A 60948-nucleotide genomic window follows, 5' to 3' on the forward strand; every position below is an offset into this window, starting at 1 on the left:
GACTGTATGACTGTAACTTTGTCGTTTTATATTGACTGTTTCCTAGTATGATTTGATTGCTTATTGTACCCTATTAGTATTATTAAGTGTTGTACCTTATGATTCTTGACTCTGGATGAATGTATCTTCTTTTATGTACATTGAGAGCATTTGCACCAAGACAAATTCCTTGTGTGTCCAATCACACTTGGCCAATAAAGAATTCTATTCTATTCTATTGATCTATGTATTTTATCTAAATTTGTTCGCAAATGGCGACCCATGAGTAATTCGGCTGGACTCCTGCTGGTAGCTACACAAGGAATGACATGTTGGCTGAACAGATACTTTATAAGTTTCTCCTGATAGTCCCCTGGGCCCATTCGAGCCAACACCTCTTTTATCATCGGCACCATTTGTTCTGCCTGTCCATTACTCGCAGGGTGAAATGGCGCAACAAGGGCATGGCATACTGATTGGTTTGCTAGGAATACCTAAAATGTGGTTGCCGTAAATTGCAGCCCATTGTCTGATACCAACACATCTGGCAACCCATATGTGGCAAACATTTTGTTTAATACTATAGCAACAGCATCCATTGTAGCTGACCTCATCATAGCCACATCCAGCCATTTAGAATATGCGTCAACAACAATTAAAAAGGACATCCCATTTATTAGCCCTGTGAAATTGATGTGTATTCTGACCAGGGGCCTTTCGATGTTTCCCAGTTCCATGGTGGTGCTGGTGCTGGTCTCAATTCTTGGCATGCTTGGCACAATGCTACCTACTCAGTGATGTCTTTGTCTATATTTGGCCACCACAGATAGCTACGAGCCAACACCTTCATCCTTACGATCCCGGGGTGGCCTTCATGTAGAGTCTCTAGCAATGATTTCCTTAGCCTTGAGGGTATCACTATCTGATTCCCCCACAATAGGCAACCCTTTTGCACAAAAAGTTCATATTGCCTGACATGAAATGGCTTAAACTCTGCACTCACTGTCTCTTTAGGCCATCCCCTCCACACCCAGTTTAATACCTGCATGATCGTTCAATCTTTTCTCAATTGGGTTGCTACTTCTGTGGCCATAAGGAATTTGAATGGCATGGTCTCTATCAGCAATACTGATGCTGCTGGAGCTGAATCCTCCACCAAATTGGGCAGCGGACATCGGCTTAGGCCATCAGCATGGCCCAGCTCAGTGCCAGGTCAATGTAAGAGTCAGTAGTTATATGCTGCTAAAAACTCTGTTCAGCACATTGTTCTTGGGGACAGGACCTGTGGTGTTTGCTGGTCCCCCACAATTAGTCCCAACAGCAGCTTATGAGCTGTTACTAACTTGAATTTCCTTCCATAAACATTTGTGGAATCTTTTAATGCCAGCAACCACAGCCAATGCCTCTTTATCAAGTTGGCTGTAGTTCCTCTTGGCAGGTGATAGCGTCCTAGAGAAAAATGCTACTGGAGACTCCCAATTATCTCAAAGACAATGACTTAAAACTCCCCAACTCTAAACAGGGATGCATCACATGTCAGGACTAATGGCAGGTGTTCATTATATTGAACTAGGATGCTGTCTGAGGAGTGGGGGCGGAGCTTGCGTCGCAGCAGTACAGCATGCGATCTTTAAGTTCTAAGATTGCTGCTGATATCTCCATTGCAGGACGGTCCCAACGGACCTAAACCGTCCCGTAGAGACAGTGACAGAGGAGGGCACATCCTGTCGATCCCAGGGACATCGCAAAGTCTCTGGTAGATCCAGGAGAAGCCCATTTTTCCCATGGTGGAGAGGCAGCCATTAAAGCTGCTGAAGCTGGGACAGCTCCGAAACGGAAGAAAGCTGGAAAGAAAGTGTGTCAGTTTGGTAAGATAATTTTCTACTTTTTTTTTCTGGAGAGAACACTCTAAAAGACTAAAAATTAAATTTAAAAGTGAAGATAAAGGTGCTCAAGCGGCGAGATTAAGCACAAATTAAACCTAAAGGTTTTTTTTTCTTTTTATTGGAACTTTGGATTTTGTTAAAATGTTTTAACTTTTAAACTGGACTGGTCTTTCCTTTTTAATTTTTATTTTTTCCCTTCAAAATAACTCTTTGGAAAAGTTTTTTATTCTCTTGCTTTTTCTTTTTAATAATTTTAGATTCTTTATATTTTTTATTATTCCTGATTTTAATATTAGAGGGGAAGGGAAAGGAAAGGGAAATAAGTAGTGCTGCCACCTGGAGGCTTGGATATATTGTTTTCCTTTCTTTCTTGTTGATACATTTGCTGTTACATTCAAGGACTCTGTGCTTTTTCATTGAAAAGATAGTGGGAAGAGCATGTAGATTTTTTGCAGGTGCTCTTCTGTGGAACTACTGATAGCTGGAGTCTGGATTAGAAATTAAAGAAAGAAGATTGAAGTGACCTTGAAAAGAGAACTGGAAATCTGGTTTTTGATTTAGTAAAGAGCCTCGAACATATAGTGGCAGTGCTTTGCTTGCTGACAGAATTGCATTTTCTCTTTCCTTTTCTTCTCTATTCCCCTCCACCAGTTGGATTTTTATATTTGGACTTATACAAGAGTAAGACTACTTCCCCCCCCCCCCCCTTTGTTTTACCTCTTCGGCAAGGGGAATATACAGATTTCTGTCTTTTTAAATATTTTCTTAATTTTTTTATTTTTTCATCCTTTTTCCATTTTATATTTTTTCTTTTTTTCCTTTTTTCCTACATAATTGGAACCAATTGGATTAAGGTATTCAAGTGCCTGAAGATTTTTCCCTTCCCTCTTTTATTTTTAATTTATTATTATTATTTTACTGGAGTGGCTATGCAGGAGGAAATTATTAAGAAAATCATGGACTGTGCCGAAATGAGTAAATTGACATTTGAAATTAGAGAACAAGAGGATAAACAATTTTATATGATATGGGAATTATTTTATCAATGGTTAAATAAAAAGACATGATAAAGAAATAGACTACTAAGCCTTACAATAAAAGTTAGTAGATTGATACAATATAAAATATATAACCATTGGATGAATGTATAAGATTAAATCATAATGAAAATTAGAATATCTCATATAAAATGATGGAAAAATAGTCAAATGAATGTTTAATAATTGATATTATATAAGCATAAGCTAGATCAATAAGGTGAGAATTTATATAACTTGTGAGTAATGGTAAAAAAAGGATAGCACAAAAGATTGTAACCAACTGACACACTGTATGTATATAATTGAAATATGTTTTTATGTTTTTATGTTTTGTTCATATGTTTGTTGTAAAAAATAAAAACTTTGTAGAAAAAAAAAAACTCCCCGACTCCAAACAGGGATGCATCACATGTCAGGACTAATGGCAGGTGTTGATTATATTGAACTAGGATGCTGTCTGAGGAATTCAATTTCTTCACCCCCATGAACGTGGCCTCTTCTTTGTGCCCCCAAACCCATGGTGCCTTTTCCCCTGACAACCAGTGTAGTGGTTCAGTGACAAATGCTTTCTGTTGCAAAAATACACTATAGAAATTGAGGACTCCCAAGAAAGTCTGGAGCTCCATCTTATTCTTCACCATCGATGCAGCATGTATTGCTTGTACTTTCTCCTAGTGGGGTGCAATCTGGATGCATCAACCAGGTATCCCAGGATCTTGACTTGATTTACTGCTACTTTACACATTTTTCCTTTACCTTTAGCCCCGTCTCTTGAAATCTTTGTAACACTAATCATAGTCACTTAAATAGTTCAGGTTTATTGGTAGCAGATATGAGTACATCATCAAAATAGGGGACAACCCCAGGGATGCCGTGTAACAAACGTTCCATCAGGCCACACTTACCCCAAACTGTAGGTGGCGGCAACAGAACGCCCCCCGATGTGTTATAATGGTTTAGGCTTCAGCAGTGGCATCATCCACTGGAAGTTGTTGATAAGCTTGGGCAAGATCTAAATTTGCGAAGATCTTACCCTCCCTCCCAGAGAATGTAATAAATGTTGAACTACCAGTACCGGGTATGAGTTTGATGAAGCGCTCTATTTATGGTACATTTATAATCTACACATATTCAAACCAACCTGTCTGGTTTCACTGGCATCATGATAGGGGTTTCCCACCGGTTCCAGTACGTCTTGTTGGATTAATTTATCAAGTTGTTCGTCAACCTTGGGCTTTAATGCAAATGGTGCCCTTCTCGGTTTCATTCTGATTGGTGCCACTTTGGGGTCCAGACTGAAGGATATCGGGGTGCCCTTACATTCTCCCAACTTTCCATCAAACACACCAGCAAACTCTTTACTCAACTCTCTGACTATTTCCCCCAAGATCTTGTGAACTCCAGTAATCGCTAACCACAAAGCCACAAACCAATCCAGTCCCAGGAGGTTAGGCAGTGAGTCTTCTACAATAACCAATTTAACTGGCCCAGATAAATCTTTATATTCTACGTGAAACTTTCCCCTTCCTTTGATGGGGATGTTATTTCCCTGATAATTTCTCAGATGGATACAGCTTTGAGTAAGTCTCTGCTCGGCTCCATGTGGCACCATTTTCTGTAGAGTCTGCCAGGACACAATTGTTGTTGTTGACCCCATATCCACTTCCATCTGGCAGGGCTATCCTGCAATGTGGATGGTAATATAGATTTTACTGCTTCCTGGAATCCCAGTTTGATTGCTCACCCTTTCTGAACGATGGGTATCTGTGTTAATAGTAAAACACTCATCCTCTGGGGGGGTCTCAGTCTTGGCAGGCCTCGCTTGCCCCCAGCATTGCAAATTGGGGCTGTCCTGTTGGGGTAGCAGGCATGGCAAACTTGTGCTTCTTCCCACACTGTCTGTAAATGGTGTTTTTATGGCGACACATAGCCTTTGGGTGGTTTTCATCACAACCTACACACAAGGAGGACAGCAATTGATCTGCAATCCTTGTTGGCTGCTCTCAACCAGTGGACATCATCATGATTGTCTTCCTCATCTTTGGTGTCCTTCCGTAATTCTTCCTCTCCCTGATGGACAGTTGCCTCTCTTGTAGCCACCTGGGTGCTGCCTAACTTCTGCAACTCTTATGTCTATCTATTCTCCTCTAATGCTGTCTGTAGCGTTAAAGTCGGTTTAGCTAGTAATCATCTCTGTATCTGACCTTTTGAACCCCACAGACCAATCTATCTTGAAGGGCTTCGTCTAGGCTGTTAAATTCACAGTAAATAGCTGCCTTGCGGAGGGCTGCCATGTAACAACTGATAAACTCATCCTCCGCCTATCTCCTATGATAAAAATCATGTCTTCTAGCAATACAAGATGGTCAGGGAGCATAACATTCTTGCAATTTGCTTAATAATGTGTCCCAAGGAACTGTCTGAAGGGGGTTGGGTGCAATGAGGGCCCTCGCCATCTCAAACACTTCTTTCCAACAAATCTCATGAAAAGTACTTGTTTGCAGTTATTGGTGATATTTGTATAGTCATTAGTTTCCAATATACAGTCACAAAGAATTAAGTAAGAATCCCATATTTGTGTTTCAGAGTCAAATGGCACAAACTGTGGTGGGTTGGCCATCCTCTTTCCAAAACAACACAGTCACTACTCACGTGTGTCCCTTAATCTCTGTGGCCTTTCAATCAGCAATTCTCTGTGTTGGCTCAGAACCCAGGCATCCCACCTTCATTGCCAAAGCAATGTTTGGCGTGGGCAACAGACGAGGAGTCAGATTCCATCAGCACTGTTTACTCAAGAAAAGAACGTGCTATAAACCAACATCCAGCTCCTGGCTAACAGCCCCTTTTATGGGAAGCTGTCAGTCGTGAACCAATGTTTAAAATAAGTCCACACTTGCATGGCAGAAGGAAAAGCCACAGCTCACGTGGATATAACAGCATATATTAACATAAATCTTAACAGGATGAATGGGAATGGAAGTGTTCCACTACAAAAATGAGTTTACTTCATAGAGGCAGACCTTTTTAAAATTACAGGGGTGGAAGAAAGTGGATACACAGTCTACCTCTTAGTTACAGATATGCCCAGTCCTTCCGCTGTCAGATATCACTTGGCACTGTTTCCATTGAATAAGATTAAAATCTTTTCCCCATTTGCTAGAGCCATATACCTGATTCTTTGCCAGTACTTCAACTGTTTAAATTATATTATATTTTATTCAACTGGAAAAAGAAAGAAATAAAATTTGAAGAGATAAAACATCGGTTTAGGAGATACTTTCTACTTTCTAGTAGCCAGTTTAGTCAAGCTAGCTACAATTTCTTATACTACAAAAATTAGAGCCACACTCTTCAATTTTGCTTTTTCTATACATTAATAATTTTTATGTGAATATACTTATTGAACAATTTGTGATTTGAAACAAAAAGGTCTGATCTGTTAAAAGACAAATGCATCTTTAATGCATTACCCTATGAAGCAATTACATAACCAAAACCATATTATTACTACTTTATTAAAATATACCTCAAGATGAAATGTATATGGCTTGTCTGAACATTTTCTTCACTGTATAATGTAGTAACATTGCTTATATTTTTAAACCTACATTTTAAATAAGAAGTATTGATATGCATTACAGGTCATATTTAAACTCTTTTTTGACAAAATTTATTGTAGACCTATGACTTAAGACATTCCATTATTTTTGCATGTGTTTATTAATAACAGAAACAACTGCTTTGAACAGGTGTGAAGCCTTTACAAAATCCTAATTCAGTTTCTTGTTTATACACTTTGAAATATTTTAAATGTAATTGCCATTATTGTGAATGTATACTATTCATCCATAAAATATGCAAAACAAAGCAAGGAGCCTTAAAAACAAACTGATTTTTTTATAGATCTTACTGTCCACAAGCTATAGTCAATAAGTTTAATTTGAGGTTTTATTTTTATAATGTACACATGCTGACCAAAGTTACCATATTTTGACAGCAGAAATCTGGGCAGTCACTAGATGGCAGCAAAGAGATGCATAAAATGATAGTGATAGTTTGGATTTTTCTAGATATGGTAGCCCTATGCTGAACTAATTATGTCAGATGTATTTTATAAAGTCTTCAGTCACACAACTGAGCAGCATTTCACTGCCAACTGTTGTATATCAGATTCACTGCAGAAAACCATAATTATAAAGTAGTAGTATCAAATTCCTAACAGTAACATATCTCTATATTAGTTAAGCTATTAATACGACAATCATGGATGAAATTGTATATTTATTTGAAACAAGTCTTCTATGTCCCTTCTAACCACGTCTGTTCCATAGACTGTATTTCCATTTTTAAACCTTAAGTGCATTGCATGCAACCCTTGAAATAAAAGAAAAACCTGGTAAAATAATTTTGAAGTTATTATAAATACTAATTAAAATTACCAATTATAGGATCATTATAAAGAACTGGTACAGAATGATATAAGGCACCGTCTGCTCTACTGTTAAGATTACAGAAAAGTCCTTTTCAGGGTGATATTTATAAATATTTATTCTTTGACTTGATCATTTAATTTACCTCAAATGCTTCAATTTTATACAGAGGGAATCAAGGCATTAACCTGCTTCTTTCAGTATGACTGCTCTGTAATTAATAAATAATAATTTAATGTAACTAAAAAAAATTAAAATAAATACTCAGCAGTGCTTTACAAGTACAGTGGAACAAGTTTGACCAAGTGATTGAAATGATGGCTGTAGAAGTGATTTAAAAAAATAAAAACCAAACGGCTCACACCACAGCTTATTGTATAAGTGAATACAGTCTATAAGACTCAACCAGTTAAACCATCATCATAAAACAATTAATCAGTGGAACAACTTGCCTCCAGAAATTGTGGGTGCTCCGACACTGGAGGTTTTTGAGATTGGACAATTATTTATTTTAAATGGTGTGGTTTCCTATTTGAGCAGAGAATCGGACTACTAAACCCCCAAGGTCCCTTCCAACTGTTATTTTGGTAGGTTGTAATATGTGTCATAAACTCCGAGTGTCTGTGACAAGAGTGAAAAAATGACCAGTTGTTAGGAATTCCAGATGTAGGGAATGAAAAAAACAGGAGCTCCACTTGAATCCTTGGTTCAAGTTTGAGGTAAATTTCTTTCATTCCATCCTGACGTTAAGTTGTTACTAGTACTACAAGGCTGGTAAACTCTTTGGGCTATTAGTGTGTCTGATCTATTGATCCCCAATTAATGAAAGGATGAGGAAACAATGGTTCTCCTCTTGTAAGACTCTTTTTATTTTCCCAAGCCTGAGTCAACGCAGCCCGAATTCAGAAACAGAGAGGTAGTGGTTCTTAAACAGTTTGAGCCATTTATAGGTTGTCTTCAACTTACAACCACAACTGAACCCAAAATTTCTGTGACCAAGTGAGACAGTTGTTAAGAGTGTTTTGCCTGATTTTACGACCTTTCTTGCCACCATTACCACCATGAATCACTGCACTTGTTAAGTGAATCTGGCTTCCCTATTGACTTTGCTTGTCAGAAGGTCACAAAAGGCGATCACGATCCCTGGACACTGCAACTGTCATAATAAATGAGTCAATTGCCCAAACGTTTGAATTTTGATCACGTGACCGTGGGGATGCTTAAGTGTGAAAAATGGTCATAAGTCACTTTTTTTCAGTGCCATTGTAACTTTGAACAATCACTAAATGAACTGTTGTAAGTCAAGGGCTACCCATACTCCTTTTCCTATCTCCAACACTGTGATGTGCCTCCCAAGGGAAAAAAAAGTACTCGATGTTTATCTCTTACTTCTCTGTTCATTGTTTACACAAGTGCCTCAGCAGCAGTAACAGTCCCAAACAGGATCCTCAATTCAGAAACAAGCAATTTCATCACCCCTTTAGGGTAATTACACCCAGTTTAAGAACAACTGTTACTGGAGTTACCCTTCAGAAACTGTTGCTCTGCAGCATAAAAAGAAGCTAATCTGCATTCATAGACTATGTTAGCCCAAAACCTTTGTCTCAGTTCATGGGGCAAACCTACTACAATTAATCACACAAGCTGAGTTTATACAAATTGGTTTTAGCTATACTGTCTGCTTCAAGAGAGCCTGGTACTGACTCGTAGAATATTCAGCAGTTTTAAAATGTGTCTTTAAAACTGAAACAAAAGCTACTTTCTCTGGCCTGACCAACCCCCACCCCATCCCACTCCTTAAATCTTGAGAGATTTCAAAACTCCCCCCGCACCTTATTTTAGCGTTTTGCCCCTAGCTTTCTGTCAAAAAAAAAAAAAAGGTAGAAATTAGTCTGGGAGATCTTCCATATTTGAGGTAAACTTCTTTTATTCCATCCTGACTTTAAGTTATTACTACTGCAAGGCTGGTAAAGTCTCTTTTGGCTACTAATGTGTCTGGTCTAGGTCAAAGGCAAGCCCCTTAGTTCCACAGGCAGGCACCAATGCAATTTTTTCTTTCCGCCTTTATTTTTATATATAACTCAAGGTAGCAAATATACCTTAATACTAATGAACACGAAGTTGATCTTGCATTGTTATCCCAGGACATGTGTATTTGCCTTCACACCTAAAACTCCTTCCTCCTCCCCATTTTCCCCATAACAAACACCTTGTTCATGAGTTGGGCTAAGAGAGCCACCCAGCTGGGCTCTCATGCCTAAGGAAGGACTCGAACTCACGGTCTCCTGCTTTCTAGATCACCAACCACTAACCTCAAACTGATTTTTAAACCTGAGAAAGAAGAAAGGCAAAAAGGTGGATTCATCTTTGGTTCTTTTCCATTGGAGTTTTCTCAAACTCTTCTTCCTGAATGCCTGCAGGGCAAGAAACCTCTGGTTGTGGATAGAGGGAAAATAGGATGCTTTATCTAGCTGCACAAATTTGACAGTGTGGGTAAACACGGCCCTCTTTAAAGACTTTTTTGGAGGGGAATTGTTCCATGAAACAGCTATTCCTTGTCGGTGCAAATTGGCAGGCTAGTTAGTCCACTTTTCTACATGAACCCACAAAGGTTTCTCTTGGATAAAATTTCCAACATCTGGTAACTCAGCAGAAAATAATTCTATTTTATGCATAGAATAGCTCCTAAGCATGCTTAATTGGTCCCTAAGTAGACCTAAAGTTTCAACTAGGCTTATTGATGCCATATAACTGACAGATTAACATGTATATTACAGAAACAGATTGTTCTTGTTCAGCATTTCTTAAACTTTTTGCTGGCAGAATTCCTTTCACTTCCAAAAATTAGAGGACCTACAAAAGAGATTATTTGTATATATTTATCAACGTATAAAGTTGATTCATTTCTAAGAATATTGTTGCAAAAATATTAAACTAGTAGATAATAGTATTGATATTTTTTTTATGAAAAAAACTATTTCTTAAGAAATAAAAATATTGAGAAGAGTAAATTGTTTTAAATTTTTGCAAATACCTTTTGTCAGATATTAATCGGGGAATAATTTTGATTTCACAGACGAATGAAAGAGGGTCTTAGGGAATCCCCAGGACCACACTAAAAAAGCTGCTGCACAGTAGCTGAAAGCCTGGTTCACACATCCTGCTAACTTTGGTCTACAAAGTTGTCTCTAACAGCTGAGTTGACAAGCGATTAGGAACCCATAAACAATGGTTTATGAATAAAGGCCAGTTTCGTCCAATATGCTAAATCAAACCATATTCCCTTTTAGATACACTAATAACTCCGGACAATAGTTTGGAATTTTTAGTTCTCAAGTTGAGTCTCAACTCATGTAGGTAATGCTTCTAATTTGTACTGATCATATATCTTGGTTTTCATGAAATGTTCTGCTAATCCTTTTAAAATAAATGGATTGTGAAACTACTATGCCATTATGTCAAACTGGCAGTCCATGAGCTGGATGCATCATGCACAGGCCACGCTCACCCCAGCTCCACAAATGGGAAAAATGTCACGAACATGACAGGAATGTGACATTGTGAGTTTGACACCGGTGCATTATAGTGTTGCCAAACAAAGATAATTATGTCCAAAATCTGTTTTTCCACAGACGTATTTTATTCAGGGGTATCTTATAAAAAAAATAAGAAATTACATTGATTGTATTTTATATCAAAAAACATGTCTAACAAGAGATATATAAAATTATATCTTTATCCATTTTGTGAACAATAGAAATGCATATTTTAGTTAACAGTTCCTCCTGTTATTTTTTGCAAGATTATCTATAAATAAAAATATGCAGTGTTAAATATATAAGTCCAGCTAATATGAACATGGAATATTCATATATAGAAAGAAGTACAGGTTATTTTCATTATAATTCCACATGAATTTCAAACCAAATTATAATACAGTAATTATAGCCGAATACTAATTTATATTTATAAATGTCCATAGTATAACGTATGTAAAAGGGTGAAATATGATTTTAAACAGCATTTTCCTTTCTAGCTATTTGGTGGTATTTTTGTTAAGAAATGAGTAAATGGACGACCATGGACACAGCTGTTATGTTGGGTTCCAAGTTGCTTCCCCATTCTGTTTATAGTATTCTGTACATCTTCTTCTGATAAATATAAAGGCAATTTTCGGGATAATCGGACTGCTTCTCCCTGTGGAATGAAAAATATGTATAGTAAGTGATGGTCATAATGTATTTCCAATATATTCTAATAGTACAGAGAAATTTGGCAAGTGGGTGATCTTCTATTACACTATTTTCTTTCTTTGCCTAATTACACACACAGACAACAAATTTTCACAAATGAATACAATCAAATTGACTCTGTTCTAAATCCAAACACAAATCCAAGAAATGTGAGACCATGCTTAGTGTTTCCTATGCTGCTTCCATTGTAGAAGCTATAAGTTTTAAAATGTAGATATAGCTATATTATTTTAAAATATGCATCTCATATAACAGCAAATTAATACTAGATAATAAAAGAAATATTCTAATTATTTAATTTAATTACTGCTTTTAGTATAATTGTCTTACCCCCTCAGGGAGCAATATCTTTTAGTTAAGCTTTAACTGGAACAATCTTTTAAGAATACAACATTCTTACCTCCAAATAGTTTACCACTTTAAGAGGTCTGCATTCATAGACTTCTTGTGCATTATTATTTATCACAGCACTTAGAATTTCCTTCAAATCTGATATACCATAATATGGCAGACAGCTGGTCATTCCTTCTATTTCCAGCTGACTTTCCACAGCTGAAGTACCTTATAGTAAAACAAATACATGATACATGAATAACTGGATATAGTTTACATATTACTCTGATTTGAAATAGGTATACTGCCAAGCAATATACAGCAGTCCTAAACATGTGATTATACTACATTTAGATTTGCATAATACCTTAGAACAGGACACAAAACTTTTTCTTTAATTAGTTTTAAAGTAGCTGTATCTTTTGCAAAACCTGTCAGTTTCCACATGCATGTATTCTTATGATGATTTAAAATTTCTTATTGTAAATTTTAGTAGAAATTGAAAAGCTTAAATTTGTTAATAAAAAGATTTAAAATTCAAAGATTAAATCACTTGTCAAATGATTCTCAGGCAGTGCTATTATGATCTTAAAGATGGAGCACCCTTTCATCACAAGTATAACAATTTTTTAGTAATTTGTCACCTTTTAAAATACCACAAATTATCTTTATTTTAGTTTCCTTTGTATGTCCAGTGTAACATCCTTTTCCATTTAATTCTTACAGACTTCTCATTTTTAAATCTACTTTCAAATGAAATCTCCTGCTATATTATATAAAAAATTATACTAAGAACTAAAGTAAGAAACCAAGACATAAATACCTGGTATTATCCTTATCTTAAATCCATTTGCTACAAGCCTGGGATCCAACAAATAGGATGATCCATCAAATCTTGTACTTTCCCTAGACATACTACAAAGCACTTCCATATAACGAGTGTCACTAAAAAGGCTATAATAAAAAAAAATCACATAAGATAGCATTCTTTAAAAAGATAGAGAATTTTAAAGAAGTATTCCAAAGGGGTAGTATGTGTCAAGAATTGTACCACATTGTTGTTTATTTTTACAAATGTTTGCAGTTAACTTATACTCTTTGAATGAAATGGTACAAAAACTTCTACTACAGGTAGTCCTTGACTTATAGTCATTTGGTTAACCAAATTATGACAGCTAAAATAACTGATTTATGAATAATTGTCACACTTAACAATCCTCAGTGTCCTCATAATCCTATGATAAAATTCAGGTGCTTGGCAACTGACATGTATTTATGACAGCTGAAATGTTCCTGGGTCATATGATCACTATTTGCAATCTACTCAAGAATTCAAACAACCAAAATCAATGGAAGAGGAAGCTTGATTTTTGTTTTAACAAATGTGTGATTTATTTAATAACTGTGATAAAAGGGTTGTAAAATCAACAACCATACAGCTAAGCAACCAAAGTTTCTATCCCAATTGTGGTCATAAGCTGAAGACTACCTTACAGTAAAACCTTTATTTAGCAGATATTGTTTAGCAGAGTCTAGAAGAAGTGAACAAAATTTTACAATAATAATATACCAGAGAAAGCAAAAGCAGGAAAGAAACTAGCCAATAGTTTGGTTAGAAGTCAAAAAGAGAAGGCAGCAAGCTATAGGCAAGTCTCTGAGTAAAGAAAAAAGCAAAGCTGTCAGCATTAGAGGACAGTGAGGCCGACCAATTCTTCATAGTTTTATCAAACTTACCAAAAAACTTGGTAAGACCTGGTAGGTTATGTTATCCCAGATATGTAACGGCTGTGGTTTTTTTTTTTCAATGGCTTCAAGCTGCTTGGTTGGAGAATCAGCTTAATCCTTTCTGTATGACTGGCAATGTACGGACCCAAGATTTAGAGACTGAAAATGCTTTGGCTATGTAGTTTATCCTTGAGCCTGCAGCTTCTAAAATCTGTTCCTAGAAAGACACCTGTGAACTTGAGAATCTGTACTTACTAACGTGTTTGATAAAGGCCTGACAGTGGGAGGCTATATTAATAAGAAGGCCTTCACCCAAACATAGCAAACACAGAATAATATTTGAAGGTGAAAGTATGCTACCTCAATTTAGGCATATATGAAAAGTGAAATTCAAGAAAATTCAGACAATCTCTGTTGACTCCAATGAAGTCTTACTAACTGAAGTGAACCAAAAAGGGCATATAAAAGACAAAACTACAAATGAAAGAACAAATCTAAAAAAACTCTGAGAATGTCACATTTTTCCTAGAGCAGACGATGAAAGGATTGAAGAGAAGTCATGCCCTTTCAGCTTGGCACCAAGAAAAGAAAGGCTTTAGAAAAAAGATTTTTCTAACACTTGCTGAATGTGGTTTATACAGACCCCCCAATAAAAGAACATGTACTCCCATCTCATACTACAATTATTTCACAGAACATGATCTGTTAGCGAACAAAGATAGGTCTTCTCCCTGACTTGGAACTACTAGTCAGCATTACAGCTTGGGTTAAGTCAGGGGAATACATCCAGGGCCTTTTTAAATCTGTTGTTGCTGCCAAAGGTTGGCATAATAGTATGTGCTAGTGGTATCGGCCTCTCTGAAAACTTGAAGTATTTTCCTTAGAGTGAATGAAGCCTTCTAACAATCAATGACACAGCCTACAGTTTAAAATGTGACTTTTTAAAATGTATACTTGGCTACTGAGGAGGGAATCGCAACTGATACAACAGAAATTGTATTTTATACACCTTGCAATTAACCTCACAATACTTGATGTTGAGTTGCCTTCCCGTCCTCTGGCACTTTTGATTCTGCTTCAAATAAAGCTACTCCCCAAAAATCAAAGGATGAGAAAGTATGTGCTTGTGAAAATGTGCTGGATCCAAAGTTCAGTAGGATGTTGTGCTGCAACAGCTAAATTAGACTGCCAGAGAATCCTAACAGAGATTCGTTTTAGGAGAGCAACTCAATGTTCCATGGTGCTCAATGAACCTTTTGTGACCTTCTGACATTTAAATCCGAAAGCAAATTGAATGGGGAAGTCAGATTCACTTAACAATCATGATAATACCTTAATAACTGCAATGATTCACAAGTAAAATGGGGTTGTAAAATGGGGCAAAACTCAATAATGGTCTTGCTTAGCAACAGAAATTTTGGGCTCAACTGTGATCATAAGTTGAAGACTACCTGTAGCAGAAATAACAGGAGAGTGAATAAATAATTGAATAAATAACAGGAGAGTGAATAAATAATTAATAATAAGTTTAAAGAAAACATGGAATCCATAGGTAAACAGCAGCTAATCTTATCCAAATTTTGCAGCAATACCTTTAAAGGTTGTAAAATGGGGCAAAACTCACTTAACAAATATCTCACCTCGCAACATAAATTTTGGGCTCAATTCTGGTCATAAGTCAAGGGATACTGGTAATGGGACTCTCTTCCTGTCCTAATTACAGATATTAATATCATACACAATGCTGTTTAAAATTTGGAATTCTTTTGAATTTTCTAAAAGGTTCTAAAACTAAAAGAGACCCCAATTAATCCATCAAGTGAACCTATCTAGAATCCTACCCAGTATTTAAATAAGATACATATTTTTTAAAATACAGACTTATAATATTAAATGCCTTATAAGGAATCTTATTGTACTGATTGTTTATGCTTGTTATATACCCCTAAATCTTTTGAATTTTATCATGCAAAATAAATTTTATTACTAAATGGTTCTATTTTAACATTTGGTTTTTTTACTTGTTTCATTTTATCATGAATACAATTTAATTTAGAAAATAAAAATACAAATCAAAACCTATGCTTTCCTGTTTACTTAAGATAGATATATTTGTAGAATGTTATTTTTACTTTACCTCTCAGTTAATATAATAGGAGTATCCAATTTCTCTATAGGAAGCTTATGATTTTCAATTAGCTTTTTGAAAAGAAGGGCTTCTTCTATTCTGTATGGATTTAGCATCTCTATTTTTTCCTCAGAGGCAAGTATCCATGCATCAGGAAAATCTGGAAGGCGAATTAAGCAAGATCCCTCTTGATCTGCCTTTTTATGTTCAAGCCTTTGAAGATTTTGTTTGAATGTATCCATAGCGAAAGGCAGTTGTATAGTTTTTATTGCTTGGTAATCATCATGCTTCTTTCTTATTTGCGAGTTAAAAAGTGTGTCCAATTTTTGCTGGTTATTTAAGCAGTCTTTTAATTTGATCTTGTGTCTTCTCTCTCTCTCTTTCATTGAAGTTTGTATATTCTGACACATAGCTTTTCTGCTTTGCCTGTTGTATCGTTCCAGATCTTTGCCAGCTTTTTCCTCATATCTTACATAAAGAAAGAGAATGGGAAAACAGAATATATGAATTGTGTTAGCACAAAAGGTTATAACAAATACATAATGTGTTGCTTTTCATTATCCAAAACAATTTCTTGCTTCATTTTAATAGTTTTAAGTCTCACTGTCACTGTATTTTCAATAACAATTCCTTTTTAATACAAATATGGAGAGTATATTATAGCTGCAGTTCAATTATGTGGATTCATTTGTTCAAAGCTAGAGAGGCACTGAAAAATGCAACTTGTGACCATTTTTCAAAGCTATGGTCTCTGTAACATCGCCATGATCATGTGATCAAAATTCAAATGCTTGGCAACTCGTTCATATTTTCATATTCATATCATCCCCAAGATCATGTGATCATCTTTTACAACCGTCTGAAAAGCAGTCAACGGGGAAGCCACATCCACTTAACAACCAGGTTATTGGCTTATTAACTGCAGTGATACACTTAACAAGAAGGGTCATAAAAGGCAAGAAGGGTCATAAAATGGGGCAAAGTTCACTTAACAAATGTCTCACTTAACAGCAGAAATTTTGGGCTAAATTGTGGTCATAAGTTGAGGACTACCTGCATTTTATATATATGCAGAAACGAAGTAGGGCAAAAGGGAAAAATACTTTTGCATGAATTAGTCCATTTGCAAATTGCTGGATGCATATTCTACCATATGCACAAAATAACTTTTCCTCAAAACATTATTTCTTACTAGCTCCTTGGGAGGGTTAGATCCAGAAAACCACGAAGTTTACTTCCTTTTTAAATATTGGTTGTTCATAAATCAAAGGTATTAAATTGAATTGTAATTGCAGCCACTTTTCAAAAACACATTTTACCAAACTCAAAGGAAGTATTTTTTTAATACAGAATTAAGTTCAACAATCTTACTTCTTTTTTTCTTCTTCATTCAATGAGTTCCACATTGCTTCCATTTTCAGCAGTAGTTTTTCTGAGTTTAACTTGGTAATTTCACTCAATGATTCAGGAGAATAGTCTTGAACAAAAAGTTCAAATGCTGACATGGATTTTCTGATAACCTTATTGCTAATTAAGTCATAGGCTGTAATCTGACCCCTTTTATCTTTTATCACATTCGGTTTTTTAACAATTAGATTGTTACTGTCTTCTTGAAGGCTACTCTTTTTCTTTGGAGTTCTTACTTCATCCATATTTGGAATTAAAATCTGAACAGGTTCCAGATTTTCTGCTCTGGAATTTTTAAATGCATTCCCCAGACTCCATTTATCAGCAGTTATTTCAGATGAATCTGCAGAGGTTTTGACTCCTTCTCTTTCTTTTTGAAAACTATAACTCTCCATGCTGTTTTCACATTGAATGTCCATTGCAGTATTACTATCTAGATTAAATGTTTCCTTATTCTGTTGATCTTGACAAAGTACATTGTTTGGTTGTTCATCAGGTATTTCAATTTCAGTAGAAGTATCATGAGAATGATTACATATTGTTTCATTGCCAACTAATCTGTTTTTCTGTACATTAGCATTTTGTATGTCATTACTAAGAAAATATTGTGAAGAACAAGCAAGTGGATTTATTCTTGTACAAGATTTGCTTATGACTTCTTGTTCACCTTCATTAATATCTTTTGAGGTTTTGTTGCTTGCATTCATTTCATAAGACACAGAGCTATTTAATGGTCCATATAATGATATCAAACTCTCTTCAATAGCAAGATAGATAGATTCCTAAAAAAAAATCAAAGAAACAATCATAAAAATACATTACTTATTGTTGCAGAACAATTTATTTATCCTCAGGCCACAAGAATTTTGCTCTTTTTAAAATCCAAGCAATATTAAAAGAACACAGACTCACAAACAACTATTTTACTGCATCATCATAGTAAAATCTCTAGTATCTAATTACATATTATGAAAGAAAAAAAGACTTAAAGACTCTACCTTATTATGTACTAATACTTGAGATTTATCTGGTATTAAATTGACATCCACAGTAGATGGAGGAACAGTAATGTTGAGAAAGAAAATCGGGAATAAACGATTAAAATCCTTGTGTAATGTGCTATAGTACTGTTGAACAAGCTAAAATATACATAAAAAAGAATAAAGTTAATTCAATATTTTTAACTTTAAAATAAATATAATACCAAGTTATTGTTAGAATCTAATGGATTACTTTTCATCAAACAAACTGTGTAAGCAATATTTCTTTTCCCTGTGGTAACATTTCCTGTATAAAGCTGCTCCAGAGGACCTTACAAAGTGCTATAATAGATCTTTGCTTCTATGACACTGGATTCCATATTATCTTTCAGTATATATAGCAAGAATTATAGTCACATAACTGGGTTGAGGAAAAAAATAGCAGCTTTTATTAGGTAACTAATTTCAATAATTAAGAACTGTCATCTCTATCCCATGCTGCAGTGGAATAAAATTCTAAAACTAAAGGGAATTTCAAAACAACTTGTGATATAGGCTTGCATTCTAATGTACAAAGTTAAAACTTGGGTTCAAGTCTGCTATAGCTACTATTTAATTTAAACTATATTTTGTAAATCACAGAAATAGGATTGAAAAGGCAGTACCTTGAGAATTTCTTTTTGATGCACTGGTCGGCTGTTTATAAAAATGTAACTTCTTTCTGAGTTTGAATGACCTGTCAAACTTCTATCTGAATCAGGCTTTGGGACAAAGCCACTGAAAGATATCTATAATGATAATGAATATATTGTTAAATGATTATTAAATAACATTGAATCAATAGAACTTTTAACAAAAATTAAGTCATTTTGGTACATGTAATAAATATTGGTATATAAATTGGTAAATATTGGTATATAAATAAATCGATAAATACAGTTTTTTCAATAATTTCCCATGTAATATTTTACTTTTCAGTTATTACTTATAGAACGCAGAATCAAATGGTTGGAAGGGACTTTGAAGAGACCTAATCCATCCATGCCAACTTTAGTTTATTTGATCTGTTATTTATCCAAGAATGAATTTGTTTTGGCTCACTTTCTTTGCAGTTTCCTTTTTAAACAGTAGTGACAACAAAATAAGCCTTTTTTTGTGCATCATTTCAAATATTTTTATTTATTTTATTTGGTTTGTCAACTGCTTACAAGACAATAAGTTTAATAAAAACATATATATGAATACATGGATACATATAAGAAAAATAAAAGAAACAATAGGACAGGGATGGCAGGCACGTTGGTGTGCTTATGCACGCCCCCTACAGACCTCTTAGGAAAGGGGTGAGGTCAATAGTAGACAGTCCAAGGTTAAAGTTTTTGGGGTTTGGGGAAGAAACCACAGAGTCAGGTAGAGTATTCCAGACATTGACCACTCTGTTGCTGAAGTCGTATTTCCTGCAATCAAGTTTGGTGCGATTAACCTTGAGTCTGTATCTATTGTTTGCTCTTGTATTGTTATGGTTGAAGCTGAAGTATACATTGACGGGTAGGATATTGCAATGTATGATTTTATATATTATACTTAAATTGGACCAAAGGCGGCATAGTTCTTGGTTTTCTAGATCTAGAATTTCAAGTCCGGTGGCATAAGGTATTCTGCAACGAGCAGAGGAGTGGAGAACTCTTCTTGTGAAATATTTCTGGACTTTCTCAACTGTTAATATCAGATACGTAATGCGGGTTCTAGACTAATGAGCTGTATTCGAGTATTGGTCTAGCAAATGTTTTGTATGCTCTAGTTAATAGTGTGATATTACCAGAGAAAAAACTATGTAAGATTAGGTTAACAACTCTTAATGTCTTTTTGGCTATGTAATTACAATGGGCTCTAGCACTTGGATCATTAGAGATGAGTACTCCAGGATCCTTGACAGAGTTTGGATCATCAACAAGGTCTTGACTATTCAGTCTGTATTTTATTTTGATTTTTTTCTTTTTTGCCAATATGTAAGACAGAGGATTTATTTGTTGAGATTTGAAGTTGCCATTTGTTTGACTATTCTGATACATAGTCGAGGTCTTTTTAAGGGTAGCAGTATTGTCAGTGGTGTTGAATAGTTTTACATCATCAGTGACGAGAATGCAGTTGCTCTTAATATGATCGCAGAGGTCATTTATGTAGAGTATGAAGAATTGGTCCTAGAACACTGCCTTGGGGGACACCACTGCTGACAGGTACAGAATAAGCATATTTATATGTAGTTTTCAAAATATAGCAACATATACTCATAGATTTGTGTATATATATGTTTCTCAAGTTATACGTTCTTAATATACTGTACTTAGTATTAAGAATAAATACATACTTACATATCCATTATCCTATTCTCTTAAAACAGCGGTTGCCAATTGGTGAGCTGTGGCCCACTGGTGGGCTGCGAGAAAATTGTTGGATTTCTTGTTTTCTAGCTAGTCTTTAGATCTTCGGCTCTGCTTTTAAGCACAGCTCAACTTCCCTTAGGACTGATGGTTCTATTATTCAGTGCAGACTCATGGCAAGCAAATTTTATGTGACAGACTCAGGTAGCCAATGGCAGATAGATAGATCACAGAATGATTCTGTGAGCAACTCAATCTGCCTGCCTGATTTTGGGTAAAAGTTGCTCTTTTTTATTAAAAATTCAATATTTATATAAATATTTATAATATTTACATACAAGCCATGGCCAGCCAGTCACATGACCACCAAGCCACACCCACAAATTAGGCCATGCCCACAGAACCTGTTAGTGGTCCTGGGGATTTAAAATTATGAGTTTGGTGTTCCCTGAGGTCCAAAAGGTTGGCGATCCCTGTCTTAAAGTACTTAAAAGGAAAGAAAATTCTGAAATGGCCATCATAGCTGACAATATTTGAATGAAGATTAAGACTATGAGAAGTTAAGAGAAAGGAATATAAAATTGGTTTATAAGTTGTTACTTCTGTAAAACTTTTATGGACTTTCTGCTGACATCAGTACTGAAGAGGATGAAAAGACTATTCGTAACATTAGAGGGAGTGAAGAGTCACTAAATATGTTATCCTTGTGATGAAGTTTGGAAATCACTTTTGTATATATTTCTTTTCTAAATTATATCTTATTTTCTTACTCCTCACTCTTTTTCTTTCATTGCTTCTTTTTGCACCTTTTATTCTATTTTCTTCTTTTTAATTTTTTTTAATTTGTACTAAATTTTATTATTATAAACAAAATACTTAATAAAAGTACATAAAAAAGAACAAGGCGGAATTGCTGAGAAATGTCCATTGCAACCATAATCAATCAGCCTGACATCAATACTGAAAGATTCTGGAAGAGATAATCAACAGATTATCAACAGAAGTGAGGACACATGTACCCATCTCGTCAAGCCCAAAGAAAGTCTGGAATGTTATAGGATGGGCATGGGCTATGGGCAAGGGGTTTGGATTAGAAGACCTCCAAAATTCCTTCCAACTCTGTTATTCTATGTTCTATAATGCAAATATAGAAGTAAAATAATGTAAAAAGTAAAAGGCCGCGTTACTGAAAAATAAGCCCACTGCAACTTCAATTATCACTATTACCTCTAGGAGATGGGGGAGGATCATAGCTTAGGAAATATTCCTTCAGATGACTTTGATTCAAGCAATTTAAGAACTTAAACATAATATAGCCCAGCAGTGGGACAGATAGAAAAAATAAAGACAGTTTGATCTTTGGGATTATTTTGCTATATTCTCTGGGGGATTTTTGATTGAGTGTGTTTTCAGAAAATTTATTGAAATATGGATGTTTTAATGTTTATGTTATTGTCAAACCATTACTCAAATGACAACAAATGAGATGTAAATAATATTAATTTGAAATAATACTGGAAGAAGTAATTTATGTAAAGGATTAGAAACTTAACTCCAGATCTTCACGGTGTTGCTGAAAAGGTACCATGTTCTTCATAACAGCAGGTCCCACTACTTCCATGAAAGCCATTTTATGGTCTAGTACCCTGTTCTTCTGCCATATGATTGTCTGAAAGGCAAATTTATAACATTAAATTGAAATGTATGTATATAATAAGAACAAGACCTACTCACAAACATGGATATGGAATGGCACACTTGTCCTGGGTTTTTAACATTCTGTTCCTAAACACATGTACTTTCTTATGAGTACAGAATATACTGTTGGTCCTTTGGTATATATTGTGTAGCAACTGGGCTGTCTATCTAGAGTTCCTTACCTATTTTGTTGTCTAGTGACAGATTTTTAAACAACTGGGAAGTCTACAAATACACATCTGTATAACCCTTAAAAACATCCACAATGATGCTGGATTTTTGATTCACAAATACCATCAGCGTGACTTGACAAAGAAATTAGCCAATACATTCCTTACTTCAATATATTAATTACAAAACAATAATAAAATTGGTAACAGGATACCAGAAAACAAGTATAAGATAACAATAAGCATTTTTTTAAAAAAACCAGCTGTAGAATGCTAGTACTGTTAACATGGTAAAATGTATGCAGATAGAAATCTCACCTAATTCTAGTACTTGAATTACTATAGAATCTCAGTCATTTTCAAACTGAGATAAATTTTAGTCCAGCAATATATATATATATATATATACCAAATTCTACCTCATTAAGAAATTCACATGTTCAGTTCATATTAAATCAAGTTTACAGTGCATAAAATACAGACAAGGTTTACTCTTATTTGTTTAAAGCATGGCATTCAAGTTTCAATATTTAAAAAACAAAATTTTGTTGTTCAGATTTATTGTAAATACATTTTTGATCATTTTTATAAAAGTATTTTCAAAAAGGTAAAATAATAAAACAGTCAAAGTTAGCAGAATTCCATACACACTGCTTTCAGTTTTACTTCACTTCATGTGTTTCTCATAATCATATTTTATATGGAAATAAAGAGAAAGAAAGTGGTATTTGGTAGCTTTTGTACAAATCTAAATGAAATTTACATACAATAGTTAATCAAGTTAAATTATCGTTGTGTATTTTATTTCCAACTCACAAATTTACTTGTATCAATTCATTAGTGGTTAATAATTATCCTATACAGAAGAAACATTTATGTTTCTTTCATGCTTAGAAATTCACAATTTTAACACCTCTGAAATAGTACAGCAGTAATAATATATACATACATAAAAATCCAATAGATCTACTTTCCAATCTATAGGGTCTATTTAATCTATCTATAACTGAAGTTAAAGTAGCTCTCAGGTCAAGTAGCTCTCTTATCAAGAAATAAAGCTATAAGAAATCGTTGAAAATTGATAGAAATATGGCAAGCAATATAAAACTTTTAGTAAATGATCTAACCAGGCTATGCTACCAAATCTGGAGAATGACAGTCAGCAAGGGAGTGGAAGAGATAAATCAATATTCCAATATAGAAAAAAGAGACTTATATAGGAGTCAGAGTGAGCAAGCTAATATACAATAGTTTTAATTTCATACCCAAACAGAATAAGGCTTAGGATCATCCAATTAGAGCCTTACATGGAAAAGGGGATGCCATGTGTTCAAACGGACATAGAAAAGGTCAAGGAAGAAAAGACATTATCCTGCACAACTGAGAAAGTCAAAGAATACAAAAATATGTTAATGTGTGTTTCATTGATATCGAAAAGCCTTTGATTATGTCACATTATGAACCATCTTCAGAAAAACGAGAAAGCCACAGCATCTCAATTTTGTCGTTTGAAACCTATACATAAATCAGAAAGCCACAATAGAGCAGAAGATAGAAAAGCAGACTGGATTCAGGTCTGAAAGGATTATGAATAGGGCATATATTATCCTCTTACATTCAATCTATATGCAGAATACATATGGAGGGAATTTGGATTAAAAGAAGATGAATATGGTTTTAAATTGAAGGAAAAATAACCATATTGAATATCAATAACCAGGGCTATGCTGATGACACTATTCTAATAGTTGAAAATGCAAATGATCTGCAAGCTTTTGTAATGAAAGTCAACGAATACAGTGAAAAAATGGATTAACATTAAAGAAGCCAACAGGTCGAGAAATCAGGTTAGAATTGACAGAGGTTGTAGCATCTCTAGGGTCTCCCTCTTAGGATTAAGTATTAACAGAAAGGAACCAGCACTTAAGAAATACTCTGCAGATTAACACTTGATAGAGTAGCCATGAAGGCCTTGGAAAAGACATTCAGATGCTGAGATCAGGATCATGAAGGCAATTATTTCCCCATAACGTTATGGAAGTTCAAGTTGGACTCTGAAGAAGTAAGCTAGAAATAGTTTTGATGCTTTGATGCTGGAAAAATTTCTTGAGAATACTATGGATAATCAAAACTCTCAAGTGGATCATCAAATAAATAAACTCCAAATTCTAATTCAAGCTCAAAATACTTCGGACATGTTACACGAAGACCATTTTTTTGAAGAAACCTACAATGTTGGAAGTGGCAGGAAACAAAATCAGAAGATGATAATCACCAGCAAGGTAGATGGACTCCATCAATGGGTGCAACTGTGCAAGATCTGACGAATCAAACTGGAGAAAATCTACGTACTGTAGTTGCTAAGAGCTGACATCAACTTTAAGAGCAATGAACGAATGGATGGGTTTCAGAATCACTGGATTTTCCTTCTATACTAAAGAACACCCACTAAATCAATCTGAGTTGAAGTAAGGTTCTTGCATATGCAAAATCTCCTATATATAATACGATTAATGAATATTTAATTAAATTAGTTATTAAGGATACACAATCTACACACTTTAAAATTGAGATGTAATATAATTATGCCAGAAAGAAAATAACAAAGTCCTGCAATCTTGTAACAATGGAAGTAATTGTTTGGGATAAAAATAATCATGGATTAAGTTACGGATTAAAAATCTGAATAATTAAACATTTAGTTAAATTTAGTTTAATCATCTAGATTGCATGTAAATTAAGATGCATGTAGGATAATTCACAGTGAGGAAAAAAAATCAGGCCAACTCTGGAGCATGGCAACCTGCTAAATACAAAGTTCAGAGAACAAATGCAGTTAATATCCTAGGCATTTATATTTACTTTTTAATCCTAGATTGGTACTATTTTTAATTGATTCATAGTCTTACGGAATTCTTAGTCTTGATAAAATACTACAGTACATTTATGATTCTTCATTCTATCTCATAACAGGTTTCCTGAATTCTTTCATTTATAGCTTTGACTATACTCTGAAGATTATGCAATAAATACACTGTCTCTCTCTCTCTCTCTCACACACACACACACACACACACACACACCGTATTTTCTAGGTCATATAAATCTTGGGACCATGATGAGCCAAGAATGAATCTGACTCTAGGCAGTATGATAACACTGCAAAAGTACGCCATCGAAATATACTATTACATACAGACCATCTTAGGTTTAGTGAAAGTGAGCCAAATATATCTTGTCTTCTCTCTGTTTCATTGAAGATTATAAGAACTGACAGTTTACAAAGTGGGCCAGAACAGCCACTGGTATTAAGCATCGGGGGCATCTTCCCCAGGTAAAGCCCATCCTCTGGCTCCTATTGAAATGACCTCTGTTCATTACCACTTGGATGTAACAACCTACCCCAATGCCCCTGATATTTCATTACCCTGGCCTCTGCCCTCCTGCTTCCCTTACCTAAGGGAAGGGGTATCCTGCATCCCAAACACACAACCCAGATACCCAGAGTCAACCTGGGGGTAGGGGGTAGTATCAGGACCTGCAGGGCTTCAGCACTCACTTTCAGCACAAATGGGCTCCCTATCGTATTATGTTAAATGAAATTAAAATGAAATCTAATTCAGTTTATGACTTAGGCTACTCACTTTTATGCTCAGTGTATTCTTTGACCCTTTAAAACTTAAGTATTCCAGAAAATAAGCTATTTTCTGCATTCATTTTGTTTCATAGGAGGCCCAGTGAATACTTCAACAGGTAATCCAATAGATATTAACAACATCTGTGTACCATGCTAAGATATAAATCCTAATTTAATTTATCAGAATTGACAGCTGGTTTATGAAACTGATTTTTGGGGGGAGAGTCTACTAATCATAGCTCCTAGCTTGGATGAAACAGAAAGGATGCCTAAGCACCCTGGTTTTCCTCACTGTTGGTACAAAAATGGGTCATATTTGAATGGATATATTCATATTATATAATTCTGATTTCCTAAACAGATTCTTAATTTTGGGGGGGCTTGGCACAAAGTAGAACATAGCCATTAAGGTTTTAATCCCAACACAACTCAACGTGCAATGTACTCCAGAGTAAAAATATCTCACATTTTTATGTAAGAAAGCTACTTCTAGTCCAGATAGATTGCTTAAGAGGCCAGATCTAGTCCACAGACTGCCAGATGGACATACCTGTTTTAAAAGTACTAATTTTAGAAACTTGTGTTAAAAATTTGTAAGCAGATGAGGCCATGTATACCACTGAAAACTAATGCCTGATGAAAAATAATACTATCATCAGGAGTTGTTTGGATCCATAGAAGCATTGCAAAGTACTTGTAAATTCCAAAGATGAATTCAGTGTCCTCAATTAACAAGCCACATTTTTTTTAAAAAAATGTTGTTTCTTAGCATATCTTGTGTTACAAATCTCAAATCACAGCACACCAACTGGGACAATAAATAAATCCTTGGGTCTGCTCTGCAGGATTTGAAAATTAATTTTCCTACTGGATTTTCCCACTGTCAGTGCTAAGAACAGATTCTTCCAGGACTGGCAGACTCAGGTTTCTCCTTGCTCATCTGAATCCTTCTTTTGAAAGGGGAGGTATTCCTGAGAAGCAGATGACAGAAAAGTTTTGGACAGATGAGATGGCTAGTGAAAGAGACCATTAGAGATCCAAAGTCCAAAGAGTGCAGACTGCTGAGCCATTGTATGAATAATTCTAGCCAAGTTAAGCAAAAGCCAATCACATCCTACTAAAAATTAAGACTCCCCTTTTTCCATAGCAGAGGAAACAGAGTAAACAACATCGACATGAAAAAAGAGCGAGCCCCAGAAAATACAAGTTTGTTCTGTAAAAAGTTGTTTGTTTGTTCTCATTTCATCCAGTCTCTCATAGCTTCCATTCTGCAAGGACCTCAACTATATTATTGCTGGTGTGAAGTGACAGGGTATAACTAGATATTATCAACATAAAAGATGATGCTTCATCCAAAATCAACGGATGAACATTTCTAACAGTTTCGTATGGATGTTAAAATAATATGGATAGTCAACCCTTGAGATACATTACACGGGAACAACCATAACTATTCCTCTCCTATAACTATGGACTGAAACTCTCTACTCAGAAACACCATAAAGAGCACACTCACTTCTTGTAACAGTCCAGAAAGATATCATGGCTGATGATATTTAACACTATTTGTAAATCTATCAGGTCTGAACCTAATTGGGAAGAATTAAGATACTCCGCTTCATCTAGGGCTCTCTATGCCCTGCTGCATTCTGCAAAGCTTCTTCCCAAAAGGGAAGCCTGGGGACAGGACAAAGTTATCTAACATGGTTGGATTCAGAAATAACTTCAGGAGTAAGTACTTTATTGCTCCCATCAAGGACAATGGTACCATTTCTTGTCATAAAGAGGCACTTTTCATATACTGTATCTGGAAATCTCCTCCTAATTACCAGAAGGAGCCAAGCAGATCATGAATCCACCCCTCTACCCCAAAAAGTAGAGCTAATATTACAAAAACCCTACTCACTTCCTTGGATTCCACAAATTGAAAACATTTTCAGATAACCTTGCAATATTTCTCGCCAAACCACTCACTATATTCTATCCAATCGACATCCACTTTTGAGCTAAATACAAGTGATTTGTTCAAATGGATTCTCACAAATACATTACAGTAGTGTGCAGGAGAACTATTCCACTTATTCTTCCTGAAAACATTCTGGGTAACCTTGAACAGAATGGTGCTGAATAAGAATTTGTATTACCACTGTATGTACGTACGTATGTATGTATATGATATATGTATGTATGTATGTATGTATGTATGTAAACTATAGGCACGTCTCCCATATAAGATGACTTTGGGCAGTGTTATATAACATACAGATGTTAGTATCTCATGTGCCTCTGACCATATTCAGTCTTTGTCTTCTAATACTCTATGCTCTAAGCAATTTGGTCACTTTACTTCTTGGAGTTTCTTTGCAAAGTATTAGGAAAGATGTTGGCCTGCATGCTGTCCCTTTCCAGATCCCCAATCTAGCATTTTGTCTGAGGGCAGGAGGGTGACAGAGTATATTCTCAAAGCTTCTGCCTCTAGGCATCATCTCACTCTCTCTTTGCATCCATTTAGCAGTTAAAACTAAGAAAAAAAAAGGCAAGTATTAAAAATCCCGTGTCCTCCAGAAGATATCTCCAAGACAATTTTTAAATTCAAATGGCAATTCTTGATCAGTGCCAATTCTTAATCAGAGCCAATATGGAAATATCAAAGAAACCTGAGTATTTTTTTTGCCTTTTTCTAAGAAAAAAAGAAAAATTGACTGATATCCCAGTATAATGTTTAGCAACTAATATTTGTAGAACTAAATACAAAAATGAAAAAAGTCCCCAAATTTTGTTCTCATGTTATTTGACAAAGACATTTGCTCTTTCCCACAGGATTTTGAAATAATTGATACAACCCACAAGAATTTTAAAATAATTGATATACCCCACAGGATCTGAAGAAAGACGTTTTCACATTTTACACTGAACCCACTACTATTTGTGCAAGCAGCTAATATAATTTTCTGCTGTAAATGCTATGCTGCCATTTGAAAAATGTGATGGATGAGAAACAAGATGAGTGAAGGAACTGGTAATAGGATACAAAAATGTCACCTTTAGGTCAACACTTCACATTCAACCTGTTTGGGGGGGGTGTTGTTGTTACATTAAATATTTAACAGCTGAGAGACAGTAAGATGAGTTGGTCTCAGTCATTTCCTAGTAGACAGGTGTCCATCTTCTCCACATACATTTACTAATCAATAAGATTTTCCTATGCTAGTAAACAAGCTTCCTCTTTCCTTTTTCACATAGATATGTGCTCTCATTTTTTTCAAACATTCTCATTAACACTATTTTAGTAGGACCTTGTGGAAAGTGACTAGGGAAATCCTAGTTATAGTTAGCCACAAGGTGCCATCTCAATTTGTTATATCATTTCAAAAAGAAAAAAGTCTTACAACTCAGTTGTACAAATAACCTTCCATAGGCTCCCATTTTGGAATGGACTAAGAATGCTAACATTAATCCCAATTTGCTTCACACTTACAAAATATAAGCAGCAATTCTTGTGTGCACCCAATCAATTTTGCTATCATTTCTAATAACTTTACTAATTTGAAATATTTTAAGTGGCAAAGAATTTGAAACTGTTTTCCCCAAACACAAATGGGAATTCAGATTCCTAGAAGTCACATCTCCTTCACAGAGCAAAAAGCAGATAAAATTTCCAGGTAGTGAAAATATAGGATTTTTTTTTACATTCATTAACAGGCAAGAAATAAACATCTAATACTCCCAATCCTTTTTGCTTCCAATAACAGAAACCTAAAAAAAACCATAATAAAAATGATAAGAAATGACCTCACTGTGATCATTATATCATTCAGTTTGCTTTCAAGGAACATGATGATGAAAGAGAAAAAATACCTCTTTCTAATACAACCACAGTGGCAGGAGTATCAACATTATCTGTATTCAAAGAATGCCTTGGGCAGGATAAACCTTCACAAAAAGATAATACACAACCTAATCTAGGATGTCAAAACAGCAGTAGTTCCAAGGGTTGTCTGTTCAGCAAACCATTATTTAACGCAAAACAAAACATTCTTTAAAAAATATAATTATCCCAGGTTTTCAGGTTCAATAATATGAAAATATCAAGATTACTAAGAAAGCAAACCAAGAGGCATTCTGTTACCGTTTGTCAATCTATGGGGAAAAGGGAGGAGGGTATAAAAGCACACATGGTGCTTTAAAATTTATATATATATATATTTGTTTTCTCAAGTTTTTGCAGGTACTTTACATGTATGGCATTCAGCTTTGTTTGGGTATTTTCCCACAAAGATACAAACAAACTGAAGGAGCCCCCATGGGATCACCACTGTCACCCGTCATTGCAAACCTGTTCATGGAAGAATTCGAATTCCAGAGCCCTGGCCAATGCCATTCACAAACCCAAACTATGGTTAAGATACATCGATGACACATTTGTGATTTGGCTCCATGGAAAAGAAAACCTAAACAATTTCCTAACACACCTAAACAGCACACACCCCAAAATCAAGTTCACCATGGAAACGGAAACAAACAAAACTACCATTCCTAGATATACTAATCTACAAAAAAACAGATGGCACACTAGGACACAACGTATACCAGAAGAAAACACACACCAACCGCTACCTCAACGCCCAATCCCACCACCACCCAGCACAGATGAACTCTGTGGCTAAAACACTAATGCTAGAACCAAACACCTGGCAGACAAGACACACATAAAGACTGAACTATGCACCCTGACTAAAGTACTGACAGCCAACGGCTTCCACAAAAGCAAAATCACCGGCTTGATCCACAAAAACACACTGAGACATAATGGAGACCCAGAAGATGAACAGACCTATGGAACATAGGTCCTGCCCTACATAAGAGGTACTACAGACAAAATCAGTAAGATACTACACAGACATCACATCAAGACTGCCTTCAAAACAGACAGAAAAATAGCAGCCATCCTTAGAAACCCCAAAGATAAAATTGACCTGGAAAACCAAGGCATATACGAAGTCCCCTGTGCATCATGCCCAGCCACATACATTGGACAGACCAATAGAAGAATAAGTACCCGCCTGGATGAACACAAAAATGCAGTCAAAAAGCTGGAACACACTTCCTCACTAGTCCAACACATGGAAGCCACAGGTCATAGCATCAACTTCAATGGCACCAAAACCCTAGCCACTATAGAAAACCCCAGCCACAGAATCATCAGAGAAGCCATAGAGATTGAAAAAAGACCAGAAAGCATGAATAGAAGAGATGATTCCATCAGACTGTCAATCATTTGGAAGCCTGCACTCACAAACAAAAAAATCTCCACACCACTAGCCAGACAAGCACCTGGGCACAAACAGATGCCCCCTGATACCTCCAGCTCAAACACACCCCAACCAGGCACCCAGATGAAACCTAGCTTCCTAACAAATGATAGCCTTCCATTTACCCGGAGCCAAGCTGTACTAAAGGCCTCCAATAAAGGAACACAATGTTGCCAGCCAATCAAGATACAAAAAGAGCCACAAAACAGACAGAAGATATTAGAAACACCTATCAAGCAGAACACAGCAAACTCCAAGACCAATAAACACAGACCAAGACTCCCAACCAATCAGGATGAAGAAAAAACCATTGTGGCACAGCAATAGGCTGCCCCAAATTTAAATCTGAAACCACTGTAAAAGTCTGACTCACAGATGAACACTATACAGAAGCCTGATGATGGCAGATAAGATTCTGCCGAAATGTTGCTACAACTTTAAAAGCACAACTACAATGACGTGGGAAAATACCTGAACAAAGCTGAATATGAATATGAATATAATATATATATATATATATATATATATATATATATATATATATATATATATATATATATATGAGTATTCTTGAGTTCTTAACCATTCTTAATGCAACAGAGTTAAGGAAAAATCCCTACCAATTGTGATTATACCACAGTTATGCATTATTTCAATACAACTTAGAGAAGGAGGCTGGCCATAGGAGGTTATATGTGATTTTGGGAATCAACCAATGACAACAACATATTTCTCCAGCTTCCAACTGCAGGGAATAGTAACATTCATGAATATTCTGGTTTTATTATCAGTACAATGTTCCTTATATGTTTGCAGAAAATACATATTTATTGTAAAATCCACATAAATCTCCAGAAACAATGACAGTGCCATAAATGCATCAGCCAAATTTCTATAGGACATTACGTATCTGATGAGATTCCAAAAGAGGATAAATATATGTTAATATGTCATAAATTAATTTACTACATGATGTACCATGTGATGAAAGAATTATATGCAAGAGGAAAGTTCACAGCCATTTTTAGAACAGTAGAACAAGATACAATGCAATCATGAAGTGTGGCATGCTCTGTGCTCTATTTATTTATTTACTTAGAAGATTTAGATGACTACCCAACTCCCTAAGGATGACTGATTATATTCAATAGTCATCTATATCTTTTTTATTTTAATTTTATTAAAAATTACAATGATAAAAAACTAATACAAACTAAAAATAGAAGTTTTCTTCTCTTTTTTATTTTCTTTCCAAAATTTTATTTCAAATCCATCTGGATCTTTATTTGTAACCTTCCAAAATCAAAGTTCTAATGATTCGTTGGGTTTTTTCTGATGTCTTTTTAAAAAATCTTTATACTTATATTTAAATTTTATTTCACTAAATGATGAAAGAAACTCACCCAATCTGTCAATCCAAATGTTCCTAATAGCTGAAAAGCAGCTTGTCCAGAGAGGTATTACAAAGAATCAGTCTACTTGCTGGTTCTTTATTCCACTACAGTTGGCTCCACTTTCAGCCAGTCAGCTATGTCCAATTCAACATTATACTCCTATCAATTCCATTCCCTAGCTCAACTATTGTTCCATCTTGTTGTTGTCAGCTGGCAAGCCATGTGTACTGTATATGTATAATTATATAATCTATAATGTCCAATGAGTTGCCCCAGCACAGTTCCATAAATACTTTTGTACTTCTGCGATAGTGACTTATTACCCATCTCTATATTACACCAGTGCCTCAGTTTTGTTCATGATAATTCTGTGGCTATATACATGCCGGTATAACAGAAACTGAGAGACATGTTCATAGCATGTAAAACTTTGCTTGGATTTTCTGCCACATAATGCATGAGTTTACAATAACATTCAAAGGGTAAATTTAATTCAAGTTTCAAACATTCAAAGGCTTGATGTAGGTCAGGAGATGACCAGGCTGAGCCTGAGAGACGAGTCAAACAGTCATCAGTCATGAATTCCTTTGTGCTCACAAGCTATCTAAGTTCAGCCCACCTTGAATTCCTTATCAACTGCCAAATTGCTTTGACCGTTAGTTCAGATTCTTGCAGAGAGCCTAAGCTTGCAGCAAATCTTTTATCCATTTGAACTACCCGGATCTCCTGATTTCCTGGCACTTGACACTTATAATACAATTTCAGATTCAAAAACATAACCGTAATATCTTGTCTAACATTTTTCCCTTTCATTTCCAACCAGCTATTTCACTTCTTTCTACATAAAGAAGATGGATTCAGGATTAGAATGTACATAGACTAACAAGATTGTCATTAAGTTCTATATAGCAACTATAGCCTTTTTTATTACACCAATATAAACTCCTATGCTACCAATTTCAAAAACATTTTAAGTTTGTCCATGATCTCTAACCTTCATGCTACTCTAATTATTCATGTAGGTGCCTAATTTCAGCCTTTTATTATATCCTATATCTTATCTTCCCTGATATAAATCTATAGATGCACTCATGTAAAAATGTAAAAGAAAAAAAATGAAAACCTAAGACAATGTCCTTCAAACTTTGAGAGTAAAAAGCAAATACAAAGAATAAATAAACCTGAGTACTAGAACAAAAGAAAAATAAAATGTAAAGAGCAGTCTAAATGTGCTCTTACATAACCTAAACCTGTATCTTTTATTCAGATCAGTTTACTGTATCTATACAAAATGATGGTAGTAAAGATCACAGAATGCAAAGCTCTCCCTCCATAATAATTAAATGGTTTTGTTAATTAAAAGTCTATTCTGGCTATGTATTTAGCTTTGTTCCAATTAGTGCCATAGCTAATGAGCGACCTCTTGTGTTAAAAGTTTTAAAACTATGCTTTCAATAACCATATTAACAAAGAAAAAAGAGGCAACAGGCTGAGATAAACAACTTTACAACTTGCTAGTACTGAATCTAAATTAAAATAATTTGATCTTTTGCTCAGATTTGATTATTATCACCTGTGAAAATATCTCCAATTTCATGACATTACAATTCTCTATGGTAAATATCTGCTGCTCTTCCAAAATTATCTTCTTACTATTGTTGGGTTGCTCCTACAGCATTGGCAAGAAATAACATGCAGCTATTTTGTTTCCTCCTTAACTGAAGCCATTTTTTAAAAAGGATGTATTGGTAAAAATAGAGGAAATGGCTACAAATATAGTATTATACAGTCTGGATCAATTTCAGGAAATTCAAAGGAAAAAAATGAAAAATAAGATGATCAAGCACTGTCTGGTAGCATATATTAAATTTTTGGCCAAAAACACATATATGTAATCTGTGTTTTAGCTTTTATTTTCAAGAACTGTAAGTTTCTACCCTGTTTACCCTAAAGGCTATAAATGCATTTTATATTTTGACCCTAATTTGAGTTAAAAGTGAAAGTTATATTCCCAACAATGTATAGAAATATTTGTCGTTTTTTCCTTTAAGTGTGTTCAGAGGTGTAATTTGTTTCTGCAGTATCATCTCAATGCCATGGAGCTATGTAAAACCAACTTGGACCATGAATGAAACAGCTGAAAGTAAAATAAGCAATTTGAAAGGGACCAGAAGGTAACTTTCCATTGTAGCAAATATTTCTAAACAATTGTGAATTGGATTTATTTATCCCTAAGACTGCTGTAGCTCTGAGTAAACATACATGATCAATGTTCTTTCCAGGATCATATTTCATTTTCATTAAAAGAATATTACCTAAAATTTTCAAAAACTAAACATACATAAACATATATAAAAAGAAGCACTTTTGCAAGAGTAGGAACATGAAATATTTTAATAAATTTCATCTGCCCATTAGATGTCACTCTTGTCTTTGAGATAACCATGCAGAGATTATGGCAGGGTTCTTTATTGAAAAGCAAAAGCAGATTTTGATTATGAGACACAGCAATTTTATAAATTTATTACCTTGTTATGCGTAAACATTATCCTCAGTTCTGGTTTTATAATGCCATATGCCATCAACAGCTTCTGGATTTTTTTTATTTCTTCCTTACATTTCTTATCTGTAGAATAAAACTGTTTTCTTACAGGCAGATTCTTGAACAGCTTTTGAACTGTTACAGTTGTCCCTACCAAGAAGAGCAAGAGAGAAGCAAAGAAAATTAACTTACAGGATGCACTTTCGATTCTATTAATATATCCTTTTATTCTTTTAAATTGTTAATAAGTGCCTTTAACGACAGCATCTACTCTGACCTTGGCTGCATCTATCGGTTCTGATGATAATTTGTTCTTTTAGCTCTTTAAATTGAGAAATATCAAAGTAGTTGTAGCCAAGTAGTTATATACCAAAAAGAACTGGTGTAGCAGTGATTAGAATGCAGTATTGCACAGGCTAACTCTGCTCACTGTCAGGAGTTCAATCCTGACAGGCTCAAGCCTTCTATCCTTCCGAGGTCAGTAAACTGAGGATCCAGATTGTTGGAGGCAATATGCTGACTCTGTAAACCACTTAGAAACTGCTATAAAACACTATGAAGCGACATATAAGTCTAAGTGCTATTGCTACTGCTAAAAGCTGTAGTATTTCAGCAAAGTTAAAAAACACAGCAAGTCATACTGATGCAAATAAACAGAAACTCTCAAATTTTGCAATCCATAAGTCACTAAAATTTCAAAGAAGATTGACCCTTTTCATCACTTTGATGCCATAAATTTTGAGATTTTTTTCCCCTAAATATTTTAACTAAAGTTAAATTTAAGCCCCTCAAGAAATACAGTGGTTCTGGAATATAAAACTTCTGGATAGAGAAAAACAATCTACCATCTTCTATTTTGAGCTTGTGTCATTTCTTGGTAATAAAAAGTTAGAAAATTTGGTCCTATTTGTTTTATTCAGAGAACTGAAAACATAAAAAAAAAATAGTTGGATGTCATTCTTAAGTGTAGATCATGAAAGCATGAATACTGAATTAAAGTAAATTAACCTTGAGATCTCTGCCAACTCTGTAATTTTGATTAAATAATCATTTTCATTGCATAGTTAATCAGTTTTATCCAAGACTATATGTAACTGAAACAATCAGAAGTTGCTTTCCTGTTTAACACAACCTCAAGGGCACACCTGGTCCTTTGCTGTAGTTTTCCTTGCGCTGAATTTTTCATTGCAGAATCCCTCATGTCTAGAACCAATTTTATAAAGAGTTATACATATTGAAAGAATATGAGTACACTTCATGAGTAAAATCCCAATTCAGTGTATGTTTTTTCGTGTCTGACTCATCTAGTCTTGTTATTTTGAAAACCACAATTTTAATTACCAATTCAAATTTTAAAATATTATCCAATTGTTGTTCTCTTATATGAAACAGAAGAATCAGAGTTACTCATGGCCCTGAACTAATGATCTAAAGTTAGTTATATAAAGGGACTAAAAGCCATACCTGTTCCAAGATGAGATGGCTTCTGAGAAATTATATGACCACTTCTATCAAAATGGTACTGGGTGCTAAAATCATCAGCAGCTGTCCTTGTTGTAATAGAAACCTAATAATAAAGAATCTAATATCAAGTAAACAACTAGTAAAATATATATGTACATTCCATTGCCTATGTAATTCTCATAAACCATAATAATTATTATTAAACTTGTATTCTTCCCAAATCTCAACAACTCTTTGCACTTACAATATCATGATAGTCAATAATGATAATTCCTAGAAATGTAAAAATCATTAAGAGAAGGCAGTCTTGACAGATACATTTTCTGTGATATAAACAACCTGGAAAGGGCTTTGAAACAGCCCCACTTGATTTTCAGGAGAAAATAAGTACTTTGATATTTCAAGGTATTGCCATAAGTCAAGTAATCCTCAAATCACACACAAGGTTTAATTATTTTAGGAGTCTTCTAGGAGCAGAAGCAATAAGCTTCTAAATACCAACTTATGGAGTATCAGTAATGATTATTTATTCTATACAGTTTTCTGCCTCCGAATAAGGATCTTTTAATATTCCTCTTCCATTTGGAATTGTACTTGTACTGTGCTTCAGTTTATATACAAATGTGTTGCTAGATGGTTATGCAGATTGTAAATGTAAAACATATTTTTATGTTTGGCTTGTCATACTTAGAAGTACAATTCCATTTTTGTGCATTATATTGTATTTTGTTCATCTCAAATTTCAGGATGCCTTTGAAAATGAAGGGAATTGCAACATTCAAAATTACTCTGGAAATCTGATATACAAAAGAGCATTCAAAGTCTGTCCAAATACAACTAAGGTCAACAAATAAACAAAAAAAATGCATTTTCAAAAAAGATATCTATCTTGGCCTGGTTGGCTGCTTGAGTACATGGCTCAGTCAGAGCCTGTGTTTATGTAAAGAAACAGAAGGCAACTTTCTATGTTATGTTTAGCTTGCTAAGCATTTAGTGTTTACTAGACTCTCCATCCCATTGTTTGTGGAGTTTTAAGAGTGGAGGGAGTAATAAAAGATTTTATGATGATCTGATTTGGTTTGTTAAAACATTGGAACAAATGCACTTTGCCTATGATCATGTGCCCTGTTGATGCAGTTCATGATGCAGTTGCTATTTATCCATATTATTGTCCTGGCTTCTTCGTGTGTTAATTTGTTTGACTTGTTTGCTGTTGACTTTTATCTCTTTTGTCCCGCTGGGCCTTCAATTTCTCCCCCCCCCTTTTTTTTTTTTACTAAGCAAAGATTGTTCGTTTCTGTTCTTTGCTGAAGTTTTTAAGATGGAAATACAGGTAAGGCATAATTGGCCTCAACAGAGCTTTTTTAAAAAAAAATTATTTCACTAAGGTTCAGCAAGACTTATGCAGCAACTACCTACAAACTTCTTGTTTTTGGCAAGCCTTCATCATAATTCCTGCATCCCTCCAGAAAAACATGTTGCGTTGCAGAAAAATGGATAAGAAAAAAAAAAGAAAGCAAAGAAGAAAAGGAAGCCCAGTATATTGTGTGTATTGGGATTTTGTTCCTCCTTGAATTTCAGACAGCCTACCCTAAAAATAAATGAAAAGAATATGGAGGATAAGCTATGTGTTCTTTATAAAGAAAAAAAACAAGGTTTATTTCATATTTTCTCAATTAGCACCTAATCATTGCAGTCAGAATTCAGCAATGCCTTCTTTGCAGGTTTTCTATTTAACCACTGGGCAAACCCTGTATACTCTTCATAAATTTACCACCACCCCACACCCCCCAAAAAAGGTTAGGAGTATGGCATCAATAACTAAAGTTAAAACAACCAAGATGGAAATCTAAGTGTGTGCTCAAAGTTTCTCCTTTTAATACCTGTGGCCGAATTTAAAGGCAGGGCTGTGACCATTATCTGGTCATTTTTTAACACCTTCTGCAGATACACTCTGCAGACACCATACTTAGAAAGAAGAGGGACTACACATGCAAACCCCAGCATATATTCTCTCCCAATAGGCTATCTATATTTTGGATACCTTAAAATCAAATGGGTTAATGTTTCACTTTTCCAGAAATGCAGGTTACAAAACAAACACAAAAGCCTGTATCTATATTAGCCTTTTACCTGCGATATGCTACAAATAGAGCCCAGAGCTTCACCGCGAAAACCGTATGTGCTCAAGCTTTCAAGGTCCTCAGAAGAGCTGATTTTCGATGTGTAGTGCTTCATTGCCATCACAGGAACATCAACTGCCTTAATCCCATCACCATTATCTCGTACTTCAATCTTTTCAAAACCATAGTTCTCCTACATAAAGGAGATATTTATTAATTTCAAGTGACACAGAACGTTTTATGGAGTTGTTCGATTCCAAGAACACCTTTGCAGAAAGTGCAATTACCAATTAATAAGGGACAGTCCGGTTTTCCGAATCTGAACTTTATCATCAATATTTATTGTCAAGTATTAAATACTTCAAGCCAACAATTGAGGTCAATTTACTAACATAGGCAACTTTAGAATATACACAATTATCACTTTGGTTGGATGGACAGGTTATAGGATCCAAATGTAATAGAATTCTAATATCTTTGGGAACAATTATATCGGTCAGAAAAATATGGAAAGTAATAGCTCAAGAATAGCTCCATGGTGCGATAGGTGCAAATAAACTTAATGAATAAAAATAAATGAATATCTAATAAAATTCCATGCTCGAGTGCTAGACAGATTCATGGAAACAAGTTCAGGAGGAATTGATTCAGTGGAAGGAGTGCCATTCCAGCTTTAATTCAGAGAGTTGAACCCGCACCATTTTAGATAGAAGACCCTGAATGTACAGTATGTGCTAATCTTTTTAAAATTGTGGACAGAATCCTTGAGGATGGAGTATTCAATAACTTCTTTAAAGTAATTGAAGTAAACGATACTTAATTACTGAATTGGCATAGTACATGTGCTTAATTCTAGAATAATGCCACATTTGGATCCAAAGTGGGAGAAGTTCACCATGGACACCCACATTGTATTTGTCAAGAGTCATTATTAAGATGGCAAGGGCGGGATCCTATCTTGCTGCACTATTGCTACCCCTTCATTCAAAAAACTACTTTGAGGGCTGATGTGGTTATTATGTGAGTGCAGGAAAAGGTGTGTCTCCTTTAAGGTGTTCTTAAAAGTATAATGAAGATGCATCTCTACTTTAGACACAAATATTGCACAAATACCTGACCACAGAACTCTTTAATTTGTATATATTATACACACACCTAAACCATGCTATGTTTATTGAAGTTAATTTGAATGCCAAGATGCAATTTCTGGTTGACAGACTACAATGTCTACATCAATTAAATGCTTGTCCTACAGTCCTCATCCATGACTGCAAACAGAAATAGAAACTATCAGCTCACAGTATATCCTTAAAAGATTTTTAAGATTATAAAACTTTCAGAAATCCTGTTTAGTCTGAATCATCGGCTCCTAAATGTTCCATACAAATTAAACCTGATTGTACATGTTATTCAAAATAAAAAATAAACAAGTAACACAGTAAACTTTGTTTGTCATCTAGAACAGGGGTCCCCAACCACTGGTCCCTGGACCGGTACTGGTCCGTGGATCATTTTTTACCAGGCCGCAAAGCTTGGGCACTGCGAGGGGGAGAGAGGGAGAAAAGAGTGCTACGATATGCCCAGCGCGAGTCTCCCTTTTCCTCTCCTTCTCCTCCGTCAACCACAAACACACACGCGCGCAGATAAAGCTGTTGCTGTTGCTGCTGCACCACAACCCGGAGGAACAGATTGAGCACAGGCGCTGAAGGAGCGCCACGGCGTCCGTCACCAGAGTGCAAAGAAGCAGCAGCAGCAGTAGCTGCGGCGGCTGCACCTCCGACTTTCCCGGGGAAGGTCATTCCCTGACCAGTCCCGCTTCCCGGCCCACACTTGCACCCCTAGCCCCCCCCGCCGCCGCCCACTTCCTTGCAGGCGGAGACGGGAAGCTGCGAGGAATTTGGGCGTGCTTTCTAGCCGACTATGCCAAGTTTTTTTTTTTTTTACCCGAGCCTGGAAAGAAGAAGGGTGACAGGTCACTGAGGAAGGCGAGAGAGACTGAGAAGGGAGAGAGAAGCCCGGCTAAAGCAGCTCCGCGCTGCTTTAGGGACTAGTAGTAGAAGGTACTGGTCCGTGGAAGAATAAATAATCGTAAAACCGGTCCCTGGTTCAAAAAGGGTTGGGGGCCACTGATCTAGAAGTCCAAAATCCATTTTTTTTTTACTTTCATTTGTATTCTTCATCAGTGTTTATACCATGAATCAATCTCATATGTAAATACCTAATTAGTTATTTACCATATACACACAAATAAGATGAGTAGATATTAATTAATTAATAAATAAATACATGTGCATTTCCTTTGTTGCTCTTTTTGGAAGGATCTACTCCTTGATCTATATTTAGACTCTAAATGCTACTGAAGTTCATGGGAATAATTGCCTTATAAATAACTAGATAGACAGACAGCACTCATAATATATATTTTAGAAAGGAGTCTTGGACTTGTTCCAGTATATCTCAAGGTCCTGAATTAGAATTGAGCAAATTTAGGTTCAACTCCAGCCTCTATTCTGAAAAATCATTGGACCTGTCATGACTTTTCTCAAGCCAACCTACTTCACAAACTTGTTATCATGAGAAGAAACCCAGAGGAGCGAATGCTACTCAATGCTGTACTATACTTCTAGAGGGAAAGTGAACTGCATATCAAAATAATAATCATAAACTACTCTGTAAATGACTTCTTTTCAAATTACAATTATCTATTACCTTATGCAATACTTTTAAAGAAAAGGGCTACTGCCATTTAGTTCTGTTAAGTCGAATTGTGGAAAATGAATATTGTAAAAATCTTTCTAAAATGTATTTATTTATTTATATTTCATATTCCTACAGCTCCCATCTCCCTCTGAAATCAATATCTTTTTTTCTTTTGCAGTCTTCAATTACAAAAAGTCTTCAATTAAGACTATTTAAGTGAAGCAAGTCCTAAAAAATGAATGTGTTTCTGTATTGGTCATGGAGAAACATATTGAACAAATATTTTCAATAGCTTTATTTTGTATCATTTTGATTAAATAGCTATTCCCAGATATTAAAGCTTTAAAAACAATGTTCTAAGTCAAAAAGAATAAACAATGAATGCAATTAATTTTTCTACATAAAAAGTTATATTTAACTATATGATTATTACCAATAGAAGATAATACTTGCAGCTAAGGGTTGAACTGTGGGGTCCTTGGTATTCTCAGAGCTTAGTTGTTTTCTTGCAGATGTCTCATTACCAAACTAGATAACATCAGATGTTACCATCAGATGTATATGTTGTTTATCTCTGAGGCTGATGTTTACTTTTTCATTTATTTAGGATATTGTGGAGTGCTTTAGTTAGTTTGCATACTACGGTTATGCCATGTGGTTATAGTAAGTCTATTGGTAGTTTCTGAGATGTTTTTGATACATGGCAGTGTTATTTTTATAACAGCTTATGTTGGTTGGGCTGTAGTGGTTGAGACATGTCCAGCTGCCCTCTATCTACCACAGAACATAATGTTCTACAGAAAAGTCTCAACTACAACACAGATAATGCTAATAAATTCGAATTCTACAGAGACTTAGAAGGAGCATTTAAAACCACAGGATATTCCACAGAGATCTAAGGCAGCATAAATAGATAAGAAGAAGATAAGAACAGAATCAACTCAAAGCAGAGGAAACAGCAGTCCTAAAAAAATCTTTAAAAGGGCCAAACTATCATTATTCTACCAGTGGACTAAGGTTGAACCATGATTATCATGGACAGATCAAATATATACAAAAAGGCAAAGAATTACTAGAAAATAAAGGCACTTACATCCAGTAAACAACAATCCAACGCAGGAACTAGACAACTGGATCAAGAGAACTCTCAGTGACTTATCCAAAAAGAAGAAATCACAAAAGGAGAACAGTGGTTGATGAAAAGCAGTAGACCTGTCCTTCTGTGCTTCTATGGATACCTCAAAACACAGAAGCCACATGGACTTCTCTGCCCCATTGTATATTACCAGGATCCCCAACCTACAACACTACTAAATTGATAAAAAAAGCCTGGACTTCTCATAGAGGGAGGCAAATACTCCATCAACTCCCCACTCACTACAATGCCTCTAAAGAATAAAAAACCTGACAATAAATGAAAATGAAATTGTGGTCTCATTCAATGTCACGGTATCCTTTCCATTCATAGATTTGGGATTAACAAAATAATCCATGGCAGCACTACTTACACAGCATACCTGATCTAAATAAATATACCAAGATTGAAATTTCTCAAACTATGGACTTTATCAACTCTGCCTGATTACCTGCTTTCAGTCTGATAGACAAATATGCCAACAAATCACTCATGGGGTCACTGCTTTCATGATTCACAAAAGAGATTGTAAGCAACTCCTACAATCCATATAGCATCATCATCATTGGTTCCTTTTGTGTGAGGTGCATACGGCAGCAAGCTTCTTTCAATGAAGAAGAAATACTCTGCCTGAGGTGGGCACTAGGTGGATTGAGTAGCTCAGCAGCTCCATTGCCAGTCCCAAGCCCAGATAAAGGAGGAGGAAGGCTTTGCTTAGGGCTAGCAACCCTACCTTGTAAAAACCTGTTCACTACTGAAATAGCAAGTAAAAACCAAATCTGTATAGCACTTTCCCACATGTAACCCAAAGTATGGATCTGATATGTAAATGATACCTTTGTCATAATAAAAAAGAATCAACAAGAATGGAAACATGAAACTATCAATATCTCAGAAACTACCAACAAACTAATACAGCCACGTGATATCATTGTAGCACACAAACCAACTAAAGCCCTCCACAACATCCCTGATAAACCAAATGACCTCAGAACAAAAACCAGGAATCATCTACAATAGCCACTATGGAGGACAAACAGACAGACCACCAGAACACATCTATGAACACCATCTAGCTATCAGAAGACATGATGAAAACTCCTTAATTTCACAATATGTGAATAGACTTAACCATAACTGGGAAACTCTGAGCATTCTACATCTAGACCAAGCCAAGTCCAAAAACACTACAGAATTCTTGAAAACTTGGCACTCAGACATATCAGTCATCAAAAGGCACATAAAAAAGTAAACATCTACATACCATTCAAAAGAGTCAATCAAAAAGAATCAAAAAAGATCAAAACATTCCTCACCAGCAATCAATCCTCAGATAAACAGATATTATCACCAACACAAGACCAACAATCAAGTAAACAATCCTCCATTAAAGGAACTTACAAAGACAAACAAGCTAACACTAAACAACAGCCAAATCAAGAACATTCTCACCAACACTGAAACACTGAAAGGGCAAAGTCACTAATATACAGGTGAAACTCGAAAAATTAGAATATCGTGCAAAAGTTCATTTATTTTAGTAATGCAACTTAAAAAGTGAAATATATAAGATAGACTCATTACATGCAAAGCAAGATAGGTCAAGCCGTGATTTGTCATAATTGAGATGATTATGGCCTACAGCTCATGAAAACCCCAAATCCACAATCTCAAAAAATTAGAATATTGTGAAAAGGTTCAATATTCTAGGCTCAAAGTGTCCCGCTCTAATCAACTAATGAAGCCATAACACCTGCAAAGGGTTCCAGAGCCTTTAAATGGTCTCTCAGTCTGGTTCAGTAGGAATCACAATCATGGGAGAGACTGCTGACCTGACAGTTGTGCAGAAAACCATCATTGACATCCTCCACGAGGAGGGAAAGCCTCAAAAGGTCATTGCAAAAGAAGTTGGATGTTCACAAAATGCTGTGTTAAAGCACATTAGTAGAAAGTTATGTGGAAGGGAAAAGTGTGGAAGAAAAAGGTGCACAAGCAGCAGGGATGACCTCAGCCTGGAGAGGATTGTCAGGAAAAGGACATTCAAAAGCGTTGGGGACTTTCAGAAGGAGTAGACTGAGGCTGGAGTCAGTGCATCAATAGCCACCACACACAGACGGATCCTGGACATGGGCTTCAAATGTCATATTCCTCTTGTCAAGCCGCTCCTGAACAACAAACAACGTCAGAAGTGTCTTACCTGGGCTAAAGAAAAACAGAACTGGTCTGTTGCTCAATGGTCCAAAGTCTTCTTTTCTGATGAGAGCAACTTTTGCATCTTATTTGGAAACCAAGGACCCAGAGTCTGGAGGAAGAATGAAGAGGCACACACTGCAAGATGCTTGAAGTCCAGTGTGAAGTTTCCAGTCTGTGTTGATTTGGGGAGCCATGTCATCTGCTGGTGTTGGTCCACCGTACTTCATTAAGTCCAGGGTCAATGCAGCTGTCTACCAGATTTTGGAGCACTTCATGCTTCCTTCCTCAGATGAGCTTTATGGGGATGCTGACTTCATTTTCCAGCAGGACTTGGCACCTGCCCACACTGCCAAAAGCACCAAAACCTGGTTCAATGACCGTGGGATTACTGTGCTTGACTGGCCAGCAAACTCACCTGACCTGAACCCCATGAAGAATCTATGGAGCATTGCCAAGAGAAAGATGAGAGACATGATACCGAACAATGCAGAAGAGCTGAAGGCCGCTATTGAAGCATCCTGGTCTTCCATAACACCTCAGCAGTGTCACAGGCTGATAGCTTCCATGCCACACCGCATTGAGGCAGTAATTGCTGCAAAAGGGGCCCAAACCAAGTACTGGGTACATATGCATGCTTATACTTTTCAGAGGTCTGATATTGTTCTGTGTACAATCCTTGTTTTATTGATTACATGTAATATTCTAATTTTCTGAGATTGTGGATTTGGGGTTTTCATGAGCTGTAAGCCATAATCATCTCAATTATGACACATCACAGCTTGAACTATCTTGCGTTGCATGCAATGAGTCTATCTCATATATTAGTTTTACCTTTTAAGTTGCATTACTGAAATAAATGAACTTTTGCACAATATTCTAATTTTTCGAGTTTCACCTGTAAAGAAAGGAAACTCTCTTCTAGGACTGTTGCTGTTACCTAGTTTGGCGATGACATGTCTGCAAGAAAACAACCAAGCTCAAAGAGCACCAAGAATCCCAGACTATGATTACATATTATTTAAAATAAAAAATGAATTCAATAGGAAGCTCCACATAATCATATATTGTAAAATCAAGAATACATTTGTTAAAACTAGTATTTCCAAAACTACTTAGATTAGCAAGAGTAATTTTTATAAAAGATGTTTTTTTCCCGTTTTTATCTAGGCAAGCTTAAAGGAATCTTTCAGTCACCTGTACATAAGGATTATGTAAACTCATTTTAGCTGAATAGACATGGGCAAAATTGAATACATGAATCATCAAAAATTAATACAAAATAAATTTAGCAAACAAGGATAAGTTTTTAAGTCAGTTTTTACTTTCCAAAGAAATATGGTCTTCTCACTCATACTTTCATCCCAATTTTAGTTTTAAAAAAACTTACCAACTTAACATCAATACTGGTTGAGTTAGCATCCAAAGAATTCTCTACCAGTTCTTTAACCACACTGACAACCGATACAATGACTTGCGAACTAGAAAGAAGTCGAACAGTTTCTGCTGGTAGCTGTTTCATGTTTTTGGCTTTCAGGAACAGGGTTTCTAAAAAAGATAAAATAATAATTTAAAAGAGTATATGATACTGACTTTTTAATTGTTCTCTTCTGTACAGAGATGAAGAGTTGAAGGTAAAAGCATAGTGCTATGTCAAATTACTGAGCAATAATTTGGTGCATTTTGGTACCATTTTGCTGATGAAGCCTTTCACATATACTTTCATCTGGAATTTATATGAGCGGTTTGAGGTACCTAAGATAGCACCTTGCCTTGTTATCTCAGACTCATTTCAGTTTCTTCATTCTGAGAAAGTGAATAAGATGACCGATGAAATTACTTCTGCTACATGTTGTTTACACCTGTATCCTCCCTGGCTATTTCTGCAAGCATGTGTCTGTGTAAAAGGCTCTAAACTTAGGAAGTGATCAGCCTCTCTTTGAGAAAAAAAAGGTTAATGCTCCTGCCTTGCAAGAGGCAGTGGTGAGCCTCCTCCTGAAGAGCCCCACTTGAACTTAGCCAATTTAGAAACTTTCACCTGGCTTTCAACATTCTCTCTGTAGTAAGGATGTTAAGTGGCAAGACTGCAACTGCAGCATTCCTTAGCATGGTTTATGTAGGTCCTTTTAGTCAGGGTTCAGGCCTGAGTAAAAGATGGAAATACACTGGTGACTTCACCACGACTTGGATGGGGGAGTCCATTCCTCCTGGACCTTTTACAAAACATGCTAGTTTTCAGTATCTTTGACCATGTTGTCCTGCTGGACCACCTTCATGAATTGGGAGAAAAAGACACTGTTTTGTCCAGAGTGCTACAATTTTTCCAATTCTCCCTGTTATTCAACATCTACAGGAAGCACTTGCAAGAATGACCTAATAATTTAGGGTGAGGCATGCTCTAATATCCAATTACACAACTCTGTCCCAGCCAAAGGTGGGGATGCAGAAGCCCTGGTCAGGTTTCTGTAAGATTAAAGAAGTAAATGAGAAGAAACAAATTAAAATTGAATCTCTGCAAGATGTGCATATTGCTTATCTGGAAACTAGCTAATGTTTTGCCTCCTATGAATAGAGTAGAATAGAATTCTGTATTGGCCAAGTGTGATTGGACACACAAGGAATTTGTCTTGGTGCAAATGCTCTCAATGTACACAAAAGAAAAGATATATTCATCAAGAATCATAAGGTACAACACTTAATAATTGAGGGAATTACTTGCCCGGAAAGAGGTGAGAAACCCACAACTATAGGTAGAGGGGAGACTATGGTTACTTGGGGCGTCTTGTCCAGTTTTGGCTTGTTTGCTTATTGCATTTCTTCCTGGACCATGGAACCCTGCCAGGAGTTACCTACGTTCACATAAACTCTCAAATTAACGTCAATATGTTCTACTTGAAACTGACTTTGAAGAATGATTGAAAACTTCAGTTGGTGTAGAATGCAGACACCTGTTAGGGGAATCACTGGTGCCATCTAACATTGTTTGCATGAGTTGCCTAGGCTTCCACATAGAAACAGAAGTGCTGGTTTTAACCTGAGAGGACATTTTATGGCTTGGCACCTAGATACTGCAAAACTGCTTCACTTTAGATAGCTCCTCCATCTCTTCAGTTTGCAAGAACATTATGATTTTCTGTCATAATGTGTATGCTCCATAACTGTGAACCACTTTATCTCTGGAGATGCAGATATACCCTATTCATCAGTATTTTAATCAGAATGCAATTTTACTACCTAATTTTAATTATTATTTGAAGGGTTGATTGCTTATATGAATGATAGTTATATTTGTTTTACATTTTTTATTTTTGCATAAAGGTAAGTGCAAGTTTAGACCATATCAACAAATGCATAATTTTGAAATTACAGCAAGTAACTGTTCATTTACTTTCATTACACTCAACTTCAGGTATGTTTACTTTACTTTAAGAAGGCTTTCCAGAAACTGGAATGGAGTTGAGCCAACAAGAATGCTCAGGGATTAGAAATTAAATTGTATGATGACAGACTAAAAAAGTTAATAAGTTTAGCCTTGAAAAAAAATTGGAGGATATTGCAGTTTAAATATTTGAAATATATCCTCTTAGAAGATCAGGACTTATTCTCTCACAATTTTAGACTTTTTCATTGGCCTCCCCCAATTGAAATCAAATATTAGAAATTAACCTAAGACTAGATAACGTCTCAAGAAAGCTTATCCGTAAGTTATAGCAGCACAATTGTGCAACAATAGTCTTTCAAAATTTTCCTTCAGAATTGCACTCTCTCCTCATTACAGAAAGAAAGCTATGCTCTTACATTATATGGCTTATCTTCAGAGGCATTACTTCAGCTTTTAAAGAGAAGGCATGGTAGAGGCTTAGAAGAATGTTTCAAAGGCCAATCATCAGATTCAAGGCTAAATTGCAAAAGGTCAGTATTCTTTAGAGTATAATGCATTGTTTTAGTATCGGTTGTTCAAAAGCTTAGCTTTAATGCTAAACCATAATTCAGCATTTTAAGAATAACCTACTTAGGCTCATGTTCACATGGAGCAGCTGGCCTTCTTTGGACTAGTCTGCCTAACTGGTGATGGTAGAAGTTGCCCCATTTGCAAACCATTCACAGGAACTGAAATTCCCCTCCTGGTGATCTCCAGACACTGCTTGTGTACAACAGCATAATATAAAGCTTCCAACAAGCAGCATACAGACACTTGTAGGGTCCTGACCTACAAATGAGAAGCCCTTCAAGCTCTGGAAAGAATGGAGAAAGGTAAAGAAAATTACTTGTGCCATATGGTATGAGAAGAGCGACTTCCTCCCCTGGCAGTCAAACAAACTGTGTGAAGGAGCTGAAGGGAGTATCAAGACCAGGCTGCCCAGCAAGACTTGCCACAATCAAAGAGGAACAAATGTAGATATTATATACAGGCAAATGTATAGAAAGAAAGAGCAGGAGGAAGAGCTCAGGGACAAAAAGGATTATAGCAATCTAATCTCTCCACACCCTGCAATTCCCTTAAATTCAGTACCTCATTATTTCCAGTTTTATTTTTTATGCCAGATTATTATGTTCTTTGAATCCAAGTACTGATCTGAAGGCTTTAATCCAAATCTAGCATTTTCTGTGCGCAACACACTACTGCTTTACTGGATAGCGTAGCTGAATGTATTCATGGAATGTTTTCAAGTGGCTGTTCTGAGAAGCAGATCCAAAAAAGAATCTCATTTATGAGCAAAGCTTTTCTCTAAGTAGTTGGCATAGGCCTAATATATGATTTAGCTTGTTGTGCAAACACACCCTAACGTAATCTGCAGTATTGGTATTCAGCCTATGTCATATGCTTTCCAGATAGAGTTACCTTTAAAAAAATAGCTTGGAAACTGTTAAGATGTTAACTCTAAAGCAGATACAGGTAGTCCTGGACTTACAACAGTTCATTTAGTGACTGTTCAAAGTTAAAATGGCACTGAAAATAGTAACTGACGATAGTTTTTCACATTTACAACTGTTGCATTGTTCCCATAGTCACATGATCAAAATTCAGATGCTTAGCATTTGGTTCATATTTATGACAGTTGCTGTGTTCTGGGGTCATGCGATCACCTTTTGAAATGTTATGACAAGCAAAATCAATGGGGAAGCCAGGTTCACTTACCAATTAAGGTTACTAACCAGTGCAATGATTCACTTAACAACTGTGGCAAGAAAGAAAGGTTGTAAAATAGGGCAAAACAAATGTCACTTAACAAATGTCTCACTAAGCAACATGAATTTTGGGGTCAATTGCAGTTATAAGTCAAAGTCTACTTGTATACTGTACCTGCTACATTGCTACGGTTTCTCTGGTTCAATTTAAAGTGCTGCTATAAAGCTTCAAGCTACTCAAGGGACCATGTAGAACTGTGATGGTGAACCTATGGCATGCCTGCTGGAAGTTGCACACGTGCCTGAAGTGGCACGCAGAACCATCTCTCTGGGCACACCACCTGTCCTGTTGCTCTTCCAGCTTCCGTCACGCGCATGCACACCAGCAGCTGGTCTTTGCGTGTATATGCATTCCAGAAACCGGAAGACCAGGTGGCTGGCGCGCAGACACACACTAGGGAGCTGCTCTTTCAGTTTTTGGTGCTCTTGCGGACGGCACACCAGGAAGCTGCTGTTCTGGTTTCTGGCACTCCCCTGCATGCGCACATGCTCCCATTTAGGCACTCGGTGCCAAAAAGGTTTGCCAACACTGATGTAGAACCACTGCAAGTTTCCTGCCCTCTTAGATCAGCATTATAAACCTTATTTGGGTAGTTATGCATGCAAGAAACTAAATTGGGAGACATATGAAACACATTTTTTTCCTGCTAGTTCTTTTAAAACTTTGCTGATATTTTAGGAGTCCAATTATAACAGATAGCTCCAAAATATAAATAATTACCTTAAATTATAGTTGATGTAGAACTCTACTGAGGCCTATGGTGTTGTTGATAGTGGCTGGTTTCAATTTTCTGTTTGCACCATAATTCTGTTATGATAAATACAAGATTATCATTTTCAAAAACACTTCATTTTTGCTTTTTTATCATCTTAATTGGCTGCACTGGAAAAGCAATTTAAAAACTAAATAGCTGGAAACAATAAAAGTCTTGCTCAAATAGAACCCTGTTCCTAATGAATGAACAGGCATGGGCATGCACAGAATGTTGTTTTCTTGGCAATAATAAGGGAACGGTATGTTTCAGGGATACCTTTTCAGCTTCTCAGTCCAATCTAACGACCTGGCATTTTCCGGTGGTCTCCTATCTAAATAGTAACATCCACCGCTAGTTATGCCTTTTAGGCTTAAGGTCACTTACTACGATAATGCTAAAAAGGCAAAATATTTTTAAACAAGCACAATGAAGTAAATGTTATTGGCAAATACGGTATTATATGGCAAGATTATATGGAAATAAATCCCAGAGCTCAGCAAAGTCCCCGTTTTTACCAGGCTGTCTTTTTAGCAACTGTGCTAACGCTCCTTTTATAACCACAACCCCTTCCAAATCGAGATGGCAGTGATTTTGGATTAGTCCCCAAAAGCAAAACGCAAACGGTAACACCTCTGCCCACTATCTATATTCCACCTCCTCGCAGCAAAGCATTCCCGGCCTGGAAGTCGCCCAAGGCCAAAGAAGCAGGAAGCCATTCAAATAAAAAGCAAATTCAAGCAACGGTTATAAATACACACGGCCTACACCGAGCAACCAGGAGGGAGAGAGAGAGCTCAACGTCGGGGGGGGGGGGTTGTTTTCATTCCTTCCTCCAGCTCAGGGCGGGACGGGGGAGGGAAGGCTCGCCTGAGCCACGTGACCTCCCCAGGCCTATTGTGCCGGAGCAGCCACGAAGAGGGAGTGCGGCCTAAAAATAAAGAAATCTCTGCCAAAAGGACCGGCCGAAAGCCATACTATACTTTCCTCCTCCGGAGCGGTCAAAAATCTCCCTTCGCCTCTCTTTTCCACCTCCTTTGGCACCCTCCGGGCCCCGCCAGTCCTCGTCTCATGCGCGCCTGATAGAGAAGGGGCGGGGCTAACGGTGACCCAATTAGCCTCCCTCCCTTGCTTTACAGTGCAACACTTCAGAAGAGCCGGAGAAGCTTTGGGAAGCGGGCGGCTCGGCGCGGGATTGTTTCCCCGGTTGGCGAAAAGGTGCAGTACAAAAAATGGAAGGCGGAGGTGGGGAGGATGTTGGTTCTGCGCAAATGTGGCCTACGGTCGGGTTCCAGGGCTAATGCAACTGGTGTGCGTGGCGGCGGAAGATGGGTTGCAGCACGGAGACCGATGAAGACAAAGCGGCTGCGCTCGATGGAGAAACAATGCCGTAGCTCAGCACCCTTGACGCGCGGGGAGTCGGGCCTCTCTGCTTTCTGCTCGCCCCAAAGCCCTAATAATAATAGTAGTAATAGTAATGATAGTAATAATAGTAATAAAAACAATAAATAAGGAAGCACCATTGCAATCGGGTTTTTAAAAGCACGATTTACGCTTGGTTTTGCCCCATTGCGCCTGCTTGGCGTTTTCCGAAAAAAGCGTCGCGGGCAGATTTGGCTTTTTCTGTGGTCTTGGCATCAGCCGCGATTATATATATGTATAATAATTAATAGTTCTTTACCGTGCAACACTAATATATGATGCTGGATTATGCCGGAGGTGCAAAGAAGTGAGTCCAGGGATCTTTTGTTTAAGTTGTTCGGAGACCTTTCCTGGTTTGTTACCAACGGCACGAACAAAGAGCTGCTTTCTGATTCAACTATTCTTAAAGGTTAAATTCCAGTTTAATTAATTTTAACGCGGATTAAAAAAAAAAAAGAACTGCTGGGAGAGCTCTGTAGATTACACCCAAATAATAAATATATATTGCTTAGAAAATGAAGGACAAGTGATACACCTAAATAATTAAAGATGAAGGATATTTGCCATTCACTTATTTTAGACTGTCTTTGATTGTATGCCATACATTTCTAGTTGGATTCTAAACATAGGTAAGCTATTATGCTTTAGGTGTCCGATTGTGCACAGATTGTGCTGATCCTATGGTAACTGAATTACTGAACATGACTAATTTTTGAATAGTTGTAGTATGAATTATAGTGTGAATCGTGTGTGTGGTTATGTTATTTGTGTGTTATTCTTGTTTGCTTTGTGCATCATCATATTCTTTCCTTTGTATTGTATGCTCACATTACAAACATTCTAAATTGGTACAGTAGGGTGGATAAATGGGTGTATGCCTACCACAGATACAGGACTAATTGAATAGTTTATGTTGCCTTCAGAAGTCAGAGTCTTCCTTCACAAGTTATCTGCTTGTAACTAGAATGATAAAAAATACAATTTTCAAATAAAACAAGTAATGGAACCTTAAGCGCCAATGAATTCAACCTAGGTGTATGTATGAGAGATAGAAGACAGGAGACAGGTAAGAAAGTACAATACATGTCAACTTATGAAAGTATCTGGGTTGACTTTGATCAAAGCTGATGTAACTGAAGCTTTGTTTTTCATATACGATTTGGGAGAATGGCTCTTCCCCCCCCCCTTCTGAAATAAGGAAATAAATCTAGCAGTGATACCTAATTATTATTGACATGCAAGATGATATTTTATACCCATAAAAATTTCTGTAAATAACCTTCCATTAAGCTGATTTAAAATAAACATTCTATTTTAAGATTGATGTTTAGGATTTGTTAATTGCTTTTTAGTGGTCTGTGCATCCAATTATAAATATTCCTGAATAAGTATATGTTGTTGTTTTAAAAAATCTTAAACAACTTTCTCTAGTATAGAAAAAATAAATAAATGGAAATAAATAAATAAATGGATATAAAAATTAGATTGTATTGATTGCAATTATAAATTATAAATTAACTTATATTAATTCTTTGACTGATATTTTTATTGATGTTTAGATCACGGGTGTCCAACCGTTTGGCTTCATTGAGTGAAGAGGAATTGTCATGGGCTGCATATAAAATATATAATATAGTTAATGTATATAAATCACATAATAATGTTAAAAGTATATGATCTTCTGGGGCTTCATTACTAGCTGTTCAGGGCCACATAGGTCCTTTGGACCATGGGTTGACAGTGCTTTAGAGTTTAAAAAAGTTAATTGTTTTGAATTGCCTTACAGTGACTAATGTTGCTAAAACACATTTCAAATACTTTGTAAGATGCTGAGTTGATCTTATGCAGTAGTTGATGACCTCTCCCAGTCTGACAGTGGTATAACTAACCCTGAAAAACATACCTTATGATGCACATTTTCTTTTCCAATATTTCTTTTCAGAATTAAAGCAAAAAGATGAATGTTGGGGTTGCTCACAGTGAAGTCAATCCCAACACGAGGGTCATGAGCAGTCGAGGAATGTGGCTCACATACGCCCTTGGAGTTGGTTTGCTTCATATTGTCTTGCTCAGCATTCCTTTCTTCAGTGTTCCAGTGGCTTGGACCTTAACCAATATTATTCATAATTTGGTGAGCATCCTGAACTGCAGAATGCATATATCTGCCCATCTTAAGCAACTCTGGGTGGTTCCCAGTTATAATAATAATTATGTTATAATAATTATATAATTGAATGGTTGGATGTACAGTCAATCAGATGTTTAGATTGGATTTGGCATTTTTATCTACATATTGATTTCTTCCCAAGGACCTGGGGTAGGCAGATGTTGCTTGATGGTATTAAAGATAATTGTTGCAGGAAGTAAGCTGTTCCAATTAAATCTGCCATTTGCAATTGACTGGTGTTGATTTTGTCAACGCTGATGCTATCAAATAGTGCTTCAAATGTTTTGGAATGGCTCCCCAGGCACCTATTAATATTGGTACTATCTTTGATTTCTTTTGTTTTAATTATCATTGTAAAGGTATACAATTATAATTATTAAAATGCATAGCATTCAAAAGAAACAATAAAAAAACTAAGAAAACAAACTAGAACACATTCCATCCAGCAGTCAGTACTTAGCTAGAGATCAACACCAGAAAAGTCAGGCAGAAAATAATAATCAAGGAATTGCCAGGGAGGAAATGACACCACCAAAAACTGGAAGGACAAGCTATTATATGTAAACAGGCAGCAAACCCCACATTCACTTGGTTATATTTATTTCATTAATTCAATTTCTATAGGAGCCTATCTCAACCAAGTGATTTTTATGTAGTTGGGTAGTGAAACATCTGCAAGCAAACAAGTAAGTTCAAAGAGCACCGAGAACTCCACAGCTCAGTCCTGAAGTGTATAATTGACCCCAAAATTTCCCTTGTTAAGTGAGACCATTGTTAAGCGAGGTTTGCCTCATTTTTATGACCTTTCTTGCCACAGTTATTAATTGAATCATTACTGTTGTTAAGTTAGTAAGACAGTTGTAAAATGAATCTGGCTTCCCCATTGACTTGCTTGTCAGAAGGTCACAAAAGATGATCACATGACCTTGGAACACTGCAGCCATCATAAATACAAACCAGTTGCTAAACATCTGGATTTTTATCACGTAGCTAAGAGGATCTACAATGGTTGTAAGTGTGAAAAATGTTCATAAAGTTATTTTTTTTCAGTGCCATTGTAGCTTCAACTGGTCACTAAATGAAAGGTGGTAAGTCGAGGACTACCTGCACATGATATTACATTGTTATCTTCTAATTACAAGAGAGCCATTAGGTGTAGTGGCTAAGGTGCTGGGCTAGAAACAGGTATGAATTTCAGTCCACCTGAAGTAAGGTGACTCTTTCTCAGCTCAAAATCACCTCACATAGCTGTTATATGGATAGCAGGAAGAGGGAGTATTATATACTCTGTTTTGCGTTAGACAAAATTAAAGGTGGGATATAAATTTAACAAAAAATATTACTGTGCTATAGCAGTAATAGGAATTGTCTTAAATTAACAGTAATGGGCAAATATGTATTTATCTGTTGCAATCCTGTTGCATCTAGAAAGCTTTAAGCTTTCCACTCCTGAATTAGTGTATGAAACTTGGCACAAACATGCACCATACACTTAAGCAATATTTAATCTTATTTTTCTGGCATTGGACCAATGGTACACGAATAAAGCTTCCTTGGATGATTGGCAATTTGTTTTAGAGTGAGGGGGGAAACATATCTTAGAAAAGTAGGCAGCTACCCTGTAATGCTCACAGTCTTGATTGTGAGATCACTATACTTCAAATATTTTTTGTCACAGATTGAGTTTGCAAACTGCTCTCTATATTTTAATAAAACAGATGAACAAATTCACATAGACTTCGTTAGTCTTATGAAATTGAAAGCAAGAATCGTTGTCTTCATTGGACTTTAAATAAGTTATTGCCTTATCTTCTGGCTTTACTGAAAAAAGTTGCTAGGTGGAATAACTGAAATTGGGCCAGAATAAAATGTCTAATTGGATTAATCTTTCTATGAGCAACTTTATCTTAGTATTCTTGCTCAAATATTTTTTTAATCTATTGGCAAATTACAGAACATATTTTTAAAAGTCTAGTGCTTAGTGTTTCAGATCCTTCACACAGATTTCATGCATTATGTTAATAATGAAGCATAGCTAACATGGTTTTTGTTTTGGATGGGTTTGTTTTGCTTTTGCAGGGAATGTATGTATTTTTGCATGCAGTAAAAGGAACACCTTTTGAAACGCCTGACCAAGGTAAAGCAAGATTGCTGACACACTGGGAGCAGCTGGATTATGGTGTACAGTTTACATCTTCACGAAAATTCTTCACAATCTCACCGATAATTTTGTAAGTTTTGAAAATTCTACACTGACTGTTCTGACACTGCAGATTTCAAACAGATATTTTATTTGGTGTTGCATTAATATTGCAGTGAGCAAATCAGTATTTAAACTGCAAATTATTTAGAATCAATATGTTCTATTTCTATATCTCTGAATTGGTATGCTTTAAAAAGGAAGAAAAATATGTTTCTGTAAATTACTTCGGAATTTTTATAATGGAAGTGACAGCTTCATGCACAATTATTTGCAGAGATATACAGAGAAGTATATTGCAGAATTGAAATAGATGGGTTTTTTAAAAACTGGCATTAATTCAAAACAAATGAGACATTTCAAAAATAGTTTGCAGTTGTCTGTTGAATTCAAAATGCCACAGCCGTTATAACCTTCAATTATTTTACAAATAAGATTTCTCTATTTAATTAAAACTTAATATAATCAATGTTACATGTTTCAACACTTAAAAAAAAATAACTTTACAACATTCCAGATATTGTGCGCCTTAAATATCTTTCAGCTAAGGTTTCTTAGTTATGATGCTATTTGCAAATAAATTGTCCCAGTATGACTGTCTAGACAATTATATTAAAGAACAGCTTAATAATGTATGGTTGTTGGATACTGTTTTCAGTCATCCATCTCTTAGGCTGTACATAGATTCTTGCTTATAGGTATGCCTTTGTTATATTGGTTTTAAATACCAAAGGAAGACAGTACACACCTGCATTATCAAAATTTAATGCTAAGATATTAACCTGACATCATTGCTGGCTGAGATTGAGTCAGTGTTCTAGAAATAAATCGTGTCCATATTTTTTTGTTTTACATTTTTCTCTGTATCCTAAAGTCTGTTACTATTGCACCTATATAAACATGAGAGTGCTTGCATGGTGAAATAGTCTGGTTGTTGGTTATAGTTATTCTCATAAAATAAACTTATCCTTATCCTTATGTAATATGAAGTTGAAATCTGTGCTCCAAAACTGCACCAGGTTGTTTATTTTGTTTTATTTTCATACTGCTCAGTTCCCAATGGATCTCTTGCAATTAACTTCATAAAACATCCAGGAGTCAATTACCAACCTGTTTTCTCTAACTACATTTCAATGCTGCAATTAAACAGAAACTCTGAACTCTTTTGCGTCTTTTATAGAACATATATATAATAGACAGCCTTAGCATCTCATGAACATCACCTTCTGCTGGGATGGGGGAAGAGAGCCAAAGATATCCAAAGCCTAAATAACGGATAGAATGAAAATCAAGGGACATTGGCAGCTACTAGGGAAAGGAAAGGTACTAAGAAAATGGAAGAGGTGGGGTGAAAGGATTTGTCATATCAAGAGCTGCAGAAGAAGGGAGTGTGACACACCTCAGCACCTCTACATTGGTTCTTTCTGGTATAATTCCAGATTTTGATTGATTTTACCAAATGTTGGCAGAACCACTGGAGTTTAGTAGTTTGATTGAGGTCGAAAACAACTTCTTTCTCATTTTTGTATACTCCTCAAAATACTTTGCCATCAAAATGGGCAAATTGAATAATCCCTTTTCTAAAATAAGCAACTGTGCAGATAATCCTCAATTTACGACCACAGTTGAGCCCAAAATTTATGTTGCTAAATGAGACAGTTAAATGGGTTTTGCCCCATTTTACAACATTTCTTGCCACTGTGGAATCACTAGCGTTGTTAAGTTAGTAAGAAGGTTGTTAAGTGAATCTGAGTTCCCCATTGACTTTGCTTGTCAGAAGGTCACAAAAGAGGATCAGATGAGTCCTGAGACGTTGCAACCATCATAAATATGAATCAGTTGCCCACCATCTGAATTTTGATCACGCGACCCTGAGGATGGTGCAATAGTTGTAAATATGAAAAACAGTCATAACTCATGTTTTTCAGTGCCATTGTAACATTGAACAGTCACGCTGAATGGTTGTAAATCGAAGACTACCTGTATCTTAAGCAATCAGAGATTAAATAATTAGTCACATAAAAAGACAGAAAACATTTTTCTTTGTTTCAGAAGAACACATTTTGCTCTTCTTTAATTTTTAACTTTTTATTCATTCTGATAATTCTGTTTCTTTTCTTTTTTCTCTTTTGAATGCAGGTATTTCTTGGCAAGCTTCTACACCAAATACGACCCAACACATTTCATTCTGAACACCACTTCTCTTTTAAGTGTGCTTATTCCCAAACTGCCACAGCTGCATGGAGTTAGGATCTTTGGAATCAACAAATATTAAGCAGATCGGCAGTGTGAGCATTCTGATCAAAATATGGCCTGGTTTGATCCTTGTCCTTGACAGAAGGAACAGCCTATACTATGTATTATTAGATAAGTTTCACATCTCTTTGAAGACTCTAGTGCAAAGATGCTGATGCTGTTCTTTACAGGAGAATCAGAGACCATCAGAAGATATACTGGTCTTGAAGACACATCTTTGGAGCACAGGTTTTTTGTAAATAGCTAGGCAGGCCTAGCTCTCCTAAGATAACAGTGTTAACTGGAAGTAGGCTGAAGTAACAAGAGAAGTGAAAAGGGATGCAAAACATTGTAATTGACTCATAGTTGTAATATTTTACAAGTAAGTGAGCAACAGTAAGGAAGGAATAGAGGGGAGGAAATAGTGTAATTCTTTGTTTTACAGACTTCAATCAGTTATCATTTGGGGTCATTTGTTGGGCTAATTTTAGGGCGTGATTTTCTACCCAGCTTGAGGTGTTATAAAGTTAATGAGTTGCTGTGATTTTCATGCCTTATCTATTCGTGAGTCTTTTAATCAGAGTGACTTTTCCAGTGTGAGACTTTTGAACTCTGGGGAATGACATGTCAACCTTTTGTTATATACACTTAAACTGATTGGCATCATATGACTTGTTTTCCAGAAGTAGGTGGTTATTCTAAGTTATCTGAAAAAAACGTTCCTCATAAACAAAAGAAAATTCCTAGTGTCAGAAGCTAGCAGAAGCTACTAAATAAACTGGAATCTCTGACCTATTAGTTCAGAATGAGAGCTGTAATCTGTTAGGAAAATTCTAGGAAAGGTATTCATTTTGAATAGAAACTTTATGTGACAAGAATTTCAAACATCAACCAGAGCATAACTTGTTCTCATTGTGGAGCAGATTTGAAGAAGATTTCGAAGAAGTGCTTTGGGCCTCATAGAAATGCAGCACTTCACTCTTCATTATAGCAACCTGAATATTCCAGAGCAAGACTAAAAACATACCTCTGCTTTATGGGATCTGCTCATTAAGTTTAATGTGACTTATAAAGTGATCCATGGGAGAGCAATATAGAAGGATGGGCAGCTTTCACAGATAATAGAAAATAGTATGCTTGACTGAGGTCTGCTAATGCTTTTTCCAGATCATTTTCAAAGCACGCACAAGCCACTGTTTCTGCATAGAAAGGAACTTAGTAGGAATTCAGCAGGGTTGTGTTTTTTATTTAGCATTGTGAGTTTTGGAGCCTTTTGATGCAGGGATTTTAAGGTCCTAGTTTCAGAAATGTTCAATCTTGTCTAATGTTGACAGCAGAAAAATAATGGGTTATTGAACATGAATAAGTAGTAGCTTTGCTTAGCTGCTTCTCTACCCACAAAGACCCTTGAAGTTAGAGCAGTGGTGTTTATGTCCTCCAACTAAGAACTGGCTTTTTTCAGGTAATTACAGTTTCTCCCTGATCTTGCTTCTTGAAAATATCTTTTAAAAATCTTCATGTTTTATAATAATAAACTGAATGACTTTGAACTGATCATATGTATGAGTCCCTGTAAGTATAATTCACTGTGATAAACAGCACTGTACAAATTGCCGTTAAACTCTGTAAATAGAATTAGTGATAATGTAGGAATGGTATTTTATTACTTGTATGCAGAACTGAGTAAGAAGCCTTTTCAATAGTTAGATAAGACATTGATGTATATCCCTCCCCAATCTACAATGGTACCTGATTTTTATGGTTTCCTTCAATTAAAATAATTTGTCCTGAAAAAAATTGAATTTATTTTAAAATCGAACGATGAAATACAGTAATTTTGTTTTCATTCAATGAGATATTAAAGCAGATTATACAGCACTTAAGAAATACCTAATTGTCAAATTATACTTGCCTCTGTATGGGAGTTGTGTATCTGAAATGCAGTTCCTCGCCTCCCATTAATTTCGATTCCAAGCTCTGAATAATGAAATATTTCTTCAGTAAAAACTGAATTCTGCTAACTGACATTTATTGCTTATTGGGGTGATTGGATTTTTATATAGCTGTACATAATA

At 35.9% G+C, this 60948-nt stretch overlaps 2 protein-coding genes across 2 annotated transcripts; one reads left to right on the forward strand and one right to left on the reverse strand.

Annotated features, from left to right (window-relative positions):
* Positions 1-10954: 10954 nt before the first annotated feature.
* Positions 10955-51939, reverse strand: PMS1 (PMS1 homolog 1, mismatch repair system component). Its single transcript, XM_087919798.1, has 14 exons — positions 51833-51939; positions 50819-50905; positions 46298-46455; positions 38893-39075; positions 36760-36862; positions 35282-35445; positions 22095-22211; positions 18827-18949; positions 18180-18320; positions 17146-17963; positions 15784-16242; positions 12745-12875; positions 11989-12149; positions 10955-11532 (listed from the first exon to the last, which is right to left on the reverse strand). Exons 3-14 carry the CDS (start codon positions 46427-46429, stop codon positions 11368-11370), a joined length of 2697 nt encoding a protein of 898 aa, XP_087775924.1. The 5' UTR covers positions 46430-46455; positions 50819-50905; positions 51833-51939; the 3' UTR covers positions 10955-11367.
* Positions 51940-51986: 47 nt separating this feature from the next.
* ORMDL1 (ORMDL sphingolipid biosynthesis regulator 1) lies at positions 51987-60670 on the forward strand. Its single transcript, XM_026696913.2, has 4 exons — positions 51987-52067; positions 54214-54402; positions 56518-56669; positions 58778-60670. The coding sequence occupies exons 2-4, from the start codon at positions 54229-54231 to the stop codon at positions 58911-58913; spliced, it is 462 nt and encodes a 153-aa protein (XP_026552698.1). The 5' UTR covers positions 51987-52067; positions 54214-54228; the 3' UTR covers positions 58914-60670.
* Positions 60671-60948: the final 278 nt, after the last annotated feature.

The sequence above is a fragment of the Pseudonaja textilis genome, chromosome 1, assembly GCF_049901715.1.
Source record: "Pseudonaja textilis isolate UNSWEBS1 chromosome 1, rPseTex1.2, whole genome shotgun sequence".
Lineage (NCBI taxonomy): Eukaryota > Metazoa > Chordata > Lepidosauria > Squamata > Elapidae > Pseudonaja > Pseudonaja textilis.

Bases quoted from the DNA above. Each gene is read 5' to 3' on its own strand.
- PMS1 (XM_087919798.1), bottom strand. From the start codon at position 46,429: ATGAAACAGCTACCAGCAGAAACTGTTCGACTTCTTTCTAGTTCGCAA. The intron at 22,212-35,281 runs GTAATAAATTTA...TTTGCCTTTCAG, and splicing joins TAATGTTTACGCATAACAAG to ACAATCATATGGCAGAAGAA. The intron at 18,321-18,826 runs GTACTGCCTTTT...TGTATATTTTAG, and splicing joins ATCAAAAAGAAATTCTCAAG to CTTGTTCAACAGTACTATAG.
- ORMDL1 (XM_026696913.2), top strand. From the start codon at position 54,229: ATGAATGTTGGGGTTGCTCACAGTGAAGTCAATCCCAACACGAGGGTC. The intron at 54,403-56,517 runs GTGAGCATCCTG...TTGCTTTTGCAG, and splicing joins CCAATATTATTCATAATTTG to GGAATGTATGTATTTTTGCA. The intron at 56,670-58,777 runs GTAAGTTTTGAA...TTTTGAATGCAG, and splicing joins ACAATCTCACCGATAATTTT to GTATTTCTTGGCAAGCTTCT.